Raw genomic sequence first — 70,962 nt, 5'->3', positions numbered from 1 at the left:
ACGAATTCTTCGTGGAGAAGTTGTTAGCCGTAGCACAGCCGGGTAGGTGGCTTCTTGAGGAAGTCTTCGCAATAGGGTCTTCTCCCGACAAATATTCGATCTAACTTGTTCCCGGGGGAAATGGATTCCCTAACATTGCTAATTCAATATTAGGAGTGACATTGATCAAATCGGACTGTTCAAATCAAAATAGATGGCCTGATTTAATCCATGTCATGTTTTCAAAAGGGAGGAAAATTTTAAGCGAAAATTTTTAAAAATTTTGAAGAGGTCACATGAATCAAATCAGGCCATCTATTTTAATTTGGACAGCCCGATTTGATCAATGTCACCACTAACATTGCATGTTAGGGGATCCGGATCGCTTCCCGAGTCTACCCACGAACGCATATATTGTCAAGGGTGATCACTAGACCTATCAAATTAGATCTAAAACTCATTTAATAATCCACAAGCATTTAAATGAATTATAGATGGATCACAACAAATTTAGTATGTTAGTACAATGGGTTTACATAATAAAAAGATCAAAATAAATGGATTATAAGTAGGTCCATCATGAACTCATTTACAACCCACTTAAAACAACCCATTTATAACATAATTAAGATAACCCATTTAAAGCCATCTACTTTTTTTCTTTTTTTTTTTACTTTTCTTTTGCTTTCTTTTTTCTTATGAAGTCAATGGGGGTCGTGCCACCGGTCACCAATCGATTTATTGCTTGGCCATATTGATCTATGATCTATACCTCCGATCCTTTAAATTGAGCCCCACCATTCTTGTTCTTCCCGTCATTCTCCTCCTCTTGAGAAAATATTCGGTGGTTATCAAGCGCCACATCATTAGCGTGCAATTTTTTACCTTGAACCAATTAGGAGTTGACACAAATATACTGATGTGGATTTATTTTAGTAAAATAGAAAATCCTAATCCACCTCGGTTTCCAATTTTCCATCTCCTTTTACCTTTCCTCCTCCATCTCCGGCCGCTTGAACCTAACCTTCCCATCTCGTTCCACCGTCGCCAATGGCCGAGTTGCCGGCGATGCATCCAAGGCAATAGTGCCAGGTGCCCAACCCTCTCTATCAACCACCTTTGTTGTGGCCATGGACGAGCGGTTCTCGCTTGAGCCATGGTCACACATCTGGAACACATCACGAGGAACGACTCATGGACTATCAAGCTTTCCTCCGTCGTGCTTTCTGTCGGCTCCATCTTCCTCTGCCGTCGCCCGACCTCGGCTCCCGGTCGGCCCCGTCCATGGTTGAGCCACCCCTCTATGTCACAGCGGCTCATCGTTGTTACCGGCCCATTTCTGGAATGGAGTTGCGCCCCCAGATCTAGTCTCGGTCATGGCCACAAGCCATGGACGGCGACCTTAAACAAGGAAGGAAAAACATAGGAACAAGGTAGACAACTGGAGCTCGAATGCGATCCATGGCCAACGACGCCCCTGGTGGAGGTCGGCCTAATCATGGCGCCGGTAACTTAGCCAGTGCCGGCGGCGAGGGAAGAACAAGCAAGCGGTTGTGGGACTCCATCCAAATGTGAACCCTAGCAAAATTGTAGAAGGGAGAGGAGGGAAGCGGCGAAGGAGAGGGGAGGAAGAGAGAAAAATTTATCTACTGTGTTTCTTTTAATTCCAAGTCATATCCATGTGTCAAGTTATGATTGGATATTGATAAAAATTGCACGCCACGCTAGGATTTGGATCGCCTAACATTAGGATTTCCGTGACATTACTCAAATCAAGCCGTCCAAATGAAAATGGACGGTTTGATTTGAGCCATGTCATATGTTGAAAGGGAGGAAAAAAATGTGAGCAATAATTTTTTTGGGATTTGAAAAATTGTGAATCTCAAACGTGGCTCAAATCATGCCGTCCATTTTCATTTGGACGGTCTGATTTGAGTAATGTCACACATGCTATGAAAATCCTAATATTAGGCAATCCGAATTCCGCCACATTAGCAACAGCGCTTGCTAACCACTTAATATTTTTCCGCTCCTCCTCTTCTTATGATATATGCGATTCTCTCAACTCAAGATGTTCGAGATTGGGATGGTCCACCGTCAAGTTCAACGTTCCAATCGGCGAGAACTTGAATCAATGCATTTTGAATCAAGATCACTCGAGGTGCGACTGTTCACCGATTCTCTCTCCAACTTGAACTGGGCATTCATCTAGAGAACTGGGGGTTCTTTGATCTCTGCATTAAGAGGTGGTGGATGCCCTCCGTTGCACTTTTAAAATTGTGGAAAGCTTCAACAATCTTCTATCCATCCCCGACATGCATTACTCCAAATCGAATACGATATTATCCATGGAGAGCGATCCTAGAATAGTAGGGATCAAAAAGCAATGTTAATCACCGACGCAATTGGGTGCTTTACTTTTTTTTCTCTCGGAGATGTTTTAGGTCTTTGTACGCAAAAAGGAAAGATATTCCCTCCATTTGATTGAACCTATGGGCCCCGAGTGGTGGTGATAATCGAGGCCGTGCAACTAGGGGTTTTGGCTGCATGCGTGGTGTTGTTTGGGCCAATGGGATGGGCAAGCCGGCTGCAGCAGGTGGCTGGCCGTGGTAAGCGGCAGAGGTGGGGGTCCTCGCCTTTGACGCCGGAACTCGCCTGTAGTCGGTGAAGGCTAGGCAGCCCTTACCGGTTTTCGAAGAAAGAGCAGAAAAGAAGTCACATTTTTTAAAAGAAGAAAAATTTTAAAAAAAATTAGATAAAATATTTTAAAAATCATATTTTTAAAGGTAATAAAAAGAAAAAAATCATTTTTTTAAATTATAAAAAAAATTATAGAAATTGTCCACAATAATTAGACATAGAAGTGTTTTGGATCAAGAAATTTGCACTATGCATAAATAGGTCATAAATGGGTTAATAGGTCAATTTGGGTCAGACCATTTATACCTGACCCAACGCACCCATTTGACGGGACTAGTGATTGGTTCCAAATAGTCCAGTTTCCACATGGAACCGAGGTGTGGTTTTAGAATCGGAACCGGACCAATGCCTTGAAACTCGATCCAGTTCCGGGTGGGCTAATGGAATATGGCACATAGTCCTAAGAGATGTTCTTCTCCGACACATGTCAAGGATGACAATATCGGCATCCTCTTTCACCTCGATGAAAGCGTAGAGAAAAGAAGAGAGAGACCTAATGCTTGGCTCGATGAACGAGGGGTGCACACATGAGAGAGAGAGAGAGAGAGAGAGAGAGAGAGAACATGTATCTCCAAGCTAAGCTGTGGAGAGAGAGCAAAAAACTTTGACAGGAAATAACCGTTGAAATTTGCTTGAAAAACAAACAAAATAGTGCCTTTTTTGCATGGTACATAGGATGGCAGGTAGAGAGAAAATCATTTTACTAGGTAAAAAGCTACTAGAGTCTTTCAAATAAAGAAACGGGCAAGTGGGCTACACTTCACTATATTCGTGTGCAAGAGCATGGTTGCATGTTCGTGGTCCGGAATTGGCATTATTCAACAATTTTTTAATTTTATTTGTTAATTATTTCAAAATGATTATTCTATAAATAAATTTCGTGACTCATTGGGACATTGTAACTTTTCATAGACATAAGACACTCTTACATTTTTTGGAATGTTTCGTTTTGTTCGGACATAACCACTAAATTGACACTCTTATAACCTTTGGAGTGTTTGTGTCTGTTCGGAAATAACTATTGGCTCAGACATGAAAATGTGTAATTGACTATAAAGTTTCAAACATAAAGAGATATGTCTAAACTATCCGTTATTAGACAAGCAGAGTTGCATGAGAATTAACTACTTTTCGGAGGCGGAAAAGTTTGTTCTTTTCTCATTATATATTCAACTGTTGTGTTCATTTTCAGAACATCTTCACTTTCAATTTCCAATCTTTCCAAACAAGAGAGATACAACCTTCATTTTTTTATTGTTTTCTAGAAAGTTCTTGGAGAAATATTAAAATTGCTATCTAATATTTTCACTTAAGACTCTTTTGTATCCTAGAGGATTTTTGCCAAGAACCATTAACAATGCTTGTGGGGACAAATGATTCCTTAAAGATGGTGCTATCACACCTCGTAGTATGATTTTGTTGTTCATCCCATTCGCCAAATTTTTTAATAGTGACAAGAGAGCACAACAAGGATAGAGAGAGATTTGAGAGAGATCTCTGGTCACAATTGATAGAGCGTGAACAAAAAAAAAAAAGAGAAAAGGGGATAAAATTGAAGGTGTTAGCGTTAAGTCACAATTTGAGTGCTACATGATATGGTTTGGGTGGTTCCCTTTTTTTTTTTTGGTCAAATGGGTGGTTCCCAATTTGAGCGATTCCTTTTGCTCACTTCTAGTTATATGCTTTAGTTATATTTAATAAATAGGTCAGAAATGAATTTCAACATAATTTAAGTGTTAAATGAGTTTAAACATAATTGGAGTGTTATATGATATGGTTTTTATAGAAAAATTTGAGAATCAATCAAATAGGGCTCTTATGGCTCAGGCTAGGCCTGCGGGCACTAGAGTTACCGGACATCATTCGTTCTATTCGACAGTCATCGTTCTAAAGTTTTGTTCAAATTGATTACACCAAATCGTTACAAAATTTTCAAATTGAGAAAATGCCCAAAAGTCCCTCTCTTGTTGGATAGGTAGACGTGCAAGAGTTTCACGAAGAAACATCTGCGTGATCCACTAATGAAAACAACTCCTAGTGGGGAAAATCATTAGCAAGGCATGTCTAATTTAGTTTCTTTCTGCTAACACTAACTCACAATAGCGTCAATTGGATTGCACCAACTTGAGGAAAATCGCTGACCATTGGCGAGCTCGACCTTGCCCAATCGGACGAGTTGAAGCCTCGTCGAAATCTGGTGAGCTTGTCCCTTGGCTATGGCTGGTCTCTTGCCATCACCAAGGCCGACAAATGACAAAGGAAAAATAAAATAAAATTAAGTAAAACTTTGGAATTTTTTGTAATTTTCTCCAAAAAATTCAAATCAGATTTTCTATACCGAACGCAGAAAATAATTTCCTATTCATTTTCAGGCTGCAGAAAACACTGAAAAATAAAATGAAGATATTTTATGTTGTTTGGCTACAATCCGAAAATAAATAGGAAATTATTTTATTACCATTTTGGATGGAATACATTATTCTAGAGAAAATTACCAAAACAAATCAAATATTTAATTATTTTTTTCTTTCACTTTCCACAAGTTGTTGGCCTAGGAATGAGCTCACCTAAGGCCGACGAGGTCAACCTCAAGCCTTGCCAACCTTGATTAAGGTAGCTCGCTGCCTTTGGGTGAGCTCCACCTTATCGGATAGGGCGAGGCTAGTTCCTCGCCTATGGCCGGGCGCTAACTGTCACTATAGTCGATGACCAGTAGAGTAAGAAAGCAAAGAAAAAATAAAATAAAATAAAAATTATTGGAAAATTCATTTTTTTAAATAGTAAAATAAGAAATGAATGTGAAGGTGCGTAGGGAGGATAGATGACATAAAATGATCTCCTCTTTTCATAAAGAGAAAATTATTTTCCCCACTTTTGGAGGTCTTTTTTATTAGTGAAAAATGTTTTCATTAACTAGTTTATTTTTGTGAACTAAATGCTAGAAAATCCGAAAATGTGGCATTTTTGAAAAATATTTTTCAGAAAAATGACGATATTTTTTAGTGTTTGGCTAAAATTTGAATATGAACTGAAAAATATTTTTTACCATTTATTATGGAAAATCCAATTTGATTTTTTACATCGTCAATCGAAAACCATTGACATAGACTCAACCATCTTACATGTCATTGACGACGCTAATGTGGATAATTTTTGTAATATAAATTTTTAATAAATTTTAATTTTTTAGTTTTTTTTTTTTTTGTTCTTCTTTCTTCTCTTCCTTTTACCTCTATCGGTCGCCAACCACACTAACAGCCGGTGAGCTCGACCTTGCAAGAATATTTTCCTCATTTTTCAATGTATGGCCCGCTTGGGAAAATGAGTCAAGAAAAAATATTTTTCTAGTCAATGAAAAAGAGTTCCCTACCAAAATTTTAATTCAAGAAAAAGATTTGGTCTTTCAAATATCAAAAATTATTTTTCAAAATATGGCTAGGTATCAATATTTGACTCAGAAACTCGTGTTTGGGGCATGGGAGCCGGCCCAACACTTGCTTTTGGGTCCTTGGTAGCAATTTATGGCCTTGCCTCGACGAACCTAGATGTGGGCACTAGTACCGTAGTCTAGTGCATGGCCTTGATTGACCATGGTTCGAGAGTCGGGGCTCATGCGTTAGCTGAGATTCTCGACACTCGGATAAAGATTGCACAACCCACCCGCCTCGCCTGCTTTGGGGGTTAAACTCACAATAGTTCCAACGGGCAAAGCCAGACAATGGAAAAGGAAATCCACAAAGTCCTTTCCGGCTTCGGCAAAGAGCACGGTCTAGTTTCTCTTGTCAACAAAAAGCTTCAAACTCATCTTCTTGGTTTCTGCCGTGCTCAGCCTTGGTCCGTGCAGAGAATCAAACGTACCAATAAGCCAGTTTTAATCCATGATTTCACCACAACACGAAATGAATCGGGCTTGGTCTGGCCAGGCTAAGTATGACATCGAGTCTAAAAACCCTCATGCCAGCCCATGATTGAAAAAAAGGAAAAGTCAACTAGTCCATTTAACTTGCATTTTACTTTTCGGTCGAGTCCTGGCATTTAACTCGTAGAAGAAGGTCAAACCAGAAGATCAGTCAACGTTTCCTCTTAGAAGAAGGTCAAATCAATCTTTTGCTTTCGACCCATCTTGACTAAAACTCTCAATCGAAAAGCAACAGTGAGGCGATGTCCATGGAAATCAATAGAAAATGGAGACATACCCAAAGTTTTATCTCTTCTGGTGGATAAGTGAATGTGCAGGAGTTTCACGAGAAACCTCTACGTGATACACTAAAAAAGACGACAGCATGTATAAATTGAGTTTCTTTCTATTAACACTAACTCACAAAAGCGTCAATCAGATCACACTAACTGGAGAAAAATCGAGCTTGCGAAGAGCGGGACTAATGACGGAATGCGTGACCCTTAGTCGTGACTTCGACCCAGCATGTGCAAGAGTTGCTTTCTTCACAACTCTCACCTGTCGAGAAAATATTGGTTGAGTTTAATAGTCCACATAAGCAAATTTCCACTCCATTCATTGACCGCCACATGTCCAAATTGGGCCTACCTTTTATATTTTTTCTCTCCTTTGTTACCCACGCTCTCCTTCGTCACTTTTTCTCTCTCCTCTCACTCATGCCGTCAACCTCACCTCTTCTTTCCAAAAAAAAAAAAAAAAACTCACCTCTTCTTCAGCCTCAATGAGCTTCGGATTTTGAAGCTCGCCTGCACAAGATGAAAATGCTTCCAGGCAGAGTCGCCGTCGTAGAGCTTGTGGTCGAAGTTCCAGGCGACTGGACGGTGGTCGCCATCAAGCTCACAGAGCAGGGAGCTGCTGACGTGTGCTTTGGTGACAGTCGCCGAGCCTGGCGATGGCCTTGTCGTATTCCTTGTTCTGGAGAACGAAAGGAAGGTTCGGGCTTAGGTTTTTTGAGGTGGAGGTGCCTGTGTTTTTTGGAGGTTGGGTGTGAGTTCATGAAGGATTCTGCAATTTGAAAAAGGTTTTGAGATCTCCATTTGTTTCATTCAATAAAACTCAAGGGGTTTTGCTCGTGAATTTTTCCTGCAAATTCGGTCATCATGTCGTGCACATCTTTGTTAATGGCGTGCAAGCATTTTCTATTTCATGGTGTGGTGCAGAAGGAAAGTAACGGAGGGGAGAGGGAGGGTAACCGAGCGGCAAAAAGAGAGGCCAGGGGACAGAAAAAAATCCAAAAGGTGAGCCCAATTTGGACAGATGGCAATCAATGAATGGAGTGGTAATTTGCTTACGTGGACTGTCAAACTCATACAATATTTTCTCGGGTCACGGCAGTGGAGTTCAGGAAAAGGCGGGGGCATTTGAAAAAAGATTAACCCTTCGTCCTCCTTTTGAGTCAGAGACAAGATAGAGAGAAAACAATGGAGACTGGGTGGCAACGTTTTCCGCCATAGCTATGTGGGCTAGGCACTTCTTGAGGAAGTTTTTACCAGTCAAGTCTTTCGGCTGCGTTTCGTTCGGCTTTGGAGAAAAATCTTTAAGGAGATGCAAAGACTTTACGTCAGAGAGTTTTCTTGAGAAGGTGCCGAAGTTTTCGGCTGTAGCATCATGGGGTGGGCGCCACTTGAGGAATTTTTTACCAACCAAGTCGTTCAGGTGCATTTGGTTCAGCTTTCGAAAAAAATCTTTAAAGAGATGCAAAGACTTTACGTTAAAGGATTTTCATGAGAGGCACTCATTTTCATAATTACAGTAGTTGCTAAGAAGTTGTGTCAAGTAATCTCAGAAAATTTCATGATAGTTCCCACATTATTATTATTCAAATTATTGTCGAATTAATTGAATTAGTGATACAAGGCCTTAATTATAAATATTCATAAGTAAGAGGATTCATCCTATAAAAACAAGTTAAAAGAACCAATGGGCGAGTGGAACAAGTTATAGTCCATTTAGTATAGATGCGGTTGTCCTGTGTAGCTATGATGTGCTTTAATAGTGCTACGAAGTATTGCTACTTTTTATTTTAGTACATGCGCTAAAGCTATAGAACTTCGAAGGTCAATTGAAAATTGGTACCATAGCTTGAAGACATGCTAAAAGGGATGGGATAGCTTTGTGTCACCTTCTTGCTTGGCTGGTGGGACAGAGCAAGAACTTTGTCGGTAATGGAAAGTATCAATTATCAATAAAATTATTAAAAAAAATTTTAAATTCATTATACGACGGTCAATTCAATCTAAAAAAAATATTAAAATATAATTTAAAATTGTAAACCCGCCTTTCCATGAATGCCATTAAAATTGTATTTTTAGAAATGCGCGATAAGAGAATTTTTAACTTTATGTGCAATCAAGTAACACAAACTTGTAAACCCACTTTTCTCTTATATAAACTTTTTGCAATGATTAAAAATTCTCACAACTTATCATTGTCCTAAAATCAACAGCCATGAAACATATTTCTCGACTTCTATTTTTGTGTGCAATGTAAGCACTTACCTTTTCCTTTATAAACTTTTTGTAGTAATAAAAAATTCTCTTTTGGGAATATATATACAAATAAAAGTTCTCATACATTTATTTTTAGAAATGCCCGATAAGGGAATTTTTAACTAGATTTTTTTTCTTTTATAAACTTTTTGTGTTTATTAGAATTTGTTACTTGAGAACATGTCGCGACCCTTATTTTATTTTATTTTTTTTTTGGGTGAAAATCGTAGCTACAAGTGATGCGAATTCATTCACTTTAGTTATTTTGTTGATAATTAATTATAGTAATAAAACCACGATGATTCTTATCACTCTCGATGAGGCTCATTAATAATTCTCTGGTTAAAGATAAGAAATACCATGTAATAAAACTTAAGCTCATAAAAAGAGATTTGAGAACAAAATAGAATTTTTACCCGCCATAGATCTTTGATCATTTATCTACTTAGAACACACACATATATATACATATATATGAACAATAAAATAACCATAAAAGTTAAGGCTCGCACGTAAACAGGCGATTTAACTTTTACTTTCCGTAGTTTGCCGATGAGGATTAATCACAGTCCAAGAAAGATCCTAGTGATATTACCGCTGAATTACGTAACGTTTTCGCCCTTTCCAGAATGGAGTTTTTCTTTTTTTTCTTTTTTTTGGTCATATTTCAGAATGGAGCAAACCAACCATTAATTTCCCAATTTTGTGCAACCTGTGAATCCAACCATAAACACTGTTCTATTATGTCTCGAGTTTGAGTTCATATACGAGACCCAACTAATTAGAAATTTTTTTAGAGGCATATATATATATATATATATATATATGTGTGTGTGTGTGTGTGTGTGTGTGTGTGTGTGTATACGGCGAGAATTTGGTTTCGATTGAAAAGGAGATATTGATCTCCACGTTTGACCATTGACCAAGTTTTAGTTTTGGGGTATATGTCTTCAAGAGAAAAGATTTGTGGTGGGTCCTAGTCTAAATAAAAAAAAGCAAGTCCTCATCTGAGAGAAAAGAAAGAAGTGCACATGACTTCTTTCTTGTGCAATGGTCAGTCAACAAGGGTTTGATAAAGAGAGAGGGACCCACACGCTTGTATTATTTTCTCTTCTTATTGTTGCACATAGAATTTCACAAAAAGAAGAGGACGGCGCTGCACGAGAAGAAGAAGCAGAGAAAAGCCACGCGAGAAAGAAAGCAAGGGACGTCCCGGTATTTTGGCCGTGCGCAACCCGTTGCTTGGGCTTGAACACACGGAGAGATTTTGTGTTTCATGAGTTTATTATATCCACTTGTGAGTTGTTTTATTTGTAAACACTTAGGGTTTGGGTATAATTTATGAGCGGGAAACACAAGCGTATTGATTCTCCGATTATAGTGGATTTTTTGTGCCGACTCTCCCATGGATGTAGGTACCGATATTCGAATCGGACTACGTAATCTCCGATGTCATTTATCGTTCTTCGTTATTTCTCCGTGCTTTTGCATTGACTTATTTGCAAGATTCCGGTTAGTTTTCGCGCATTATAATATAACAATTGGTATCATATCACTAGGTTCGGATATTCTAGATTGTGATTTGGGATTTTTGCTTGTCCGATTATTATTTGGATATTCTGTGATTGTAATTATGTCTTGAGTGAAAGTTGAATTTCAGAAGTTTAACGAGATGAACAACTTTGGGTTATGGAGTCTCAAGATGGAGGCGTTGTTAACAACTCAAGGTTTAGCAGAAGCATTGGAGGTCAAGGTTGAGTTGCCCGAAACGATGACAGATGTTGAAAAGGATGTGGTAATGAGGAAAGCTAGAAGTTTAATCATGTTGAATTTATCGGATGAAGTGTTAATAGAGGTAGGTGAGGAAAAGGATACCGCAACATTATGGGTAAAACTTCATGTGCTCTATGTAACGAAGGGTTTGAACAATTGCTTGTATATGTTGAAGAGGATGTTCCAAGTTGGGAAGCTAGTGGAGTTCCATATTGTCATGCCATTTGTGCAATATACTACAAGAAATATGATCCAAGCGACTATCTAGCTGAGTGCTTCACCAAGGATAAATATTTAAGTTCTCATCAATTCATGTTGGCTCATGTGAGAGGAGAGAAATTTTGGGAGAAAACCGACAAAAAAACTCCTCAGCCCCCACCAATGAAAAAAAGCCTGGTGGGCCAAAGAGGAACCAAAGAAAGCAACCTATTGAGCTTGTAAGAGTGACAGGATGACTAAAGAGGGTAAGCGAATGACTTGTTCTTCTTTCAAAGTGGTTGGACATAACTGTAAGGGATGTCCTCTAAAAAAGGTATTTTGTGAATTAATTGATTATGTAGATTATATACTTGACGTCTTAATATGTTGTCAATTAATGCTTGTTATGTATTTGATGTGCTAATGCTCAAGCTTCTGCGCAAGCCAATTCTACTCAAGCTCAAGCTTCTTCTCAAGCCAATTTTGCTCAAGCTTCTGCTCAAGCCTTCACGACAACAAGTGCTCAAGCTTCTGCCAATTTTGCTCAAGCTCAAGCTTCTCTTGAAGCATCCAAAGGGAGATGTGAAGGCTCAGCCACCGCTTCAGCAAGTGCTTATGTAGAATCCAAGGCAGCTATACAAAATAATAGTGGCTAGTTCAATGCTTTTGCTCGGTCTCGTGTACATATAAGAGGATGCAAGGGCTAGTGCTAATGTAAGTGCATGTAGTGGACACGCCAATGCTTTTGCTGAAGTAAATTATGGTCAACAATGAGGAATTTGTTTTGCTCAAGCTACTGCAATATCTCAAGATAGACCTCAAAAAATCCCGATTAGTAGTACCTAAATCCTCATGCATTCATATGTTTTGATTACGTTCTCGTGCTCAATGATTTCTCTCTCTTTTTTTAGTTTAAAAGACCGGCAATTGATATGGGAATGATGCAAGGAGAATCAGCTGCAAGGGTAATTGTCTTCAAATCGAAGAATAGAATGATAGGTTATGGTGTTTATACAAATCCTAGCACAAACCTTCAAATCCTCAATGTGAGTAACGTTTTTACATTTTATAATAGTAATTGTGTGACATCCTGAATTCCAACCCACTTTTGAAGCTATGAATGAATGAAATATCTCTTTGATGTATTTCAGTCTAATCTCACTCAGAGTTGATCCCTCTCGAGCGCACTAACCAAATGGAAATGGCTAGCTAGGAAAATCAAGTATGTGGACCTAAGAACTTGATCTTGGAATGACTCTTTGGCCATGAAAATTGTTGAGGGAATATTCCGGACCAATATAAGCCGATCCTAGAATGATTAAGGAACGGTTTGGATAATACCCTACGCTTGGATTACGGGTGATTCCGTTTGACCTCGTATGGGTTCCGAACATCCATAAATTATTTTCTAACGATCATGTCCCTCGGGACTAGTGATTGACCCTCATAATTGAATGACAACCAAAGTCGCCATGGTTCGAGAAATTCTTAAACGTGATTTTTATCACGGATCGATACGCGTAACTCTTAAAAGCCGCCCGTTAGTTTGAGATACGTTGAAAATTCTATTGATCAAGATTGATCGCGAATCGAGCTTTAGAATTTGACATCGGACCTTCAGGGGTTTCAATAAATAAATTTTGGATGTTTCCTCATCCAATGTACAAATTTCTTCGCGGTTCGCCCAAAGGGTTTAGGAAAAATAAAATTTGAATTGGAAATGGAAAATTACCCATTTGCCCTTGGAGAAAACCAAGATTTCACTTTAGGTCAAGGGCATTTCGGTCATTACACTTCTTGGCCAAAATTTTGACTATTCTTGGTAGAGGAAATTACCAGTTTTCCCCTCTTGACTTTGAAGACCAAAATATCTCTCTAAAAAAAAATATCCTAACCTTTTATTAATGAATTTTTTGGCCATCTTCTTCATAAAATCCAAGAACACACTCTCTCTCTCTAGCTCATCTTCTCCCCCTTGGTCGAACACCATAGCTCTCACTCTCTCTCACCAGAAAATTTCCTAAGCCTCGCCGAATTCGTCTTGGATCGCCAGAGCTCGACTACCACCCGAACGACCTTGAACCACGGGATTTTTGTGGATTTTTAGCCGAGCATGGGAGTCGTCGGAGCCGCCGGTTGGAACCAAGATTTCTTTACCCGTTTCTCGCCGGAAAACTTGCAAAAAATATTGTAAGTTGGTCCCTAACCTTATATTATGTATCTAGGGTGCTAATAGACTTGAGATTTGGTAGATTTTGGTGAAAAATAGGTTGTTTTGGCCATTTTTATGCATTGGCCGAGAATGAAGATTTGAGGAGAGAGAAAAGATGGTGTCTTGCATGAATAGTATTTTTGCATGATTAATAATGGAGGGCTAGGATTTGATCTTGACTTTTAGGCTTTAATCCGACAGCCCATATCGAATCTTGTTTAGGAAGATTAATCCGACGGCCAGGATTAATTCTTGCTTTATTATTGATTAATTGGATGGTGGAGATTAATTGTACGTAGTATAGTATAATTGTAACGTACGTATTAAATGCCACGTTAGTACAGTATAATTGTACGGCACGTATTAATTGCTACGTTGGTATTATTTCGATCGTGTGGCGTAGATTAATTTTTGTAGTGACAAAAATTAATCGTGTGGCCCGATTGGCCATTGGTCTAGTGTGACCTAATCGGGTGGTCCCGATTTATTAATTCTTTAACGTGAATGAATCACGTGGTCCCGATCGAGTGTTTGCCCGGTACAATTTAATCGAGTGGTCTCGATTGGGCAATTGAGGACAATTAAAAAGATCGTGTGGTCCCGATCTTTTTTTGGAGAAAATTGAGAAGATCGTATGGTTCCGATCTGTCGTCGGAGGAAATTGGTGAGATGGATAGTCCGGATCCGTTAATCGGGGAATTTAGCAAGATCACGTGGCGATGATTGATCGATCGGGAGTATTTAAGTGATCGTGTGGTATCAGACGGGCTATCGAGGAATTATTGTGGTTTACGGTCTTAAGTGGAATAATTGAGAGGAAAGGTGGAATTTTACCTTGAAGCGTTATGACGCCGGGTTCGTATTTTATAAGACCGTATTTTTGCCCGAGGCGTTATGACGCGGGTTCCGTTATTATTATTATACCCCGAGACGTTAAATGTGAGGTTGTGTTTATTATATCATCCTAAGGCGTTAAACGCGGGATATTAACCTGATGTATTATTACGCGGGTTACAGTGACTCGATACGTTATTACGCGGATCGATCCGGTTATAATATAGCCCGATGCGTTAAACGCTGGCTTTGGACCAATATGGAATTTTATATGATAGTCCGATGCGTTAAACGCGGGCTCTGGATTAACGTGGAATATTTATGATGGCCTGAGGCGTTATTACGCGGGTCTATCCAGTTATAATATAGCCTGATGCATTAAACGCGGGTTACGGACCAATGTGGAATTTTATATGATAGCCTAATGCGTTAAACACGGGCTTTGGATCAACATGGAATATTTATAATAGCCTGAGGCGTTATTACGCTGGTCCGTCCGGTTATAATATAGCCCGATGCGTTAAATGCGGGCCCTGGACCAACGTGGAATTTTATACGATAACCTAAGGCGTGGAACCCAGGCTTTGGAGCCATGTGGAATATTTTTATTCCAGTGCGGGATGTGAAATATCGATATGGGGGTAACGTGGAATATTTGTGAAGGTGTGGCAATTTTTTGGAGAAAAAATGGAATTTTCTAGAATTTAATTGTAGAATTTTTGGTAAGAAAGAAGAATTATTGGAAATTGTTCACTGAAAATGTGTCCAGAGGCACTAGAGCCCTAATTTAGGATTAGGGGCTAACTTACTATAATTTTATCTCACCCCGTCATGGGCTCTCATTTTTCGGACACTCCGCCTCAACAATGAATTATCCGCCTAGGAGATTCGGTATTCCCCGAGGTCATGGTACCAGGAGAAGATGGGGAGGTTATAGAGCCATCGGATACGGAACAGCCACCTAAGCTTGACGAGGATGAGTTGGAGGCGAGAGATGATATAATACCGGTTAGCGAGGACGAGGCCTAGGATAGTTGACCTCTTGAGCTTTTGTAGAGTATTTTCTTTTGGAAGTATAGCGGGCTTCGACCATGTAATCTTTTGTTATAGGTGATCATAGGCTTGTACAGTGGCCTCTGAAGCCCTAGGCTTGAAGGTTGTAACAATTATGTATATATGTACATAAGTTTGTGTTACCGGCCCCGGACATCGTGATATTAATTGGTTTCTGTACAGGACATTGTTTTTGCTTCCGCAAGTATTGTATTTGTTGGCCTTTGGATCTTGGAGAACTGTATACGATCGTGGCTAGGTGGGATGTCAACGGATCGCGTGGTTTGGGTCGTGACAAATTGGCTGCCTTCTTGAGCTAACAACATGTTCATTTTTATGTAGCTTGGCATAACTGGTGCAAAAATATTGAAACCACCAGACAAAGGAGGAGTTTTGGGAGCTTCAATGGCAAAGGCATATCTCGAATCAAGTGAACAATCTCGGTCATTCGGAATTAATCCACGAAAACATATTGTTGTGAAGCCAAAAGCATCATCCCAATCCCAGGCTAGTTCCGAAGCGACATCACATTTTATAATAGTAATTGACCACCTTCTTGAGTTAACAACATGTTTATGTTTTGTAGCTTGGCACAATTGGTGTGAGAATATTAAAACTACTAGACGAAGGAGTAGTTTCGGTACCATCGATGGCGAAGGCACATCCCGAATCAAGTGAACAACCTCGGTCATTCAGAACTAATCCGTGAAAACATATTGTTGTGAAGCCAAAAGCATAATCTTAACTCCAAGTGAGTTCCAAAGCGACATCACAATCCCGGAAGAGTTCTAAGCCTCAGCCATTCAGAGTTCCTTGAAAACAAGTTGCCGTACAGCCGAAGTCACTCTCACAATCTCAAGCGAGTTACCAACCTCCAAAGCCTGCTTGGAAAAGTGTCATAGGAAGAGCACCATATTCAAGGATGAATCAAGTGAATGAAGTGAATGCCAAATCGGCTGGATCACCGGAGATCGTAGACTTGGATTGACGTTTTTGCTGCAAAAACTTGTATTTTTTTATATCAATTATGAGTAGGGATTTTTTGTGTTTTGCATGACCAATGACATAGACATAAGTTATGCTCTATTGAGGTTGCTCGGTGGATCTTTAGATGTTCACCGAATTAGTATTGATAGAAGAAAGAGATAGAGACTAACGTTTTTGTGGACATTTTGTGGAATAAACAGAGTCGAGTTGTTTGACTTCTAGCCTTGAATCTTAAAGGGTTTCTTGTCTCCTGCTTACATTTATGCTAGACTTGAGGTGTGGAAGATGCTTGAATTGAGTTAAGTTATGGTATTTTGTTGATGGGTCTCCTCTGTTTCACTTGTTAGATGCTTGGAGAAGTGTTTTTCCCCCTTATCTGGTGTTGTTTCATTTCTAGACTTGAGATGCTTTTACTTTCTTTAGCGAGACGATACTCATATGTGGGTGAAATTTAATGTATACAATCAGGAGTTCATTTCTTTGTCTACCAAGCTTGTGCTCCTTGAACTCTATTTCAGCACCCGGGTAAAAGTCATTTTCTCATTAGGGAATAATACTATAGCAAAGTAGTAGTCTACACTCTACAGCAGGTGTCGATAAATTCCGGTTTAGGAACCGAAGGTCACTTACTCAAATTCTACTAACTACATGCAAATTATTCTAAGTTAGAGTAACCCGCAAAGGCCAAAAGCCCGAACTTAACGGTTTATGGTGCTTGCATTGACATGAGTTGCTTGGCTCTTTTTTTCTTTACTTTTCCTTTTTTTGGGATGTATGCAAGGAAGTGACCCAGGAGAATGAATATGATGCTATTACTATTTAAGAATGCATACTGCTTTATAGCATCGTTTCAAGGGTAATTGTTTTTTGACATTTCATAAAATTTTGCTAGCTACTCTACATGTGTATTATCACCGTGTATGAAATAGCAAAGGAAGAGGTAATTGTTTTGTAATTGATTGTTACAAGAGTTCTTTTTCTCTCTTTTTTCATGTGGGATTTTACATAAGTGACCAAGTGGTAGGATCTAGTGTTTACCTCTATCGCTTTCCCTTTTCCTACTATTATGAAAGTATGTATGCATAGTTGATAAACAGATGAATTACTACCAGCAAAACAAATCGTTGAACCGCTTCAACACAAAACCTTGATCTCATTATCGAAAAACCTTGTATCCTTGTGACCGTTTTTTTTTTCTAATGTCTTAACCGAGAGTTTTTAGCCCGATAACAAGGTGTTTACCTGTCCTTATGGAAAATTTCACTCCCCACGTCCTTATGAGCGCGTGAGCATCCCTTCCTTGTCCTTTACTCGTGATTATGTCCGGGATCGAACGACCGTACGAACACTCGCAGAATGATATGCACATACGAAAGCGACAAGTAAACTCCATACAACAAATAACAAGATGACTTAGTAAACAACATAGCATAACACTTAATCATTTTGCAACATGTCATAATACTGAATACAAACTGGGTTCGAAGTAAGCGAATATAGAACATCAAAAGAGGTCGGTGGCTAACCCAAGTTTAACTTCTCTAATAACCTAAAAGGGTATCACAAGATAGGTGGCTCGGCCACACCTAAGCGTCGGTGTCTCCATCAGTAGACTCGTTGATGGAAGGAGCGTACTCGCAGAAAACACTCGTCTCATACACCTTCGTCATCTTGTCCTCGGAATCGTCGAATTCCACGGCTCCATGGACTCGACCTCGACTCGAGACTCCAAAGGCGCGTTAAACGCATCTTCCAACTCCCGCTCGGATTCAAATGTGTCCATATGGTCAATCTCGGCATCTCCAGCATCTACGATCCCTTCATCCTCAATAGGGTGCTCGGGCTCCGGAAACTCTAGCTCAAGTTCGGGCTCGGCTATGGGCTCCACTTCAGCACATTCGGCATCGGGAGCGACGACCTCAAAATGCCTCGCGGCTCCGAACACCTCATCGGATATAAACACAGTCCCTAAGAGGTACGAAAACTGTGTCTCCGTCCTTGTACGTCCGGGATAAAAAGGTGTACGGCGTCCAATTATCACCTCCATCATCCACCCACAATGTGCTAGCCCTTCTATAGTATATTAGGTTAGGTCCTACCGAATACGCGATGACTACAGGCTCAAAATCCTTTGGTAGCCCAAAAAGTGTCGGTATAGGGATCGAGTCAAGGTTTGGGGTCCGAAAAAGAGGGTCCCATAATGGAGTGAGATTATATCTCGATAAATCAAACCTAAACCTAACCTAAGCCAATAGTACCTCCGAATAATTCTAAACGTGCAATCCCAAACATAATATACACATGGTAGAACAACTGAATAATATGGCAATTGGAACAACAAGTCATGGCATAATACCTAGGCACTTTAATTCAATTTACAACAAACCACAACCAGCAAAATTAGGATTAAGCTTCGGATTACGGCTTTAAACAACAATTGGCCTCAAGTGTTCCCATTACTCACATCGACCCTCGATGTCCCACTTCTATGAGATGATTCAGTCAATTTATTGACTCTCGACTCCCCAACTCCCTAGAGATGATTCGGTCTAATAAATCACTCTCATGTTCGATCCTTGAGATGATTCGGTCAATTTATCGATTCTTGACTCCCCAACTCCCTCAAGATGATTCGATCGGATAAATGACTCTCGAGTCGCACATAACCTTGTTAGGTTAATCTTTGTGATTAAACACTCGCAACTCAAACGATTTGGCCATTTGATGGAGAACAATACAATCGAGATCAGTTAGCAAACTCGGAACAATTGCACACATTCACCGCCAAAAATACCAAGATTCGGTCATCACATTTCAGATTGCCCTTTACCCCATTATAACGCCTCATGATCGAGTATAAGGAGTATAATTACGCGACCAAGCCAAACAATCACAAACTCTTCCTCACGACCGAAAGCACTAAGGCTAACTAGCCAAATTAATCATTCGATCCACAATCGTCAATTCGTAGTGGCAACATGCTAGTTATTCATACCAATCATTTAATTCATTTCATCATGCATAATCCTACAAGGCAATTCGGTCCCTTAGGGTATCATGGAGTTCCATGTCACCATTTCCACAATTACAACATTAATCCAATTTCAAACATCATAGGCTCTAATTTCACTCAAGATGAGCCCAAGCACACGTGACCGTCCACATTTCATCCCAAGTTATTCATGGAATAAACACACAAGTTCAAGGACAAGGTCATCAAATTTATCCCCCAAAGTAAGAATTTCGGTTCACCATTGTACTCCCTAAAATAGCCCATTTAAACACGTTAATCCAACCCTAACATGAACCTTAGTAACCTAAAGTACTAGGCAAGGGTTAGGATCAACTCACTAAGTATTTGAGCAACCAAAAACCGCCAAAGAGGGCAGCAAAGTCACGGTTTCTCCTTGAGCAAGTTCGATTCGATTTTAGTCAGAAAGTAGCCAAAGATTAGCCCTCACTAATTCAATGAACACATAACTAAAACTTCCTTGAGTCTGTCATAAACTTAAACTAAGTCCTAATATGTCTTACCAAAGGAATCCAAGCTAGATGATCCTTCAATGGTCATCTATTCCCACGGGTCAGAATCGAAAAGAGAGGGATGGCGGGCGGCGGTTCTTGGTCTCTCGCGCTAAACGGCGACGGTGGTTGGTGGTTCACGGCGAGGGTGGCCCAAGGAGAAGGGGTGGTCGGTGGCTATGGGGTGTGGATGAGCAAGATAGGGGCGGCGTCGGGTGGAACCAAGGGGAAGCAAGGGAGTTCGGTGAGAGAGAGATGAGAGGAAGAAAAAAAAATGAGAGAGTGAATGAGGGGGAGAGAGCTTCATCCAATAATTCAAATGTAAGGATGAGTGGGGTGGTTCAAGGGGTCACATCTTGTAAGGGTGGAATGACTACGTATAAGTGTGAATAGTAACAGTGGTTGGGGTGGTTGATGGGATTTTTGGGGCAATAAACTCTCTTGTCCTTAGCTAATAATTCAAGACCACTATGGATACTAATGCCCCTAAGAATTCGGCTACATGGGGAAAAAGGCAAAAGACCAAAACGTCCTTGACTTAGACTAGAGATTGAGCACTAATTAGGGGCAAAACTGTAATTTCTTAATTCCCGATCCATTTTCGATCACTTTGAGGTGAATCCTAATCTTAATTGATCTTGATGAAGCGACGTCCAAAATATTACTGTCGGTATACTCGAATATTCAACGCCCACTTTCGAAGTCCAATTCGTGGTCAAAACTCTTCAATTGCACTTTCGGTGTACTCAAATTAACGAGCGGCTTTTAGGAGTTACGCGTATCGACTCGTAATCAAGGTCACGTTTAAGAGTTGTTCAAGCCATGGCAACTTTGGTTGTCATGTAATTGCGAGGGTCAATTGCTAGTTCCGAAGGACACGATCGTTAGGAATCGGTTTAGGTTAATTTGCAAATCATACTATGGCCAAACGAAATCACCCGTGAACCAATCATATAACACTAGTAAATTGTTCTAAGACCAATCTTAGATCGGCCTATGATGGCCCAAAATATTTTCTCAGCAATTCTTATGGTCAAAATGCCAGTCCATGGTCGAGTTCTTTAGTCAACGTACTTAAATCCCGATTAGCCTTTTCCTTTTGGTCCATTACTCGTGAGTGATCAAATCCGAGCAAGATCGAACTGAAATACATCGATGGACATTTCATTCATTCATCGGTTTGAAAAGGGTCGGAATTCGAATGTCGAGAGAAAAGGACACGATCAAAATCCCCACCCGTAGTTTCTTAATGCACAGTTTTTACCGGACCATGCTAATTGGTAATTCTAGACTAGAAATTATTAAAGCCTCCAAAAACATTCCGAATGAGCTGATTCATGAGAAGCAATAAAGCACATAACACCCGGTTAGAGGCAATAGGCAAAAAAGCACATAACAAAAAAGTAACATTCATTGTAATTACCCACAATCAGTCTTACAAACTTAGAAACATTACGCTATGGAAGACTTAGAAATTTCCCACTAACTTTCACATTACATACGATTGATATAACTATACCGCATATGCATAGAAAAAATGCCAATAGGTATAGCATATTTTGTTGCTTTATGCGCACAATTTGTTGCTTCACTCGCGCAAGCTCCTTCTTTAAGCATCTATTTCCCACCCTTACCATCTTCATTTTAGCTCTCGGTGAAGTCACATCAACCTTGTCGCACTTCGATTGGCTTGATTCACGTAGTGCTTGATTTCTTTCAAGGAGATCAACTATCATGTCCCTCGCTCCATCCGGTATCTTCGGGTCAACCCACATGAAGAAATTGCAGCAACCTGGACCATCAAACTTAGCACATCCATGAAATCTTCTTCCATCATTATTTCTTGTTTTTGCAGTAAGAGTTGGTGATCGAATACCGCAATAGTAGGTTAGCGTTGATTCGACTTCATTAGGACACTTGATGTAGATGTTGGTGCCCTCATGCTTCTTGTCGCCATATTAAGAAAGCATGTACGGGCTATAAACCAGCAAAATTAATAATCAAATCAAATGCAAAATATCTCGGTGTCAAGATCATAACTACCGACTCGAAAACTAACATGAATCAATGAAATGCAGAGACTCCGACCAAGAACTCCACTTGCTTGGCACAAGAGAGCAGAGGTTTTATAATCAAACCCAGTAGAGTGCTCGGAGATCTTCGTGCGGGGAAATCAGTATAGTGTAATAGAACAAGTGTAAAATTAACGATGAGATAAAGCCCTAAAAGTTCTCTACATACTGAATGTAAAATTAAAATCAAACCCGGAAAAATCGGAGTTGCAAAATTAAGGGCTCAACCTCCCAACACACCACTATCGCGTGGCTTTAAGGGTTTGGAATAGAAACCGACGATGGTCTTCCTCAATCGCACACACGAGCACCCTAGCGACGTTGAATCGGCCTGCCCAAGCTTGATTCCGACGTCAATTGCATTGAATTAGACACGAGCACCCTCGCCTTCGTGAGAGGATGAGGAATCTTTTAGGGTTCACACGGACGAACCGCAATAAGGACTTGTGAGACACCACATCGGCTTGATTTGGGGCGTTAGAGTTCAAACGTATGGACAAGGGGAAGAGGGAAGATGATTGGAGACCCTTACTATCGCCATCGTCGACGCTTGATTCGCAACTGAGATGCTTCCACGAGACCCCGGATCTTCGAAGGGGTGGATGACCTTTTGGCCCAGTGTTTTGAGAGAGAGATGATTAGATCCAAGGCTGTTTCGGGTTTGCATAGGAAAAAAAAAAAAAAGAACACCACTCAATACGACATAGTTTTGTTGACGTGGGTAAGTGGGCAGAGTGAATTTGCCAAGTAGGAGAGAGAAATGTGCCAAGTCGGTATTTTACGTTACAAAATTTAACGGTGTTAATAGGAAGGACTCAATTTAAACAATCGAACAAGTTTTAAGACTCAATTGAATTTTTTGCAAGTTTTAGGATACAATCACACAAAGATGATAAATTTTAAGACTTGTGGTGAACATATCCCAAAATAAACTAAGTAAAACAAAAAACAAAAAAAAAAAGAATGCACCTAATAATTCACATCGACATCGAAAGAAAGAAGAAACCTAGCCATTCCTTCTTTGCCGCCCCGCTTTCCTGGGCTCAAACGCCCCGCCTCTGCTCCGGCCTCTTCAAAACCATACCGCCTTCTCACGGTCCTGCTCCGTCGCTAGCCGACGCTGAGACTCGCTCCGCCGTGCGCCCCTCCCCTCGCAGCTGCTTAGCCTTTGCGTCGCTCGTCCGTTGATCGCAGCGAAGCCACACCACACGCTGACTCCGCGCAATCCCTGCCGTCGTCGTTGGACCTCAGGTACCCTTGCCGCCGCCATCGCTGTCGCGGTCTCTCTGTTTCTCTCTTTGGTGCCCTAAGTCGGCCGATTTTTATACCTGCACTTTGTGACTGAGAATTAGGGTGTTTCGCAGCGTTGGACATCAATGGAGGAGACTCGGACTGTGCAGGTTGACCTCGGGAATCTCATGGCCTTGGATTCTAGTCACCACTTCCCTTCCCTACCTTCTTCGAGGTTCACACTTCTTTACTGCACGTCTTAGTCTGCGGTACTTCGTTTTCTTTCGTTTTTTTCGGGTGCATAGTTCTTCGTTAGAGGTGTCATTGTTGCGTGATCTGATCGGGGTATTGTGGTTTCTATTCTATTGCGTCACCAAATTGAATTTACTTTTATGTAATCGTGGATGTGTGGTTTTCATCCATTCTAAAGATGGAGAAAGCGATATTAGCTCTCTTCTTCGTGTTTAGTTTGATGTAGAAACGTTTATTCGGGGAAGAATGAAGCGGAGGTCTCTCCAAAGGAAAACACAAATGAGTCTTTTGTTTTGGTAACGGGTCAATGTTTAGTATGGGACTGGAGTTAGTTCACAGAAGATCGTATACGAAGTTTGGCAGTATCGTGTATTTGTGAACAAGTGTATCATAATCTGCTAGTTAGGATATCTATTATTTGTGGGTAGTGAGTACTGAGAGGTATTGATTCGTGATGCGGATTATGTTTCCACTTTTTGTTTCAGAACTACAAAGGTCGATCATTTTTAGAGTTTTTATTTTGATATTTATGAAATATGAAGGGAGGAGTTGATACAGAAGTGTCTGGAGAAGGGGACTGAGCTTGTTCAAGTGGTCGCAGATGCCCTTTTCAACTTACCTTCGACTGAAGATGTGGATGGCCCTATTGTCAAGTTGCCACCTCCAACAACAAAATTGCCTAGAGAAAAGCATGTAAGCATTTGAGCTCAGTCCTCTTTTTAATCCTTTTCTTCATGAACCAAGAACTTTGGTAGATCACTCTTGCCTAAGTAGAGAAGCTGCTATGACAGATGATCAGAGTAATTCTCATCCACATTTGTTTTTTCATTAATTAGGGATTTAAGAGTGGCGTCTTCATTGTCCTTTGAATTTTACGTGTTATCTCTTGGTACCTATACATATCATCTGTGAGAATTTGTTAATTTTCTTAATACATTCTATCGAAGAAGTATATGAGTATGGCATGGACAAAGATACTGGAGGGAAGGGTATATGAGAGAAGCACAACAATTGGGGATCGGAATCGAGTCTAATACATGCATAGAAAGTACATGACGCATTCTTTGGCATGTTATGCATTCAGCTTCTAGATCATCTATATTTGGCAAATGACTTCTCTTCCAAAGATCGGTGAGTAGTTTATCTGTTATTGTGACTTGGTGGAGAAATTTTAGGAGTATGTGTTTGGTATGATAACATTACAGGACGGAAATTACAGGTACTGTGTCCTTTATGATATGAATGTTGCTGTTAAGAAATATGCCTGTTTTGTTTTGCTGATGCTACTTAAGTTTACCTTTCCCTTACAAGAATAAAAGGCTTGCATGGCTTAAGAACTGATTTTTTCCTGTTTATTTGCTTATAGTGAGATATTTATTGTTTTCAGTTGCCAAAGCCCAAACCTCCTACAACATGGGAAATGTTTGCCAAAGCGAAAGGTGAGCCATAATATTGCAGGCTGTATCTGCCTTTTAAATCTGTTTTTGCTGTTGAGAGAAGAAAAAAAATTCTGAAGATGCTAATTGTTGATTCTATACAATTATAGGATATGTAGGCCTTTGCTCATTGAATTTCTTGTTTAATCATGAAATTTTTTTATTATGTCTCAATTATCCCTGTTTTGATTAATTTATGTCTGTTAACATTATTCTGATGACATATGCCAGGTATAAAAAACCGTAAAAAGGACAAGATTGTTTATGATGAGCAGACTGGTACTTGGAAACGCCGCTATGGATACGACCGTGTTAATGATGATCAAGATGTGCCCATACTCGAGGCCAAGGCCACTGATGGTATACAGACAAATCTTTTATTAACTGCATATGTCTTCTTTCTTCTTTCTTCAATGAGTAGGCTTTTGCTTATAACTTGTTCTCTTTAATCACCATATATTTGCTTTAAGATGCAAATATGCTCAATATTCATGGACGAGCATAGCAGGTTTCAATTAACCAATGGTTTAGAAGCACCAGAAAGCAAGCCCGTTCAACTGTTTGAACCAGGTGCTGTTCCATGGTCCACTTCGGTTTTCTTCCTAAAACCGATCAGGTCAAAAATCTGATTTGACCTGATTCATCCAGTGAAACTGGTTTGTGCTGGTATGGACATTTTGCAAAACTTAGGGGACAGGGACTTCACCCTCGACTATTTTGATAAGATTGAATCTACTGCCAAATCACTTTTCCTCATGTCATTTATGCTGAGTACGTGATATGTTTATGAAAAACTACAATTCTCATCTCCACCAAAAGAGCATTGCTGCAGGAATTAAGTTTAAACACCCGGCCCTAGAGACCAGAGCCCTCCTTTCCATCTCAGCTTGGCATGACTGCCAAGAGTTTATACTTATAGGTGTACTGTATTATGCTGTACATATTGCTTTCTTATTGGAGGCATCAACTTGTTTTGAATCCTCCTGTTCAACCCGTTTAATGGTACCTTGACTGCTTTTTACGTTGGTATATGGTTTTAATAATTTGTTCTGGTTATATTATATATAACCAGCTAATGCAACTTAGTCTATGACTGTAGCCTCTTGTGATTTATTGCACATGGTTATTGGTTGCAGAGGTTGGAAGTGACCCTTTTGCTGTGAGACGGGCTGATAAGAAGAAGCGCGTTGAAAAGCAAAACAAAAACCGATTGCAGAACCTAAAACAAGCTGCAAAAGATCATGCTTTGCCAAGGTATTTCTCCTTAATATCTAACATGACATTTTTAACTTCACGTAATGCCTGAGCAACTACTCTTAGGATCAGTCCTGATGCTCACTCTTCAATATATATATTTGTGATTAAAATGAAAATGACTGTATTTTTGGTTAATATCCTTTGAAAATCTATATTTCCTCTGCATATGATAAGACAATATGTCGTCTATGTCCAGTAGCGACTGCCTCCAACACGCGTCCCAATGCTTGAGACCTCAAGTATTTTGATTTTGCATTATCCAATCCCATCCGTGCATGCAGATATTGAGACGCGGTTATCTTTTATGCAGCCATATCCAGCTAGCGGCCACAGCATTGCCCATAACAGGAACCCAGGCTGCACCAAAGAAAGTGAGTAAAGATGAACTGGGGAATGTTGCCGGATTGGCAGCTACCGCCACAGCCAGTGGTGGGAAGTTCGACAAGAAGCTTCCAGGAGAAAAGAAGCCCAAACATGAGCAAAAGCATCGCAAGGTTTCTTGAGCCGTATAATTTCCATTATTTCTCTACTTAAAGATTCACTGGCTCAAATTTCTTCTCTCTTCTGTTCAGTTCCTTCCAGTAGCAGAAGGAAAAGGGCAGGGTTCAAAAGAGAAGGAGCAAACGGACAGAGTTCTAAACAAGCTCCTTTCCAAGAATTCACATGAAATACTTAACGTTGATAAGGTACAGTGCTATCACTTCTTTTCAGGAGAAGGATAGGTCAAGTGGTTGAGTTTACGCTGTTCTTATCTAATTGACATTTGGGTTTTTCAGGCTGTTACGATGTACAACGTGAAGAAAGAGAAGAAACGAAGTAAACAAAAGCGAGACTCCTCTTCAAACTCAAGCAAGCTGAAACCACAGAAGAAAGTGCAAAAAAAGCCCATTAAGAAGGGATCTGTTAACAAGGGATCTGCGAAGAAAGGGAAATCTAAATGAAACCCCTAAACTACTTGTAGTTGTTGTATGCTTGTAGGGTTTAGATTAGGCGCTACAAGTATGTTAGGATCGATATGGTTTTGCTTCGAAAAATATTTATATATTGTCATAGCAAACTCGCCGTCTTTTGCATATTAGTGCTTCTTCTGGCACTTGTTTTGTTTTACATTTCACGAGCTGATATTAGTGCGCAAAACAAATTCAGATGTTTTTTTTCTGCTGATATAATATTGTCTTTCATGTTTTAATCATGAGCGTACGACACTAGGAAAAGGGTTCTTGGATAAGCTGTTACCGTGTTTCGGACTCTGTGCTCGTGAACATAATATCAAAGGAAGATTTGTTAAGCTTGCCCAAATTAAATTTAAAAAGGGCAACATTGTGGTATTGAAAGAACTTTGTTCTAGGGAATGTCGAGATATACGTTTGAGTTGTATTTAAAAAGTTGTACATTTGAAAATTGATATTCTATTTTAGTTGTTCAATAACCTATTGACTTTTGACTCGAAAAAAAAATCTATGACTTAAGTAGATGGGTTTTACTAGATATATTTGTGGGTATAGATTTAAATTTCCTCTTGGTGATTTAATGCGTGCTCCCAACCAACAAATGACATTAGAGCCAATGATCTTACGCTAGATTAGTGGGCCATCGATCCTGCAACAGATTGGATTAAGCTTTATGGTAAAAGTGGGGAAAATTACCAAAAAAGTTTTAACCCCATCACAACTGTGTTAATTTAGTCCTAATTTTTTTTGGCCAATTCAATCATAAACTTTTTGTATTAATGTCAATTCAATCATTTCGGCCAATTTTGGCAAAAAAACGCCGACATGGCCAATTTTCAATAATATTTTAATATTTTTCAAATTTTTTATTTTCTTTTTCCTACATTTTCTTTTTTTCTCTCTCTTTTTTTCTTCTTCCTTTAGTTACCTGCCGAGCTCGGCTATTAGCGAGGGCGAACCTCGCTTGCCCCTAGCTAGTCCAACCTTATCGTTGCTAGGCAAGGTTGACCTCGCCCATCGACCGTGAGGTCTAGCCTCGAGCGGCCATGGTGAGGTCGCCCCGGCCGTCGCTAGACAAGGTCGAGCCTTGCCATGGCCCGACGAGGTCGACCTTGGTGAGCTTTGCAGGCTCTCCCCTTTGGCGAGTCGCCCGGCTCATAGTCGCTTGGAGGAGGAAGAGGAAGAAGGAAAAAAAAAAAAAGAGAAAAAATATTGAAAAAATATTAAAATATTATTAAAATTGGCCACATCAACGCTAGCTACGCTACATCGCCGATTTCCGATCAAAATTGATTGGAAGGACTAAATTGACACAAATGCAAAATATTTAGGAGAATTGACATGAATGCAAAATGTTTATAATTGAATTGACAAAAAAAAAAGTTGAGGACTGAATTAGCACAATTATAATATGAATTTTTTGATAATTTTCTCGGTAAAAGTGGGTTTAACTAGATATTTCGAATGGCTCAAATTTGGTAGTACCCCAATGGATTGGTTTAAGCTAGATTTACTTTAAGGTAGAAGTATTTAGGACTGAATTGACATGGATGCAAAATGTTTATAATTGAATTGACAAAAAAAAAAGTTGAAGACTGAATTAGCATAATTACAATATGACTTTTTTGATAATTTTCTCGGTAAAAGTGAGTTTAACTAGATATTTCGAATGGGTCAAATTTGGTAGTACCCCAACGGATTGGTTTAAGCCATATTTACTTTAAGGTGGAAGTGGGTCCAACTAGGTATTTTAAAGGACTTGAATTTGGGCTTTTCCCTCAGCGATCTCTTTTAATGAAGGTAAAATCGAAATTGTATGGGGTTATATTTTGAATTGCTCGAATTTGGGCTCCTCACTATGCAACCTCTCTAAGTGAAGGTAAAATTGAAATTATATGACGTATCTAAGTCACTACTCAATTAAGCGCATCTACCCAAGCCGGACACTCGTTGATATTGTCCAAGGTTCAATTGGCTCTTAGTGAAATTGATCAAGGTAAGATCGAATACTATGCTAATCGAGCAACGTTAGCTCACTTGATTGAAGTTCATTTCTTTGATCCCGAAATCAGAAGCAGGAAATGAGGAATTTTTAAAGAGACGATGTACCAATTGAAAAGCAATTGCGTTCAGTAACATTTGAATCATTCCGAAGATTTCGAAGGCATTAATAATCTCTTCCCAAATCGTTGACCTACGCCCATTGTACGATGGACTATGATTGAAGTCAAAATTGCACACACCTGCAAATAGGACTACTTTCCAATAATTGAACGGAACTACATAAAAACTTGTGAGAGGCAGGAGCGAGATGGCTTCTTCCCGGTTGATGCCAAGCAATGTTTTCGAGATTTAATGTAGAGGATCATACTTGCAATAATTTGTCGGGACTCAAGATGGGCCACTTTTTCGATACTGTGCTAATTCCGGCTTTATGCTAGCATACACGAGACAAACATAGGACAACATTTACAACCATATTGAAGAGGTATCTGTATCATATCTTAATAACATATTATTGTTTTCCATCTCCTTTGATCACTCGGACTAGGAGCGCCTGGGTTGGCACGAAAACGTGCTAGGCTTTGCCTTCTCACTTATGGAGCCTGGACCTATATATATTTCTTGGTTAATTTAATTTTTTAATGAAGAATTCGAAAGAAAAAACCTAAACTAGTTTTCTTCAAGTTTTAAAAAAATATAAAAGAAATAAATTTAAACAAATTAATTAAAAACACTCATTCAACTAAATCAATTTGAAATACAAGTACAATTTCAAAAAAATTGGAAAAAAAAAATTCACCTATAATGATGCCCTAATAACGATTACACACAAATTACACCAAAGATAATGTTTAAAAATTCCATTGTCTGATGAGCCGTGTCTTTCATCATAATAAAGATTAGACAATGTTGTTGTTGTTGTCCATTCATGTTGGGCATATCATGCTAGAGTCAGCTTTTGCAATAACCAATAATGCCCCATGATGGCCATCTCTAATTTTTATCACAAAAGAAAAAACTACACCTATTTGTCTTCCAACAACCATTGGCTAGGAGTCGACTTGGACTTCGAAGGTACCATAAGACGCTAGTGAAAACATTAAGTCACGGGTCATGGTGGAAATACTCAGAAAAATTGGTAAATCTCCTCTTCCACCATCTTAAATGTCGACGTAGTCTTTGCCAATTTTACCAATGTATTTCGAGCGGTTTGTTCCCCAGTACATCTCCAACTCGTTATTAGATGAAGATGAAGAACAAGAGAAAGACTATGGGGTGTTTTCTTAAGAAATAGAGACCATACAGATTTCCGGATAATGTACTATGAGGACATCATCTCCGTCCGTGAGGTGAAACTCGTCATATGGAAATGAATGGCGTGTGCAACATACATGCACAGGAGCCAACTCGTCACAATTGCTACTATCTTATTTGCTTGGACATCCTCTCCCAGTCCCAAATTTCAGCACAATGAGAGTTTTAAGCTCCTTCAACTTGAATATCGAATCCGACAGCATACACCAATAAAACAGGCCGAATGTTTTTATAAAATTTAAGGAATTTCTCCTTCATGACATGTACCGCTTCATTGAAGTAGGGATCCCTCACCTTGTTTGGCCAATTCAACCGACATCATGTACAAAAATAGAAGGGCTCGGTTGCTTGATGCATAATTGCTTTTGCTCAAAGCGTCCATCGCATCACTGAAAAGTTGCAAGAAGTCTCTTAAGACTTCAACAACCATCCAATCTTGCTATCTCAACCGCGAGAGACCGCCACTTTCGATATGAGTGGTGGAGGAGAGCGCTAGCACACCCATCCCCTCGCATGCATTCTTCAACATCTTGTGCATTGAATTCCACATCGGTCTCGGTCCAGAGGGAGTTTTTCATCTTTTCCTTCCCTATTTCAAGTACACAACTTCCAACTCTTGATGCGTAAGGGGCTGGACCTAATGTGTTGAATCCACCCACTTATGTAAGCCCACAAAATCGTAAAGCTGGTGAACAAGTTAATGCAGTGTCACACGCACCGCACATGGCAGAAGAATCCCATTGCAAATTGCCCAAAATTTTGACCAACGGGGTAATTCACGTTGGCATTACCTAGCGTGATGCTGAAAATTCTATGGAGATGCCAAACTTATTGACAACTATCGTTAACGGCTCCGTTTTTGCAATCATGCGATAATTAGCTTCTTAAGCGTGAGAGCCTACTGACGTAACTGTCATTCCTCATTGACCTAATGATGTTTGTTGATTCCTTGCCTTGTCATACTTGAACGAGTTTCCGATAAGCGGTGTTGTGCTTGAAGAGTTCCCCTCAGGCTTGGACATCTCTTCTTCATGTTGCGGCAAGTGCCTCCTCAAATGGTCGCCCCACTGGACCGTCGCCTTTTATTTTGCTGCCACGGTTCGTGCAAATTGCCTTCTTGAACTCACAGAACGAAGGGTGCCAATTTAGAGAGGTAAAAAAAATTACATCATTTTTGCTGTCATGTTTGCGCGTGAACAAAATTTTGTCTGTCTAGGACGTGGAGTGATGCTAAGATTGAACATGAGAATTCTTACAGATGTCCCACGAATGAATAACAACAAATGGTTGTGTAAAGTGAAAGAAACGCCCGTGCCTCTTGAAGAAGGTCCAACTTTATTCAGATAAAAGGCTTTGTTGTTCCCTTATGACGCAGCCTGCAATGCTAGGAGACCATAAGGGCGTTTACTTTCGCATGGAATCCGAGTTACTTCTAGAGATATCAAATGGGCGGATTGATCACATCAGGTTCTTCGGTAGGGTACATAATGAATGGACCTATTTTGGCCCAAGTTTAGTCGCGGCCATATATCGAACGGGCTTTAAATAAGATCTGTGTCTTGTATTGAGTACGCGTTGACCATACTACAATCATTTCCAATACACCAATTGGACATAACACGAAAGAAATAATACATTGAAAATAAAAATCTTTCTTTTTTCGGGTGGGGCACTTGTTAACAAAATTTACAAAAAAAATATTAAGGAGAATAATAAACACAAATCAATAAAAAGGAAAAACACTGGATAAGAAAATGTTCTTGGTAGCTTTTAAAGAGAGCAATAACTAGTCACATGATCAAATACACCATTTTTTTTTGTCTATTTCTATTTCATTCTATTATATTTTACAAGTCACACTGCAAAACCCTGCTTCCTCACTCAGAGTTTATCACCACCATTCAAAGTATATGTTACGAGTTTAGTATAACTCTCCTTTAACTTTGCTGATAATTTTTTCCTTTACTTTTATAATACTTATTTCTTCTTCCTCCTCCTCGTGCCATGAGAGAGAGACTCAGACTTCAGAGTATATGGTATGTATTTAGTATAACTCTCCTTTAACTTTGCTGATAATTTTTTCCTTTCCTTTTATGATTCTCTTTCTTCTTCCTCCTTGCGACATGGAGAGAGAGAGAGACAAGATAAGAGACAGAGAAAGAGAGACAAGGCATGACCACGACGGGCATCGACCCAATGCAGGAAAGCCATCACTTAGGGAACATCTATAATTCAAATGTGTGCTGGCGCAATACGGACGCTGCTCAAATTTGATGGCCATCATGGGAAGCACCGTTTAGATCAGAGAACAGAAGCCAAGACAGAAGTGGCGGCATTGGCAGTGGACGGCAACAGCCACGAAGTATTGATGACATCTATGGTTGAGGAAAAAGCGAATGCAAAAAAGGAAAGAGGAATGAACAAGAAAGAAAAGAACCCCTTGCGAGACAATGGTTTCACTTCGCTCTTCCACCACCAACAAATGATGACGCAGAACTCACATGTATATCTGCATGATTCGCATATAAATACATAACAAGTTCTCACTTGGTTCGTATGCAACAGTCAGTAATCTCATCTACAGACCATATGGATAGCCTCAAGACTTATCTGCCTTTCGTCGGCCTCCATCAATTCCGTCTACTTCATTCTCCTAAAGTAACGCTGGTACATAGCTCTATAACACGAAGCAGATAATGAGTCTCTATAAGCCCAAGTGTGGTATCAACAGATAGGTCAAAATTGAGCGGTCGTATCATGAAATTGGAAATGTCATAGTGAAAATGGCTCAGCTCACCGTCCCTTGAAACATAAATACACAGCCTCGCAGAGCCGACGAGAGAAAATCTTCAAGTTGCCAGCTAACTCAAGCCATAGACAGCTTTATGATGCTCCATCTGCGACCATGTCCTCCTTAGAAACCTTTTCTCCTAACTGTGGCCTTCTCAGAGCTAAGAAGAATAGAAAAATCAACTATTAGAACTGACAGGACGAATGAGTGAACACAAAAAAATTAGAAACCACTGAGGAATCTCATCTTTATACTTCTTTATAGAAGTGTCGAATTAGTCGACCAACAAAATTATGTTTTAATACCAATTTCATGCACAAACTTATACATCATATCTTCACGGATATTGATGTGAATTGTCTCACGAATTCTGCTTGGAGAACAGGAAGCATACATCCCAAGAACTTGATCTTTATCATTGATTATACTATATGCATTTTCTTATCACCAACAAAATTCTTCTATTAACATCAAAAGACTAGGAGGATAAAACAACAGAAAAAGACAGCTCCAAGAAAAAGTCAGACAGCCGGTACTCACACTTCAGAGATGTTCCAGCCAGACAAGTGAGCCTTGATTTTGTGTTAACCTCAGCCAGTGGAACAGGCTTTTCCTTCGAAGCCATTCGAACATCCCAAACACGTATAACCCCATCGGACGATGCGGACGTCACTAAATATGGATCATCTTCCACACTTGTGTCATTGCTCTTACTGAGTACAACAATACCTTTGACACGGGTGGAATGAGCATCCTCAATTTGATATGCGATCTTCCCAGTCTTTGTGTCCCATGCAGTAACACTCCGGTCTTCACCACCAGTGTATAGAAGTCCACTCTGTCAAAATCAATAAACTTTTACCACAACATTCCTCCTATGTCTCATGCGGTATGAAAATAATGTGGATGATGCACAAAATACATGTTCAAGGCAATACTATGGGGCTCAATCGGGCCACGGGGTTAAGGGCCTTTCATGCAGGGAAAACCAAAACCAGAACGTGAAAGGGGGGGCAGAGGGAAGAGATTCGCCTCCATCAATTCCCTTCAAGATCAAATTGCTAGATTTCGGACCTTTTCATTAGTTGAAAATCCACTCAGGCCCTCTCTTATAAATCAACTAGAAGATAGTCACTCAAAGAAAAGAAAGCTAACATTGAGAAGAATAAGTACACACAGAAAACATTAAAGGTGCATCAAAGATGCTTGACTACTATAGCTTTCAGCAATGACATTAGGTTGTCCAAAGAATGAAGAAACTGCATAAAAAGTGAGTTTCTTGTTTGCAATTAATGTGTATAAATAGTTTTTTGCAGTTACTTTTACTGAAGCAAAGCATCATATAATTCTCTCAGAACTTCGTTACGAGAATAAGACAAAATAAATAAAAGCTTTGTGAACAAATAAAAACCCTTTTGTAGTTCATGAGATAATTCTACTTCCAAATCCACCACTACTACTTTTTGAAGCAATATAGCAGTTACATCTGCCTAAAATTAGTGGAAACCATTCTATTAACAAGCCATAAAAGCAAAGTTCAGCTCTCTGCCACAATGAATAAAGTAACATTTTGTTTTAAGAAATGAAATTTCCCTCAGTGCATATCAGAACCTGATTTATGGGCATTCAAAGGTGAACCTCTATTGTGCATGGTCAGATACGGACATAAGTAATAAATTCTGTTTCGACCAACAGGAGTACCAATATTAGTCAACCACTGACTGAAACTCTTCACATAGCCAGCTTATTAATTACATTGTCCAAAGGATAGGTAGGATCAAGCTGTTTGAGCATGGAAAGTCTATTATCCAGCAGTCAGGCGGAGGATTTTTTTATTCTTTATTTTTTGGGGCGCAGGGGATTTGAGCAGATGGCAAACAAACATCTGAAAAATAACAACAAATTTTCTCTGACACGAAAGATAGAAATAGTTGTATTTTCCATGATATTATTAGTTTTTAACCACAGTAATTATCATTTGACTTGAGGAGTTTTACCTTTCATTATTTTCTAACCTCTATAAATTCAGAAGGTCAAGCGACTTCAGTTCAGTAATCATGGTGAGCTTGAGGAGCTTGTAAAAAGGTGGGAATCACACACTAAGGTTTCCACGGGCTTCTTACAAACTAATAAGTGGCCCAAAGGCACTCTTAAGACCATTAAAAATAGAACACATATCGCCGCACTTTTAAAATTGAGCAACAACACATTTCAGAAAACTTACCTACTTCAAGTAGAAATATTTATGTTCCCAAGCACAATAAATGACCTTTAACAAGTTTCCTAAGGGCACTCTTTAACATATCCATTACACATATTAATGTAGCTAAAATTCATAATTTTATTTCTTCGTACAGATATTAAAAACGCAAGGTTTTCAGAATTTAGAGACAAAGCAAACTTCAAATTTAAATCTTTCATGGATTGTGTTTTTGAAAGTTCTGGATCCATGATGAGAAAGAGAGCAAATAGCAGCCATCATGATCTTCATGTTCAGAACCTAGCATCTCCCGCAACAGTCGCAATATCAATTCTAGAGCAAATAACTCAGAAGCCATAAAAAACTAAGCTTGGCCAAATGCAGAAACACTAAAAAACTCAAGAGTTGAACAATTAAACATGCCTGATCTTATACATGAGATGCTTCCGCAGTAAATTTTCAACCTGCACACTAGGCCAGACCAATATACTGTCTAAGTAAATATATAACTAAAAGACCCCACCTAGTTTACATTCCTATTAATCCAAAAAGAGAACTCTGCCATTTGAAACAGCGGTTCACTGCCAGATATGTTCCTGGCAGGTCTATAAGTTCACACATCGAACTTCAAACTTTGCATATTCATAAACACTCACCATTGAGCAGTTCGGTACAAGGGTAAGATACAACAAGCAATGCATATAGATAGATGGCAAATTCCTGTGCATCTCCTTCTCCAACCAAGAGAAAACCCAAATCTCACAGCAAATCAGCACCATATAGGTGCGGAACATAACAACAGATTAATAACCATTCTAACAAACGACAAAATAACACCAAACAACTTGCAACAGAAGCAAGCGATCAAAGAGAAACAAACCAACCTCACCGGGAGCAGCACAGAGAACCCTCTTCCCAGTCTCCATTTCCCAGACCAACCTCGCGTCCTCGGCTTCATGAACCCCAACTCTATCCCCCATAACCATGAAGAACCTCTCTCCACTCAAATCGAACCCCACCAAGCTCGCCTCCTTTCCCAACCGGCAACAGAAGCTCCTCCTCCCCCTCACCAAGTTGACCATCGCCAAGCACTCGTCCCTCCCCACCGTCAGCGCCAGCTTCCCCGACGGATGCACAGAGATGCTATTGACTCCGCCCTTCTTGTGAACCCTAACTGTCGTCAGGTGCACGAAGGGATCGGCGTCGAAGATGCACACTGAGCCGTCCGCTGAAGCGGAAAGGAGGTTGCGCGGGAACGAGAGGTGCGAAGGGGTGTAGAAGCAGAGGGCGGTGACCGTAGCAGAATGGTGGTGGAGGGAGCCCAGGGAGGAGGCCGCCGTCAGGTCGTAGAGGTGGACGGTGTCGTCGCCGGCGCCGGAGGCCGCGACGGGGCCAGCGGCGGCGACGGAAGAGATTGGGGAGAGGTGGGAGGGGTAGCAGAAGAGCTTGGTTAGGGTTAGGGTATGGCCGTCGGGGGAGTGTTTGAGGGGCTTGAGCTTGAAGCCCCAGATGAACTTCTCGTACGAGCCCGCGATTAAACTCATGATAGGACGATTCGGACCGGCAGAGACTGGGAATATGGGAGAGAGATCTGCAGAGATGGCCAATTTGCGATCCTCTTTGACGCCGACGGCGATGGCGGCGGCGGCGGCGGCGGCGGCGGCGAACTTAGGGTTTTAGGCCGCCGACAGACAGCGGTGCTATCAGGGTTTAGAGTGTGTAGGGGTGCGACTCCCAGTGGATGAAGATTTGTGTATCGAGGGAGAGTTGATGCCGCACCAGTAAAGCGGGGGAGGTTAAACTAAAAAAACAATAATAATAATAATAATAATAATAATAATAATAATAATAAAACTAGTCACCAATTTGGAATTGCATAATTTAAAATTATACTAGAATAATTGAGCACATAAAATAGTCACAAATGTTAAAAAAGAAAAATGACAATTCACCAAATTTTTAATATATAGGAAAATGTGCATTACAAGTCTTAAAACTTATCGTGAAAGTATAATTAAATCCTAAAACTTTCAAAAGGTTACAATGGGATCCTAAAATTTGTCAAATTAGTATAATGGAATCCTTCCGTTAACGACGACAACTTGTCTAGCGAAAAATGCTGACGTGGCATTTTAAAATTAATTTCTCTCTATTATGTAGTATTTTTTATTATTTTATTTTTCAAAACTTATTTAAATTAACTAAAAAATCAAGAAAATGCTAAGTTTAATTTTAAAAAGTGAAAACAAAAAACCAAAAAGAGGGGAAGAGCAGTTGGCAAGGCCTAAGTTGCCATTGCCCCGCCGGAGGAGTCAATGGAGGTCATCGACCTTGGCCGCGGGTGGTCGGCCTTGCTAATGGCGAGACCTTGCTGGCGAGCCTCGCTTGCTTGGCTCGCCCATATCTAGATTGAGGAAGCTCGGAATTGAGCGAAGTCGGCCCTCGCCGCTAGCGGTAGTGGGCCCACTACTTGAAAAAGAGGAGCGCATTCCTAATTTTTAGTAATATCATTTTTTTATTTTTTATTTTATTTTTTTATAGTTTAATTTTCTTTGTTTATTTGATGTGAAGTTTTTTTCAAGTAACATATACATGTAAAGAGCTTAAAATAGATTAAATGAGTTATCTAGGTTTTCTTAGAATATTAGTGATTTGATAATATGGGTCAAAATGGATCGGGTCGAGTATGGATCGATTGCGGGTCGGGTCGGGTATTGGCCGTTGCATATATGGATCGAAACGAGTTAGACGGATTAATATGAGTCAGACCATATAAGACTCGATCTAAGCCCGATTCGATCCATCCATTTTAACACCTCTAGGTGCGACTTGCGCAACCAGAAGATGCGTCGTGGCTCGTCCAGCAAATTTTTCTACGAAATGCCGAACAGGCAAAGTAGGATTAGTGGGGAATGCGTAAAATGAGCGAGAAGGAAGCAAGGGGACTTAAGCTGCAGGAGAAACCGCAGTGCTTCAACGAACTCATCTAGAGTCCTTCGCATTAACGTTTACCTAGATCTTACCAAGGGGCTCATATCAATCCTTCATAAAACGTCTGAGGTTTTGCTGAACCTTCGAGTTTGCCAGAGGGGGAAACGAGAGATGAGCACAACTAAGAGCAGACATTACCATTGATACGTGTGAGGAAGTCACAACGGGACCCCAGTTCACATAAATCCCAAACCAGGGACATTGCGTTGTTATTCAGAAAATAGAAGTTCCTGAACAATTAGCATTCCACACTGTTAATCCACGATACGGGCAAGAAGAGTCACCACATGCACAAGCGAGGTGCGACCCGAGGATGGTCCTGCTCAGTCATGATATGGTCGCGGATGATCTCCTTCAACGAGCAGCATCTGCTCAATGCCATAGTCAGCTCAAACTCATCACGGAGCTCTTGAAGCACTTTCTTCACACCAGCTTCCCCTTCGGCCGCTAATGAGAACACAACAGGCATTCCAATCTGTTAGAAAAAGCGAAAATCACCTTAGTTTCTCTGTTAGCCTTTGCTAAAGATCAATGAATTCATCTTCATCCTATATCTATCAAGTGTCGAATCCCCAGGATCATTAAAGCCTATAGATATTTGGACTGGAATTTCAAATTAACGAAAAGCCAATATGGCAATACCAATACTTTCTGTTCATTTCTATTGAATAGAAATCGAAGCGGGGTTTCAATGACCCCTGTAAAAGGAAGAAAAATTACTGTCCAACACGATTTTTACTCCTCTTTTATGCCACTGCTTATCTTATGAGGTAGATACTATAGGGACATGAGTTCTCCCTCACTTTCTACATGAATGTAGATTGTCCTGATGGTAAGTATGGGCCATATAGCCTTCATCATCCATGGGCAAGAACTGATGCAATCAAGTCTGAGTACTCACAAATACCCCAGATGCTCCAAGAGCCAATGCCTTAAAGACATCGGTTCCGCCGCGAACCCCGCCATCCTGGAAAACCGGAAGTTTTCCCTGTGCAGCTTTTACAACCTGCAAAACACATCAACCAATTCCTTGCACCAGAAACTGCGACAGGAAAGAAACTTGGTTATTGGAAAATGCATCCAGTCGACGGATAGAATGTAGCCTATGATGACACCCGATAATATGAGTCAAGTCAGCCTGTTCAGTACTCACGATTTTCTAGGAATCAGAAACTCAATGAAATGGACAGAATCCTCTAGATACAGATTTCAGCTCAATAGATTTCAAGCTCTTTATGGAAAAAATAGTAGGAGCTTAATCAGAATGTAACATTCACATCAACTACGAACCTCTTCCAGAGCCATGATGGTTGCGGGCACATAATCAAGTTGCCGAGCTCCATGGTTGGATACTATAATTCCAGCAGCTCCAGCTTGAATAGCTAGCCTAGCTGCAATTTCAGCAGAAAGGCACGGTCAGGGGTGGGATACATAGAGGTCATAGAATGGATGAAGGTTTTCTCCACCTATTCTTGATGTCAGCTTCCCTACGACCATGCCTCGGTGTGTCCACAGTAAGGACAATCGCTTTGAAACCGGCTCTTTCAGCTCTCCTCCCAAGTTGTGGAACAACATTTCTGTCTTTTAACATCTACATGCATTTGGCAGTGAATCATTGTTCAATTGATAAACAGGGGTTTCTAAAATAATAGCATGAGAAAATTTTCGCTCTCAAGATTGTCAACAGATTTTCTGGGTTCAATCTGAAAAGTTCAAACATGATAACAAATCTGGCGAGAAATTGAACAAAGAAAGCACGTTCGGAGCGGATCATGACCAATAAGGAAAAAGACTACACTTTCGGCAAGTAGATGACACAAGCGACCACAGCAAAAGTAACAACATTTTACCTTCTAGATTAGGTAGCAAAATATTTTATGCATTAATTTATTGCCTTTCCATTCTTCTCTACTCTACTCTCTTCACTACGTAAAATTATTCCCCGTGTAGTTAATAGAATACTGTAGTATCTAAAATATATCATATCTTATGGTACGTTTTTGAATTTGTTATACTAATTGGTTAGTTAGTACTTTTATAATATATTTTTTCATGCAACTTTTACTACAAATTATACTTTTAAAACAATGCTGTAGAACCCCCCCCCCCCCACACACACAAACAAAATAATAATAATAATAATAATAATGCTGTTTAATGCTAAAATATTTCATGCTCCATTTTTAATTATACTTTTGCATGACAAACTCTTCTCTAAAAGTTGCCGCTAAGGTTGATACCTAGGATACTAGAAAACAAGAGGCTGCGGAGCACTTATGTTGCATTCTCCACAACGTTCGCTTGCAACTAGGATGTTGGGCTTGCCTCATTCAAAGCGTAGTCAATATCATGAGTTTTGTTCAATGAAAAAACAAGATGAGCTTTCATGAGTTTTAATGTTGCAAAGTGACAATTATAAAAGATCCTGACATTCCCCTTCACTCTTGCTAAGTAATTCTTTGGAATATTTTATTACTTTCTATCCATATGCATATTGCACACTAAACTTCGATATAAACAGAGGTTCTATACACTTTTTTTTTTCCTGCCGATGGAATACAATATTCAATACAATTTAAAAAAAAAATCAAGTGGAATCGGATGGATTCTTATGCAATGAAAAGAAAAAAAAATGAATATAGAATAGGATGAAAAAGATCCAAATTAAATAAGAGACATATAAAAATTACCCAAAAACAAAATTTCTATTCTTCTCATGGTGAATAGGTTATTCGAAAAATTGGAGACATGCATATGGATGATTGAGAGAACCGTGTACGGATTTGGAGTATTATGATTCTCAAAACTAGACTATGAGTAACGTATTTTTTTTTTTTTTTTTGGGGGGGTTGGAATGAGTAATGTCTGTTAAAGTTATAATTTTTACACTCTGATTTTAGGTAAGCCTATCTTTATGAAAGAATCAAGCATATTATGGGTTTTAAATTTCGGCAGTATTGGTTTCTCTCTGATAATTATCCAAGTTTCAATTCAATATGTGATTTTCTTTTGTTTTGCTTTCCTTCTATTGGTCAGTTAGAATTTTTTTTAACAGATCAAGAACTAATATTTTAGCAAAAGTTTGATCAACAAAAGGCTCATGACAATCTCACATACACCTACAATGAGCATTTAGTTACTGTTTCAACTTTTAATTTCTTCTTTATGATTTTGCTTTTGATTTATGTTTGATAGCTGAGATTTGTATTTATGTTACTTCGCTAACTTAATTTATTAGCAAAATAAGGATGACAAGTTGATCTTTTACAATAAATGCAATTGATAATAATGCATATAGTTGCATTTTCTCTTGGGAAAATTATCAAAAAAGTCCGAAACCTAGTTACATTTTTTTAGGGCAAAATTGGCAAGAACTAGTTTTCTTGGAATTTTTTTTGTTCAAAAAATCTTATTTCTATGGAAGTAAAATGTAATAATTTTTTTTAAAAAAATACAGTGCATTTTGATATACATGGGAATTTTTCTCTTTGGTAACTAAATTCTACAAAGAAACAGAAAACCTAAAAACATAAAATTAAATAAATTTGGGGCCACCACTTTAAATTGCAATGGAATGGTTGACAATAATTTTGCATTTCTAGTAAAAATTGGGTGGATTAAATCATATAAGAGGTGAAAATAATACCACTATATATATCAACAATAACAACAACACATTTTATTGCATTTCTGTCAAAGCCACCATCGTCAATGATAGCCTGCTAACGGATTTGTTGTGATACTTTGGTAGCACGACCACGCATCATAAAACTTGAAATCTAGTTCCCTCATTACAATGGCCTAAGAGCATGTGTTTTAGATCGAGAAATTGTCCAGTCAATCCTAAACTTAGTTTTATAGATACCAATTCAGTCCTAAACTTTTCAATTTTGTTAATTAAGTCCTAAATCTTTGCGCGAAATTCTAATATAGTCTTTGGGTTCAATTTTCAATTTAAATTTGCTAATGTGGCGATGTATCATGTAGGACGACAAGTGATGACTAGACCATCACGCTAGCGATTTCTAGCAAAAATTGATCAGAATGATTATATTGAAATCTCGCACAAAGTTTACGATTAAATTAGAAAACTTGAAAAATTTAGGACTAAATTGTTATACATATAATAGGTTTATGATTGATTGTATAATTTTTACGATTTCCAACTATGCAAACATGCAGCATAATAAAACCTTATTCTACGCTTTCGAGTTTTCACTTCAACAATTCGACGGATTGCATTGGACCATTCAAACAATCAGCATAACAATGCAAATCTTGTAACTTAGATTCTATGATTATGAATAGACATTCTGAAGTCCTCGACGTTTGATAGAAGGGACAGCTGGTGAGATCTGATTTTCAAGAAGTAGACACATTTTCCAAATTGTCTTCAATGATATCTTGTGGATTTTTTCAATTTAACAAACAAATTCAATCTTTGTTTGCTGGACACACGCATCTGCGAGTTAGAATCAAAATATGACTTGATCTCTTGGTTAGCCAATATGGAGGACTTTTCTGTGGCTAATAGAAGCAAATTTCAACAAATAGTCGTGATAGACCTAAGAAAACTCTCTCTCTCTCTCTCTCTCTCTCTCTCTCCCATTTGCTGGATTGAATATTCTCCGCCAAATGAGATTAGTTTTATTTTCCTCAATTTTCGGTATTTTTAGGGTTTGTTCGATAACAATTCTGTACCCGAAAATAATTCTGAGCAGAAATGATTTTTTCTATTATGTTATCGAGAACAAAAGTAGATTCTTTTTCTTCTTGTTTATGTTCCAAATCTGTTCCATGGCCACCGATCTGCTCCAAAAATCAGAAAAAATTCAACAACGATACCAAATAGATTTATGTTCTTTTTCAGTTCTCGGGAACAAAAGAACAAAAATTGGATAAACATGATCGTTACTAAACAGACCCTTATAATCTTAGATGACATAAAATGATATCTTAGATGAGTTCATTTACTCTTTATTAGCTGTCTAATTAGTTCCACTTAGCATATTTTTGTCTTTAGCTCATATATTAGGTTTCCTGGTAAGGTTACGATTTCTCTAAGGTTATAAGATTATTATTATTATTATTTTACGTTTTCATTGAATTATATAGCAAATTGAGCTTGGCCTCTTTTCTTGCATTTGATGGGAGTGCAACTTCAGTTTTGCGAGTCTAGTATAATCTAGATTTATTTATTCTCGTTTCCGTTGCGTCAACTACCGGAGAAGGTTAGATTAATAAAGAGCGATGCATGGTAATGACGACTTTTGCAACAATCATCTCGCTTACAAACATAAGGTGTGTAGGGTGCATTTATGGAAAAATACCTTCTCCGATGATGACACAAATGATCTCCCTGAGTTTTGGCCTAATATGTTATGTGATTACTAAACTTTTAATGCGTTCAATGAGCTCTTGAAGTTTAGCCCAATTTAAAATGTAATCTCAGAACTTTTAATCTATTCAATGTTGTCCATAAACTTTTAATGTGCGTTCAAATTAGTCCCCGAACTATATGAATATATTCAATGTTATCCCTGAACTTAAATTAATAGAAGGACAACATTGAACATTTTTATTTCAACAAAAACATATTAAATATTTTCATATAGTCTAGGGACTAGTTTGAACTTGTACCAAAAGTTTAGAGATGCATCTCATGCATACATGCATACATGTACATTCCCTTTTCTTTCTGAAATTTCAGGTTCCAAAGGAGACTCCGAAGAAAGAAGGATGACCTTGGATCAATCCCATACAAGTTCACAAGATCAGGTGAAATGTATTCGTTCCGATGAACATTTTGATATCACCTGCTAACCAAAAGAATTAACTCATGTTGGTAGAAAAACACCCAGGATGTGGAAAGACGCATGCAACGCGAATTATCTCCCCGGGGATCATTGCCACAAAATGTAAGCCAACGACAGTGCATGTAACTAAAACGTTCTACTCCATTCCGAAAGTCAAAATGAATATTAGAGACATAGAAATTTCTGAATCCGGAGTCTTTAGAAAGACGTCTCGATTCTAAAATTGTTTCCCCTGCATCCATCTTTAAAAAGGCTTTTGAAGCCGTCTAAACACATGTGAATATGCGGCTAGGTACTTGCCCTTTGAATTATTTTGGCTTCTTGTGCATGAAGAGGAAGGGCAAAACGGTCATTCGAAAATCGGGATTGAATGGAATTTTGGCTCAACTGATTGAGAATAAAATTTGAATTTTCACTGGTTAGGTTCGGGCGCGAAGATTTCGATCCTAATTCCCGACGACTAAGATTATCGGAACCTAATCTAAACTGAATGATAACTCGGAAATCGTTCAAATAATTGTCACTTACGTCCTTACCATCCAAAATTTTGTACCGACTGAAATTCAATTTTTATCCTTTTTATTGAATTCAGGAACTCTACAAACAACGAATTTCCAGGGCGTCACAAGAATACTAACCTAAACAGCCAAATCATCTACTATCCCATGTTCATGGAGCAATTCCATAATAACAACAACAACAATAGGCGCCAAGGTATACAAGGTGAAATCAGTACTACCGATTGATTATAATTTCATCCATGAACCCACTTAACCACTCAATTCTACAGGTTACCCATAAAATCCATCATCCATTGCAATATGAACCACAACCCCTCATATACTCCCCGCGGCCGCACTGAGCCAAACCCTGACTTAGTCTCACTAGCAATATGCCACGAAACCAACTTCATCCAAGATAATTACAACGCAAACGCTAGCTGCCCATAGCTCATAATCCATAGTCCAAACAGCAAAAGAAAATCAACATGCAACTAACGAGCCTCACAATCAAGCCCTTAAAAGTCCACGGCCAACAGCCCCTCAGGCGGCACCCGGTTCAATTCACCTCCTTCCAATGACGTCCACAACAATCAGCTTCTAAATCCCGCCTACCCATCGCTGTAAGACTCCAATTCTTCAAATAGATCCCACATGCAAGACCATTTGACTTGGTCTTGTAAGCACAACTTCAATTTGGAATTAACTTAGCTCGTACCATGCCGTCTCGCATAAATCGGCAACAACAGGTAATCTAACAGTAAAGGTTAGTAATGCACTTGCCTTAGATTGAAATACGAAGAAGAACGAAACTCGAATTTTGTCGAACGAACTGGGGGTCTCCTTCTTCTGCTCTGATGTTGCATGGGTTGAGGGGGCGAGCTGGTCGGTGAGGCAATGACGGCTCGTGGATGACGTCGGGGTAGCTCGTGATCCGCCACCATCAAGCTATGGAGTCACCAGCACAAGCTTGAGGGAGAGAGAGAGAGAGAGGGAAGGCTTTTATAATGGGGGTGAGGGGCGTGTGGGTCGATTAGAGGGCTTCATGCCTAGCCGCAAACACCTCAAGCCGACACATTTCCTTCGTGATCCAAACTGAACACACTCCAAGATGTTCTCATAAGTTAGTATTGTCGCGCCCATCGACCACCAACGGCCAATAGTCCATTGCCATAGTAATTAACCCCTAATTCACCATTAAGAACATAAGCCGGCAATTGTCATTTTGCTTGCCAATCCAACCTAACAGAAAGTTAGGCTTGTCACACTAACGCACTAAGTCTCGCAATCGGAGACTGCCGGAGCTGCGATGGCTAGCTCAATCTTTGCCGCAGCAGTGCATATGGGCAACCCGAGCACACACCCAGTTGATTCATGCCCAATTCAAGCACGCCGGAGAACTAAGCGGACCAGATGGAAATTCCCACTGTCTCCGTCACTGTTTGGACCATAAATCACGTGGTCTTACGTGCGTCCCTAAGTCGATGCCCCGCCCCCTCTTCCCCCCGGGCGAACGTGCTAAAATTTTTTATTCTGTTATATCCCAATTTGATGCGTTTTTGAAGAAAGAAGGAGGTTCATTCTGTTCCAGGGTGAAACAGACTGGATAGAGAGTAAAAAGAGAAGAGCCAAGCTCTCCTAGGGTTTCCTCTGTGATCGCCATTGTTGAGCTCGACCGAGAGCTTTCAAGACTTCGCCAAGATGTTCCATGAAGAATCGAAGCACGAGACCACTTCCTCAAGCTTCATCTCGGTCCAAGGAATTGATCGAACCAGCTCGATGCCTAACCATCTCCCAAATGCTCGTGAACTTTCGGTCCGGTCGAGAGCTTGCGAGCTTAAATTAGACAACCCTCGGCTGATCGGGATCTCGGGTAAGTACCTCGGAACCTCATGGAAGCTTCCTGATTGCTTGTTTTGGTTTGATTATTGCTTAAACTGCTAGTTGATTCTACCACTGCCAAGCTCTGTGCGAGCTTGATTAGTTTGGATTCCACCATTAGATCTTGCCAAAAATATGAGGATTTGATCGGTGCAAAGATCGGGACGTTTGGAGGTGGTTTCACCGTCAATCGGAACAACCGCTGCCATCCGTTGATCGTCTTCTTCACAAGGGCGTTGACCAATCAACAGCCTCGTGGTGCCATGCAACATGACACGTGGTAGCCACCTCAACCGGGTATATATCAAACCTTTTTTCAGAAAATAAAATATAAAAATCAGATCGGACAACCACAATTCGACCATGTGGTACAATTTGACTTGTTTTTTGAAAAATAAAAATCATTTTCGAATATTATAAAATCATTTTTTGAAATAAAAAAAATAATTTGATTGGACAGTCATGGATTAGCCACTCCACTCAATCTCGGCCGTATATCTCAATAGATTGATTTGAGGATGGTGGCTTAGCCACGTGGCTTAATATGGTGCATAGGATTAATAAATAGGCGGGAAATTAGGAGAATAATAAAAAAATTAAATAATTCGAAAATTCAAATAAAAATACCAAAACTACGTCGTTTAGTGCCAACCTAGAACACATATGGTCCGGGTCGGGCGCTCGAGAGGCATGGGTCGGGTCAACTAGGTTCGAAAAATTAAAAAAATCAGAAAATTTATTAAAAAATCATAAAAATTTTGGGAAATTTAATAAAAAAATTCTCAAAAAAAAAAAAGAGAAATGGTGACATTCAACTGATTTGACTAATTTTTGTTAATTTTGTTACTCGAACCTTCTCCAAAATGACCTTTTTGCCTCTCTAGACACTTTGTCCAAATGTTCCCAAATCACCCCCAAACTTTAATGGTGCATTCTCTGAACCTTTAGGGCTTCACTAGATATGTTATATCATGATGTGATGCGATTTATCTGCATATATCTTCTTTCTTGATTTGTGCACCTATTTTTTTTAATTAAATGTGATTGATAGGACAGACACTCTTATTTGCATAAACCTTTAGAAAAAATTGCAACATTTGTCCTTACTTTCACTGAATTTGTTCGGGATATGTTATATTGCATATCCTCGACATAGTTTTCATTTAGTGACAATTTCCAATGTCGTATTAGTACCGTTACGGCGAAGAATAGCCCGCAAATCTTGCTTTATGAGACAATTCGTCGGGACTCCACAATTAGCTAGCAATCGCAATTAAATCTGTCTAATTTTGCACGTTAGTATTCTTTAATGACCTACCAAAGTATGATGATGACTTAAAGGTCAGACAAGAGAGGCCATACTTCCAGAACCAACTCTCATCCTCTAGTAACTACACTGGAGACTCCGGACGTGTATAACTCGTATTCTTCAGTTAGTTAGTCAACCTGATGATTGCATCAAAGTGAGACTTTGAAGTCGTGTTGGGAGGACACGTGGACATATTTTCAGGCCAAGAAAAAGGGGTTTTTTCTTTATTTTTTTTATTTTTGTCTTTATTTTATTTGTGATTTTTTATTGGGGCTGAGATTGAAGCAGCTCTATTGACTAGTAGGCTGGATCTAGTTAGAATCGAACTGACCCAAAATAAGCCGAACCAAACAAAATTTGGTTATTTTTTCCGTATCGAACCAAAGATCGAACTAAATTGAAATGCATGAATTTTTCGGTTCGATTCTTAGTTCGGTTCCATTACAGCCTAGTATATATACTGCCTTCTCTCTCTCTCTCTCAATTCAGAATCATCACCTCATTCTCTTTCCCTCACATGCTCGTTCTACCACTTTGAAGTTTCAACCATATCAAGTAGACAGTCGAAGAAGCCATCGGAGAGAGCGAGGGAGAGACCATGGAAGGAGGGATCAACCCAGAAGGAGCAGACGCGTCAGCTTTCAGAGAGTGCTTCTCCCTCGCATGGAAGAATCCTTACGTTCTTCGCCTCGCTTTCTCTGCCGGGATCGGTGGCCTGCTCTTCGGCTACGACACTGGTTTCTCTTTCTCCCTGTCTCATCTTCGCTTGCTGCAAAAGGCATAAAATAAGAATGTTGATCCAGACCCGACACGCCCTTTTGAGGTTCAAATGCCAAAGTTTGGGCCAAATGAGGATTAAATTGGGTTAATCCTCGTTTTGTTTGTTAATCACGCAGGAGTCATATCCGGGGCACTTTTGTACATTAGAGATAATTTCAAGTCTGTGGGCAGAGAGACTGTGCTTCAGGTAAATTCTAATTTCATACCTACTATTTATCTTTTTAAAAAGAAATTAATCATGATTTTTCTTCTCTAGTTCTCTCCTCATCTTCGTCACTATGGTATGAATCGAAACTAAACGTAAAACCCTAAAAAAAAAACATCTAATTTAGATGCAATTTCAATTTTTTCCTAAACTTTTTCTCTATCTGAAAAAAGATCCCGATTTTTACTCTAATCCCATATTTCCGGTGCTCTTCAAGATTATCAATAATAGGAGGTTGACGTTATTCAATAAGAAAAAATCAATGGTTATTTTTGGATGTGTGAGCAGATTTGAGACTTGATTGGAAGTCGAGGATTTTTTTTTTTAGATAAAAATACAGTTTCAAAGAAAAATTAAAATAAAACTTAGATTTGTAGGTTTTTTAGGGAACAAGGCCTCGTGAATAGTAATATACACGTTCTTTCTGTTTACATGTTTTCAAGGCTCCTTGGACAAATACTGTCCTCTAGTAGGAGATGTTAAAACCATCTTTGCTTGTCTTGTGTTGACCGCTCAAATTTCCTTGATCTTATCCTTTGCCATTGTTGCTAGCAAGTCCAAAAATGTCGCCGTCATGGGCAAGATAAGATGATCTTGTTCGACTTAGGAATAAGTATACCAACATATTTTTTTATGGTTCTTTGAGGGTACAAACTATTATGGAACTTTCTATTTTTGCCAAAATAAAGAGTCATACTTGTTTTAACACTTTCTGCCCTATTTTGGACTTTAGCTTCACGGAACAATTTGCTACTGCTGAAAGATGGAAGAATTAAAATTTTAGATCAAAACACTATGTATGGATGGTATCCAAAAATGTATCCTAGTTTTTGGCCTAATTCATATGTGATAAATTGATCCTATGGAATCATTCGATCAGACAAGTTTTCAGGTCAAAAAGAAAAGATTAACTTTTCCAGAGAACTATCCATAAAATGTCTTAATGTCCAGCCTCGTTACTGATTAGGTTTTGACCGTGAAACTTTCGGATGCCTCGGTTCTCCCACGATCTCTCATCCATTACTAAGATCCTATCAGGACACGGCTTGTCTTTTATGTTTTATTGCTTACATCCATCTACCTTATCCCACCCAAAAAAAAAAACACAATAAAGCCAAAAGTACCCAAAAAGGAGGGAGAAGATATCTATTTACTTCTTAAAAGTGAATATTAGCTTTTGATTTCTAAGAGCACCGTACATATATCTCAATTTTGCCAAGCTAAAACCAGCCTCCAAGCCTGCCTATTTGGGTCAACATAGAAGACATCGCATACCTTCTTGGGCTCTTGGGCTTAGCCCAGGTTTGACAGTTTCATCTTAGCTTGCATTTGGTGCATCTATTTTTCTATCTACTTAACTATACCAAGTGTTCATAAATCATAATCCAATGTGTTGTGTTGAGAACCTCTGAACCATGTACTTTTTACTGCTGTAAATTTCTTTTCGTTTTCTACCTTTAACTTTATCTTTTACTTCTTTAAACTGTAGTAATATTGCAAAACTGGGTTTACCTTGTGGCATGACCCTTTCCAGGCAGAGAAAATCTCAGCCCAATTTGCCTCCTCTGTTTTAATTCATTGGTCATGGCACTAGCATTGAACTGAGTATTGCATAAACTCGGTTACTCAGATACTAGAATGATGATACCTCTGAAAGCAGAAATTGAGTGTCGTCCTAACACATATGCTATTTCCCCTACCATGGCGGTTTCACGTGCAACAGGAAACTATAGTGAGCATGGCGGTAGCCGGCGCGATCATTGGGGCTGCAGTCGGTGGATGGATGAACGATCGGTTAGGACGGAGAAGCGCAATCCTGGTCGCGGATTTCCTCTTCTTCATTGGAGCGGTTATCATGGCTTCTGCTCAGAATCCGGCTCTCTTGATCATTGGCCGAGTCTTCGTCGGGCTCGGGGTCGGCATGGCGTCGATGACGTCCCCGCTCTACATTTCGGAAGCGTCCCCAGCAAAAATCCGCGGGGCCCTCGTTAGCACCAACGGGTTCCTCATCACTGGTGGCCAATTCCTGGCTTACCTGATCAACTTGGCCTTTACTAAGGTGAGAAATACAGAAGAGGGACTTCTTCGATGAATTTCAACTTCAGGAAAGGATGAGGAAGATTAGTTTTTCAGGAAACAAATTGAGACACCCAGAATCTATACATCGTTCCACAAGCATGAAGATGGGAAAACTTAGGCCTAAGGCAAAGTCTTGTTTTTAAAATATCTTTTTGTCGATTCTGGACGATACAGGCTCCAGGAACGTGGCGGTGGATGCTCGGAGTTGCCGGAATTCCAGCCCTATTGCAGTTCATCCTCATGCTTCAGCTCCCAGAATCCCCCCGTTGGCTTTTTCGCAGGGTTATTTGACAATCACTGCAATTCCCCTGTTTTCTATGTAATCTAATCTTCAGCAAGTTGTCTAACAAACACTTTCTGATGAAGGGAAGAGAAGAAGAAGCCAAAGCCATACTAAGGACAATCTACCCTGCCAACGAAGTGGACAGAGAGATACAAGATCTCAAAGAATCTGTCGAATCCGAGATCCGAGAGACAGGATCTTCCGAGAAGATAAACATCACGAAGTTACTGCAGACAAGAACAGTGAGGAGGGGGCTAATTGCCGGGGTCGGACTTCAGGTCTTCCAGCAATTCGTGGGAATAAACACGGTCATGTATTACAGCCCCACGATTGTTCAGTTGGCCGGATTCGCTTCTAACCAAACCGCATTGCTGCTTTCACTCATCACAGCCGGGCTCAATGCATTTGGTTCTGTTGTGAGCATATACTTCATCGACAGGACCGGAAGGAAGAAACTTCTCGTGATCAGTCTGTTCGGGGTGATGATATCTCTCGGACTTTTGTCCGCAGTTTTTCATGAGACAAGTTCTCACTCACCGCTGGTTAGCCAGGCTGCAACTTCTCACTTTGCAAACTACACGTGCCCAGACTATGGTTCGGCGAAAAACGCCACTTCTTGGGACTGCATGAAATGTTTGAAGGCCTCTTCTCCTGATTGTGGGTTTTGCACTTCGCCTGCTGACAAGGTAGCGCACCTGTCGCTCACTCGTCTTTGTGTCGATCGTTACAGGCCTCTTGAATCTTGTAGCTAACCATAACGACCCATATCATATTGCAGATGTTTCCGGGGGCATGTTTAATCTCGAATGACACCATGAAGAAAATGTGCCACGCAGAGGACCGGCTGTGGTACACGAGGGGCTGCCCAAGCAAGTATGGGTGGCTTGCACTTGTCGGCCTAGCCTTGTACATCATATTCTTCTCTCCTGGGATGGGCACCGTGCCTTGGATCGTCAACTCCGAGATCTACCCTCTCAGGTTCCGAGGGGTTTGTGGAGGGATAGCGGCCACAGCGAATTGGATCTCGAACCTCATCGTCGCCCAGTCCTTCCTGTCTCTAACACAGGCGATTGGGACCTCATGGACATTCCTAATATTTGGCGTGATCTCGGTCGTGGCGTTGGTCTTTGTTCTGATTTGTGTGCCGGAAACAAAAGGGCTCCCGATTGAGGAGGTGGAGAAGATGTTGGAGCACAGGGCATTGCAGTTCAAGTTCTGGAAGAAGAGCTCTAGCACATCAGGAAAAAACCAAGCTGGGTAAAGACACTAATAGAAGCCTAGGAGTTCATGGTTTGTCAATACCAAGAATTAGTAGATTTCAATCAAGCTCGGGCTTAGGGTCTCGAGCAAAAGGACCACAGACATTAGATCCATCGTTTAGCTATCTGTCTTACTATGAAAAATTAAGTTGAAACTCGAGGAACTTTAGGAAAACTAACGCTCATCTCGTCTCCCAAAAGCAAAAGTTGAACTTCAGGTGGAGGTTGAACAAAATGCTCAAATTAGCGAAGGTAATCGGGCACATCCATTTCCTTTCCTGAATGTGTGTCGGAACTTCATCTGCCACTGTAAGAGTAGATGTGCGATCTTTTGAATCGGTAAATTCGCATCTCTAAGGAGATTTCCATCAAGATTATGTCGATCACACTCCAAGAATCCATTTCTAAAATGTCAGTTGGATATCTCAACTTTTTCGCTTCTGACTTCTGAGTAAACCATCCATTGCTCTAGTTTCTCAGGATCGCCTTTAGAGGCCCTGTTGGTGTTAAACTAAACACAGTGTGTCATGGGAGAGGTTGTTAGTAAACTGACAACTTGCTTGACTGAATTGAAATGCGAAAGGCAAGTCATCAAACATGTTATGGTTTATAAGTAAAAAGGTGGGAAGAGCGATTAGCATTATTCTCGCAATGCTACCGTTAGTCTGGCATCCACTAGGAGACATAATTACTTCACACCACCTTCTGACCCAAGCATCCGATGTTAGCGAGCCAATGGCTGCGGTCCTACTAAGAAATTAGCAACCATGGAGTCTTTCCACAAGAGGTACGCCAAGCTAAGAAACTAAGTATGAGCTGTTCAGAGATTTGCTCACGACATGAATCAAGTTCATCACCTCATGAAAGACAAGTGATCTCTTTACCAGAACAAACTTGGTATCTATCAAATGTTCCTTCAAACTTCTTTCTGTTTTCGAAACATCCTTTCCTTACATAATCATTCATGGAAGTCTTCAACCTATATTCTTTCTAGTAAGAGTCGCCAACATTGTATCTTAAAATGCCTAGGCATCCAACGATAGAGGAAAAGCTCTTGAAGGAAACAGCAGCAGAGGGAGGCAAGTTTTAGCATTCCAGAAGCATGGACAATTGCTACAGCGCTACAGGATTCTTTCTTTCTTATGAACATGTGAGCATTCATGTTTGCTTCATTGTGCCTACAACATAAGTTCAGGGGAAAAGGAAAATAAGTTCAATGCAACAAAAGACAGCCCTTTTCTCTCACTGAATGCAGCTCCAAGTGAGATGAATAGTATAGCCCAATGTTCTTATGTTATCAGTAACTTCCTCATCTATCTATATGCCATGTTCACCAAAACCGCAGGGAGCATGAGAAATCAGTCACTATTACCAGGAACTAAATGCTGACTGACCCAGATGATTCATTTACATGACGCTCCAGAAGGGATCGCGAAATAAAGATGATCCAATGAGAAAGAACCACTGACGCCCCCAAAGTTCACAGAAATGAGTTCCAGGACTAAAGCTTTAGATGGACAAAGTCACTTCTTTGCGCAGTATGTAGGAACCATTCCAGCAAAAGCCTAACACTTCTTAGGTGCCATTTCTTCAGGTAATATGTGCTGTCAAAGTCAAAAACTTTATTGGCAATGGAAATGAAAAAGAAAGACAGCCCCACTGATAGTTTTGGCAAATTGGTTGACTATCATAACGACATAAAATTAACATGATATGCCAAGCCTGAGAGGTAAAGCAAATGAATTCATCAAAAGATACGAACATCAGAGAGAAATCCCCTTCCTCAACAAAATCAGTAGGAAATTGTGACTGTCAAAGTCAAACCGACTGGACTTTTTTCCCCTCATTTTGACAATAGAATGTTGATGATGGCCATATTTCACCAAGTCCAGGCACCGACCATATAAGGAACAGGGAGCAGGAGCGGGAGCGGAGCACCCATGAAACCTCTGCCTGTAATAGAGTTCCAACCACCATGCCTTCTTCAAACAATGGTTACATCTACGCTTGTCTTTGCTAAGCTACGATACGCAACAACTCCTGTTCTCCCCTATCTACAAGGACCTCCATTTCCAAAATAGCTGGTCTCTATTGATTTAGTGAAAGCAGCAACAACTGTTCCTCTATAGAGCAATCCACATGGCAAGAGGTGCGACAAGATGAAGGTATGAGAATTAAACCCAGGCAACGCTGTTCCATTGGAGAGGGAGAAGAGCGTCGAGTGCTGCGATACTCAACTGCATCTTGAAGAATAATGTTCCCTTGCTTGTCAATGCAGTGGAATGCACCCAAGAAAAACCGGCCATCTTTAATCCCCACCAGCATTCGACGAAACAACAAATTCCTCACCCGGGACACAGAATCTGAGCTAGAGGAGTTAATATCAGATCCATCTGGGTTTCCTACCGGAACTGGTGTTTCCGCCCTCTGTTCCTCCATGTTAATGTGCTTATTTAGCACTTAAACTAGAGAACAAAAACCGAGCATAACATAAGCACTAATTTGTAGTACTCAGGAGTCAGGTCTAAAAAAGTCGGATCATCATGCTTAATGCTTAAACTGCTCTATCATCTGATTTCTGAAATACTCGGAACCAATCATTTTAGTGTTGCAACGATATATACATAACCTACCCGGAAAACAAGAACAGGCAAATCCTTATTTGAAGTAACTGGCACTAAAAGGCGCTAAATTGCACAATGATCTTTACAGTAAGGCACCTGTGGATCACAGTAACATCAATTCATCAAAAGAAACAAAAATAAACAGAGGATGGTGACAACGAACCCCACAAACCAAATAAACTATTACTCTCAATATTTCCATGGAGTCTTAACTGTTTTGCCGCAACCACAAATCCATGCTTGGCAAGAGATCATCAGGCTGTCAGTAACTATGTCCAGTCAAGTCGCCCAATATGGTTGAAATCTCAACAGGATAGGACTCACGAACTCGAGACTCGAAAGTTCGACAAGACCGCTAACCCTGAAGCAGACTCTGTGCTTGAGCTCAGCTGGGATCAACATACTCAAGATTGGCTCAACCCAATTAGGCCTGTTTGATAACAATTTCGTTCCTGGAAATAATTTCTAAGCAGAAATGTTTTTCTTTTCTAATTCTGTTAGATAGAACAAAGAAGTAGATTTTTTTTTCTTCTTGTTTCTATTTCAAACCACTGATCTGTTCTCGGGAACAGAAAAACTAACTGATGTTACCAAATAAATTTCTGCTGTTTTTCTGTTCCTAGGAACAAAAGAACATGAATTAGAGAAACAGGAGCATTAATAAATAGGCCATTGGTATCATAAGGGGGACGAGTTCAAAGCACTTTGAAGCTCGACCAATCATACATTGGATGAAAACCACTAAACCAGTAGTTTCTCACTGTCTATCTCGTGTAGCCCCTTCTCATAAACCAGCATTCAGAATCCAGATCATAGATTGCACTAATTGTATGAATGATAATGCCTTAACATCAATTACAAAGCAGTCAATCGCCCAGAAAAGAATTCTTTAAAAGAAGAAAGAGGGGATAAACACGTCAGAAACCCTACAAAAACAATAAGGACGAAATTCGAGGCTATGCCATCAGGTGTTTGCAGCAAAAGCAGGCCAATCAACCACAAAAGTTTGAGTCTGTGAAGTATTCTTTGCTTTGCATCGAGAGAGAGAGATATATATATTCGGACTTGATATGCAACCTCGAAACTGAAACACGAGCGCAAAAGATGAGTACCCACCTCGGAATCAATACTTCAGATCCGAAAGGCAGCTCAGATTCACGGCGTGAGTCACGACGGTAGAGAGAGAGAGAGAGAGAGGTGTTGAAGCAGCAATCAACAGAAAAACCAGCGTTGTAGTGGAGTCCCCGAGGATGAAGATGCTTAGGGAAAGGAAAGGAGCGGCTTCAACATTACGATGCGTGTGCTGTGTAGGCGTACGTATGTAGAATTTGGGACGCGTCCTACATAACGTAACCAAATGCAACAAAAGCCGTAAAAATGAAAAAAAAAAAAAAAATAGGCACGAAGCGTTATCATTTTCTCAAATAATGATGATGAAGCTTGTTGGCCCTCTTTATTTAAAAAAATAGATAAATAAATAAACCTAATCAAAGGGATTTTCGTCATTTCATTTTTTTTTCTTTTTCCTTTTCTTTTTTCCCATTTCCTGTTTTTTCTTTTGTTGCGATCGGCGACCCTCTCCCAAATCTATAGAGGGGCAGCCTTGCCTGTGGCCAGTGAGGCAAGGCGTCCCTCACTTTCGTCCTTCAACATCTCCCTCTTTCTATTAGCTTTCAAGCTCTCTTCCAAACCTCCAGCAATAGCACGACCCCAACGACGTTGTCCCAAGGCTTGGCCAAACCAATTGTGGGTACCAAAACTCATTTCCTAGATCTTAAAGAAGAAGCGATCTTAGTGCCTCGCCTAAGCAGATCTGGACGAAGGTTGCGGGTAGCCAGCGAGGGGTCACTCACCGAGCAAAGGACAAATAAAAAATGAAAAAGAAAAAGAAAAAAAGGAAAAATAAATCCAAAAATGGAAATGACAAAATACCTTTTTTCATACATTTATTTGAAACAAGATTCACTTCAGATCTTATTTGAGAAAATAAGAACACTTTTGGCCCTTATTTAAAATTTTTCCCATAAAAATTGAGATGTTACTTTACATCAAGATATCCTCCACAGGATTTCCACATATGTTGTAGAGATTATAATCGCATTTATTTCTTATAATTTCTAAGCAATTTCAATACACGAAAATTCGAAAGACTCACGATAAGTGAGTGAAATTCACTCAAATATTAATTTGAAAAATCACATCATCGACCATATATAAAGACACCAGACCAATTGACTCTACCACTTTAGGTTTTGAGTTTCGCAGCAGAGAATTATGGTATACCGTGCATGGTAAAAGAATGTATGTCTTTTGAAGGAGCCTTGAATGTGTAAGGTACATGTTAAGCAAGGATTTGTAATAAGGAAACTTTTGTTATGTTTGATACGTTGAATACACATAACACCCGAAAAGTAATGAATTATATAAACTGTAACATTTCTTTAACTAATTATTTTATAAACTTCTTGTCTTGAGACAGTTATCAATTAAATCTTGTTTTTACACTTGTGTAGCATTTGAATTTGTAAATGTTCAAATTCATGGAACATATTAATCATTGTCACGTCCAAATTGAACTGAGTCCTTTTTTCTCTACCATTTCTCGGAGGAATGAGTAGACCCCTACTGCTCAAAATGTTGTCTTCTTGTAATCAATACAATGCTTTTCAAGAGATCGCAGAGTCGGTCATCGAATCGAGTCGAAGTCAATATGGAGATTCGATGTCAATATGGTTGTAATCTCAATTTGACGACGCTCATGAACTCAACATTTAAACCTTTTACAACAGCTCGAAGGAAGTATGATTCATCTGACAAAATATAAAACGAAGTATGATTCGATGCTCGAGATTGGTTTGACCCGTATTAGCTTCGAACAGGACAAGCTCAGGTCACTTTGAAGCTCGACCAATCATACAACCTAAATTAGGATTAAAGATGCTAAGAAAAAGTTTGATTTTTTCGCTCAAAGCCTCACTTATCTCGTGTACTTGGAATTTGCCTACAAGCCCATTCCCGAGCAAACTTAAAAAGTACCGTTCCACAGTTCGAATTTCATTTTCAATTCATACCAGTATTACTATTATCGGTCCAAGGAAACCAGCTTGGAGGGGAAAAGACGGGTAAAAAAGGGTAGCTGATACATTTTCCACAATGTTGCCGATGTCTCCGATTGCTATGTCATTCTCCTACAACATTACCGATGTCTCTTTACCATCTTTCTGCTACACCCCGGGCAACAGCCCTGGCAATGGCACCCAACACACAAAATGAAACTACTGATCATCATCCCTCGAGATGCCTACACCCACAACTCAGAAATGATTCGCGATCACCGTGCCTTCTTTGTCATTCCATGAAGTTTGAGAAAACTTTCAGCAAACCACTAAGTTCAACGGGTTGAATCGCTCACCAATTCAAAATGGGACCAGGAGAAATTAACATAAAAATCCCAAGTTTTGGTTCAGAAGAGCCATGGCAAAGCACCACCACATGGGAATGCGAACTACTATCACTAATATTCTCGAGCATAGTGCGTCACCGGTAGGAAAAGCCATGTTACAACAAATTTCCAAGTTATATCCCCTATGAGCACACAATCAATCTAGAATGAAAAAACATTTAGGACAACGTCTAGAGAAACAGAGATTTGGTGTGATTACTGCGCACATAATATTATTAAATTCAATGAAACCAGCAGCAAGCAACCACACTGACAATGCATAAGAATGTTCTTCCTTCGACAACCAGGCCTCTAAACTCTCGCAGATATTCAGTTTCAACCAACCAAGACAGTCTCCCAGGGAAGCTTCTAATGTGACAGAGAAGGTATAAGATAGAATGACACCACCAGCTAAGCAAAAAATGTGTCTGTTTATCACATTATAAATAAGATCACCATTTGTCGAAACCTAACGAACCATATTTTGTCACTGCTCCAAGAAAAGAATCATACAAAGACTAGTTTGATATGACAGATGCATAACACTTACATATCAGGTCTGACATCTAAAAACAAAGATCAAGAATTAGGCAGAACATATTCCCCACCTCATATTTTTCCAGGAAACATTGCAAATAATAATCAAGAATATCTTCTCCTTAAAAACCATCACCAAGTTCATCGACTGCTATTGCTTCTCCACATCTTCCGGCAGGCTGTCCTCCACCCAAACTCACCTCTTCCAGAAACAATTGCAGAATAGGCACAAGACACAAATGAACCGAGAGAGAGAGAGAGAGACAGAGAGAGAGAGAGAGAGAGAGAGAGAGAGAGAGATTCACTGAATCCAACGAAGAACACTTAGATGCAATTGAGAAGATCAACGATGGAACAAATGCTAGAAGAGAATAAGACAACTAGCCACAATAGAAAGGAAAACCAAAGAGTTGGCAGTTGAACAGAGTTCTACGTAGAGATACACAGTTAGTCCCAACCATGACCAGAAGAACCATAAAATATGCCGGGGCATCAGATTATACTTGAGGATGATAATAAATCCAAAACCAGATGGTGAGCAACACTCAAATGTCGCACAACATCTGGCATAAACTTGAAATAGAAAGTTGCTGCATTGAGTTAACAATGTAACTAGGAACAATACTCTTGAAAGGGAAAAGGGTAAGGCATTTCTCCAAGTTAGACACAGCCTAGGTTAGCTAAACTATAGTGCATGTAGAAACGTGAACTCAGTTGATATTGTTCATACAAGGAATCCTTCAATGTCCAAATCTGCAATCAGACTTGACAAAAGATGTGCAATAGCTGATCAGAGAACTCCAGCACATGTAATAAACAAAAGAATGTGAAAACTTGTCATGAAGCCCAAAGGACAAGCATTCTCATCTATTCCCTTGTTGAAAGAGCATGTCCAAGTAGTGTAGGAATAAGTTTCTTCTTATGTTGTCTCTCAATTCAACTACTCCTATCTCCATAATATAAATTAACATTATTGATTTATGCAACTTTGCACAAATTCAACCTAAGTGAGCGGGAAGGAGAGCAGGAAGCCAAATAAAGGAAATTGAACAAAGAGAAGAAAAAAAGATTGTAATTTTCCTCATTTGTTTGGATATGCTTTGAAAGGAAGACATGGAGGGAAACAAGATCCAAAGTAAACTCTCTCCTATTTGTGTTGACAACAAAGTAAAGGACAACATTCAGCAAAGAAATATCTGAAAGTTAATTTGCGTCCCAAGCCTTCCAGTGTTGGAAGGAAATTAATGGTGGCCAAAGAGAGATAATTCTCCCCATTTCGTTCTATTTCCTCTTTCATCAAATCGTACAAACAAGGGAAATTTTTCCTAGGTAACCATTCTTCTATGTCCGAATCTGCAATCAGACTTGACAAAACTTGTGCAATAGCTGATCAGAGAACTCCAGCACATGTAATAAACAAAAAGAATGTGAAAACTTGTTATGAAGCCCAGAGGACAAGCATGCTCATCCATTCTTTCGTTGAAAGAGCATGTCCAAGCAGTTCAAGAATAAATATCCTCTTATTTTGCCTCTCAATTCAACTCCTTTCTCCATAATACTAGCTAACATTATTGATTCATACGACTCTTCACAAGTTCAACCTAAGTGAGCAGGAAGTAAAATAAATGAAATGGAAACGAAGAGAAGAAAAAGAAAATTGTAATTTTCCTCATTTGTTTGGATATGCATTGAAAGGAAGACGTGGAGGGAAACAAATTTAATTGAATCTTTAAATTAACCTCTCTCTCATTTGTGTTAAAACTAAAGTAAAGGACGACATTCAGGAAAAAATCTCTAAAAGTAAACTTGCCTCCCAGTGTTGGAAGGAAATTAAAGAGAAATAATCTCCCCATTTCCTTCTATTACTTCTTTCATTAAATCATCCAAAAACAAGGGAAATTTTTTTTTGTTCTAAATTAATATTTGTTCAATGTCCGAATATGCAATCAGACTTGACAAAAGAGATGTGCAATAGCTGATCAGAGGACTCCAGCACATGTAATAAACAAAAAGAATGTGAAAACTTGTTATGAAGCCCAAAGGACAAGCATGCTCATCTATTCCCTTGTTGAAAGAGCATCTCCAATTAGTTTAGGAATAAACATCTTCTCCTATTGCCTCTCAATTCAACTCTTCTCTCCAGAATATTACTAACATTACTGACTTATACAACAACTATTCACAAATTTTGAACCTAAGTGAGCAGGGAGATGAACATAAGGAAAATAAAGGAAACGGAAAGATGATAAGATTGTAATTTTCCTCATTTGTTTGGAAATGCATTGAAAGGAAGACATGGAGGGAAACAAATGAAATTGAATCTCTACAGTAACCTCTCTTATTTGTGTTGAGAACAAAATAAAGGACAACATTCGGCCAAAAAAAATCTCTAATAGTTAATTTCCCTTCCCAGCCTTCCAGTGTTGGAAGGAAATTAATGGTGGCAATGAGAAATAATTCTCCCCATTTCCTTCTATTTCCTCTTTCCTTAAATCATCCAACAAGGGAATTCTGTTTTTTTCGGTGACCGTTTCTTCAATGTCCGAATCTGGGGAAGGAAAATAAAATGGAAAGAAGAACAGAAAAAAAAATTCAAATTTTCCTCATTTGTTTAGATATGCATTGATCTATTAAGTAACCTCTCTCTTATTTGTTTTGAAAACAAAGTAAAGGACAACATTCAGCAAAAAAATTCTGTGAAAGTTAATTTGCCTCCCAAACGTTCCATTGTAGGAAGGAAATTAATGGTGGCCAAACAAAAATAAGTTTCCCCATTCCTTTCTACTTACTCTTTCAATAAATCATCCAAGCAAGGAATATATATTTCCAGGTAACCATTTCCCCTCACTTCTCTCCAATTCCTTTAATGCATGTAAGAGTTTGAAAAATGAGAAGTTTAGAATTTTGAGTGAAAGGCAATACTTTGAAATCTAATGGCACTTGTTTTAATTAACCTAAAACAAAGTACATGGAATGCAAATTCAGTCAAAGAAGAGATTCATACTCTGTGATGGTAAAACAATGAGACCTACTGGCACCAAGGACCAAGAAATTCTGACAGCTAAAATTCATTTCAAAAAAGCTAAAAAAATGGATGGAGATGTGACTAAAAGAAGAGAAGCAGAAAGGACAAATATATCTAATGGTAATCGGAAAATGCCATTCATTTTCAACGAAACTTTTGAAGGAGAACAATGAGACAAGGATGCTTTACGAGATAAAATTTGCACAACTATGTGCATACTGAGCGTAATGGAGATTAGAATACTCAGGTAGAAGAGTAAGCACTCGAGATAATATCAAATTTAGAAAAGTGTATTTCAAGGAAAAGTTGGTAGTTTGCACACGTGAGAGAAACTAGTTTGAGGTGGTTTGAACTAAATAAATGATGACCTACAGCTGATTGGGCCACATGGACAGAATTTTGCGAAGAAAGATCACTAACTGTAGATATACAACAAACTGACTAAGCAAGACGGAATAAAAGACTTCCCATAGCTGACCCCCCTCGCTGTCAGTAGAGCATGACTGTTTAAGACTTCATATAGCTGATAGTACTTAGAATAGATATGAGGTAGTTCTCTTGTGGAGTAGTGAGTACAAGCAATCAATAAAAGAGAAACTGGGTAGAATGAGTCCATGGAAGAAAATTGACCAAGCTGAAAGAAAGACTGATGAACCAAACCAAAGCACCACTACTCGGGTGCGTCAAAGAACTACCTAGGTACTAAATTGGTTTAACTCATGTTTGTTGGATGTTATTATTTCAAGTAGTTCCATATGTCTTTCTGATCATCTGGGAACCAAGAGTCTCCTCAAAATGGATGTTGCAACTAGGTCAGGATCAGCTTAGCATGTTCTTGCACCAGTGCCTCAAGCATTCTGGCACAAGATAAAATGGTTCACCATCAAGAAGCTTAACAAGATGTAGTGAAACCACCAACTTCAAAAGATGCCTTTTAACCCAATCCAAACATAGTGACAAAACACTTAGTGATTCATGGAACAATTCTTCTTCAAGGTATGCTAAAAATGTCACAAAAAATAAGTCAAAATATCAGCAAACTGCAGGGAATAGGGAAAGTCCATAATCCTCTAAAGAAAGGAAGACAGTTTGAAGAAAAATCAAACACGGCAAAGTCAATACTAGACTATGATCCAAGGTATTTTTCACAGAAACACAAAACATGTTGTACTCCATAAAATTCATTGGTGGAGAGAATTTTGTCATTTCCAAGAGAGTACAAAGGATGGAAAATGTCTTGAGAAAACCCACAAGAAAATTCCGATAAAAAAGAAAGATGTCTCGAAAAAGAAAATCTGTTTCCTTAGTCCATTTATCCCTTCTGTGGAGCTCATCACAACTGAACCTCAAGCTGCATTCACTATAACTCGATCACTAAAATGGTTTTCTGCTAGCAAAGGGAAGCATGTAAGTTAATATGCATAGACCATGAAAAAATTTGTTGAAGAGCCCATCCCAGTTGTAACCATTAATCAGTTTTTGTTTGATGAAATAGAGGACAAGATAAAATGGCCTTTCAAAAGAAAGCAGGCATGACGAATTCCATGCGATAATGATAATTAGACCTTTATGTCCTATGGTTGATGTGTCATAGATGGATAGACAACCGCATCTAGCAAAGTCTGTGACAAAAGGACAAGGATGAGCAAGGTCCAGGAAATATAAGTTAGAGACTTTCCCAGCATAACAAGCTCCTAAAAGGGAAGATCATGAAGAATTTTGCTCAATGAATCATGAAACACGGATCTGACAACCAATTATCATTTTTCAGATGGACAGAATAAGGATATGAACTAAATTTTTTATAACACCAATCCAGAATCAAGAAGTGAGAGAAAGTTAATGCTTTTAGAGATTTTTGCAGCCAAGATAATTCCCCTTCTCTGAGCACTCTTCATACAGTGGCACCTCTTCTCATCATATCAATAGAGAATATCCTCCCATCAAGGAGCTATGGATAGAAGTATAACAAACGTGTATATGAATACCAGCAGCACCGTGGATCACAGATGGAGAAGAAAATATCCTTCCTTGAAGGAAGCAAAGAGTAAGAAGATAGTTACCAGAACAGTGATGAATAAAACTGCAAACGACCCCTCGGATTGGAAATCAGTTAGCAGAGTACTAAACACTGGATAAAGAAGCGAAGTCAACAAGTGACTGAAAAGACCAGACGAGCTCAAAAGAAATGGAAAGGAAGATCCCGATAAGTAGCCAGTAACCAGCTACCAAGTAGATAAAAACAGCACAGAAGAACCTATATCCTCTAAATATAGAGCAAGCTACATTTTCTTCCCACAGGATGTTGGGCGGAGTAACAGGAGAAGAGCATAGAGGAGATAAACTAATCCTCTGCATGAACCACCTAAGGGAACTATGAAGAAAACATTCACAGAAGGTTACTCCCATCACCAAAAGATACCAAGAAGAGCTTCCACGTCAAGCGGCCATTATAAATGCTTGAATCAGGTTTTCAGCAGTGCGCTTCTGGTCTGGTGTGCCAGATATATGAGCAATGCGATCACCACGAGATGATTTGGGTTCAGAGATTTCTACCATTGCTCCGGATATCTAGAACAAAAAGAGAGATTTCAATAGGGAGATCTTACATTGCACTCCAATTACTGATTTCACTCTGTAGATCCGGCCTTCAACAGAAAGGCCATGTAAGAAGAAGCATGCCGTCTACATAAGAACAAGAATGACACGTGTACATCTTGCATGACATTTTCAGACATACTGAGCAAAGCATAGAACAAAATCTACCAAACGATGAAGTGGATACAACTCATATAAACAAGGATAATGTTATGTACATCTATGTTGCACGGACGCGCCCCCAAAGACATTTTTCGCATGTCAGACACGTGTCGGTGTCTGACACGCTGGGACACGGTCGGACATGCTGCCACACGCGGTCAACGCGTGTCTAAGCTTCCGACACGCAATCAACGAATGGGACATGCTGGGACTCGCGTGTCCCGGTGTTAATTTATGCAAATCTTATACTTTGAAACCAAAATCTGCGCTAGTCCCATGGGCCTTCTTGATGGCCATCCACCCTGTCCAGCTCAATATGTTGCACTGAGCCCCCGTTTTATAAGAAGCTTTCCCTCTCTTTCTCTATTTCTTTCCCGATGTGGGACACGGAGCTAAACGAATAGTGAGGAAGAAAAAGTGGAGTGTGTGCTGGCCATGAAACTAACAACAAATGCATGAAACTAAAAAGTAGAGACTGTGCTGGTCACCAGCAAAGGGTATTCAAATTGGGAAGCTAGAGTTTGTACTGTCTGCTCAGGTTCTGCTTTGGCATGGTGGTTTTGCCCCAGAAACCTAAGATGACACCTCCCACATCTTTCTAGTCTGTAAGTCTTACTACTCTCATGTTATTACTTGTTGATGCAACAGCCCCTGGGGTGTTATGGAAGTATCAGTTGCAACAATCTTCAAAATATCAGTGTAGCTGGTCAAAAGTTGGTTGGTTTGCCTCATGGAATCTTGGAGAACAGGTGGCATCCATGCTGTATCATTTGGTATTGTGTGTTTGTTCTAACATATCCAACGGATCAACTTCTTTCCTGTTCTCTTTTCATTGAAATTAACTTTCCTCCTTTTCCAGGTGATGCTACTGATTCAACCTTGATGTTCTTGGAAGATGCCAGATGTTCTGCTGCTGCAGTGAGTGGACTCTGACCTTCCTGATCTTTGTTTCAGTCTCGCATTGGAGTGATCAAAGTGCTGAAGAATTACCTACGTTATTAGAGATGTTGATCTTTTTCTATTAGTTGGCTAGAACTTCTACCTCATTTGCTATAAAACTATTTGTGCATAACATTTACATTTTGAAGGCAATGCGTCATTAATGCCTTATGTTGCATAGTCATTCATCTTTTATGTCGTATAGTTTACTGCATACTCCTGAACAAATGGGAGGATATTGCATAGACTCGTTTCATGGACTAGGCTAATAATACCTTACCAATATAGTTGAATCCCCCACCGGAATCCAAATAGAAAGTTACGAGCTTCGCCTATTTCATATAACGCAATCGGTTCTATTTACATGGTGATAGAACTAGTCTGCTTAATGATTTCTCCCTCCGTCTACAGAAGCCAATGTGTCTCCAACCACATTCAGAATTCAATATATCTAAGTGGAACCCTCGCTCTGGGTGTCATTGGGGCTTCAGGATTTTGATAATTGATCATGCATATATGAAAATATACATTTAATATACATGTCCCAACGTGTCGAAATTCTCCATTTTTTGAGAAATCACGTGCCGGCATGTCATGTTGTGTCGTGTCCCGTGTCGTGTCAATGCAACATAGATGTACATAGGTTTTTCTCTAAGAAGCATCACATAGTGCCCTTTAACAAAGTAAAATCAAATAGTATCCAACAAACTTGTGAAAAAAGGAATAAAATCAAACATAAGCATGGTAACATCACAAACTTAATCACTTACATTACGAATATTGGCTATATTTGCTCCTCCTTTTCCCATCACCTTACCCACCGCATTTGCAGGAATAATTATTTCGAGAGTCGATGGAGGAGCTAATCTACGAGGCACAAAGAAAGAAATGTAAAAATTGACAGGAGGTAATTCTCAAATGAAGCATGAAAGGACAAAATGCTTACCCGCCATATAGCTTCGATGAATAGGACGATAAGGATCCATAGCCACTTTCATTCATCTACAAACAGAAACAATAAAAAAGCTAATTAAGACGTGAAATATAGAGATACAGCAGCTTTTAGAGACTTAACTAGCTGCTCCCACAACCAGAAGTTCAGCAGTTAAACATTCAACATCAGAAAGAAATATATATCCGCCACTCCTATTAGAAGCTCTGGTTTTCCCTAGCAGAGAACAGCGAACATTTTTTCCAGGAACAATAACAATATCCTCCGTCTCGTAAGTAGGATAATTTCCATCCCAATTAAACACCATGATGAGGAATTTATATTTTATAGTTTCAATAGAAGCAAAAGAAATTTTTTTGTTCTCTAAGAACCTCTTAATGCCTCAAACAGACTATCATACACAGAGTAAAGAATCAATATGCCTGCTAAGAGGCTGTGCAAATCTATTCTCAGGCTTGAAGAAATGTGACACTGTGCATACAATAACTCACATCATTCAACTAATCCTTAATACCTTTATAAATTCCTGAAAAGAAATGACAAATAGTTTCAGAAGTGGAAAAATCGAGCACAGTAATTAGCAATAATTATGCTAGGTGTAACATAAATGCCAACACATACCGACAAAGATCCATATCCATAAAGGCTGCTTGAAGAGAGCATGCCCAAGCCACTTCCAACATCAGTCTTTTGATCATAACTCAGTGAAGGAACAGAACGAGCTGAAGGCAAGGCAGAAGGCACTGAGTGACCACTGCCAAGAGAGTCAGCACCCACAGAAGGGTTATAACCTCCATCCTTTTCTTTGAGAACATCATCCCGCAACCTTAATACAATTTGGATAAGCGCATCTCTCACCTTAACTACTTCTCCCGATACCTAAAAGGTCAAAGAGGATGAATATGGAACATTTACTAAATAGAAATAGATTTAAAAGAGTACGCAGAGACTAGATGCAAACCTCAACAAGTTCCTCACTTGAATCGGCACTCTTCGGTTTCTGGCCTTTCGAGATTCGGATTTCCGCTTTAGTTCTCTTCCGAATTTCATTTATAATTGATCCACTTTTTCCTATTATACATCCAATCACTTTTGATGAAACAAGGAGTCGCATGGTAACAGTATCATCATCTTCATCATTGATCTTCCCTTGAAGCAATAGAGTAGCTTCAACGGCCGTCGATTTCAGATCATCAGGTGACTACACGAAAAAATGCGATGATTATAACAGAGGGAAAGTTAAAACCTTGCAGAGCATAGGAACTAGCAAGCATTGTGAAATCAAGAACATATGCATCACCAAAACGAAAATCTCAGAAAACTGACAGACAAGAATTCAGAGTTCAGACCACGCTAAGAAACATTTATCAGAAGTATTGAGGACATAAGCATTCATTATTCATCCAGCAAGGAAGAAAGACCCAATTTATTCAAATAGCTCTAAAAAGAGCATCAAGAGTTCCATTGAGAAGAGTCTATCTTTCTTACCCGGCTCCAGGCCATGTAAGATAAATAAATTCTTTTTTGAACTCCATAAATTTCTATTTAACAACTTTATAGTGAAATCAAGAGAAAATAATTAGTTCCCAAGTATCCTAAGCATCTAAGCACTTGTACAGATTACAAAATCTATTAGGGTCTGTATGGCAACGTTTACGTTCCCGAGAACATATTAACAATAGAAACATTTTTTTGTATTTCTGTTCCCAGCTACGATTTTCAAGAGTAGAAACGCGTTTAGTAAGTACAAAAAAAAAAAAAACACTTTTTTCACCAAAAACGCGGAGGCCGGAGATCGGCGGCGGCGGGTGGCGGCCCGTGGTGGTGGCGGTGGCGGCCGGTGGTGGTGGCGAGGGCGCGGCGAGCACCGCGGCAGGCGGCGGGGGCGGCGAGCGGCGGGCGGCCGGTGGCTGGCAGCGGCATCCGACGATCGACGGCGGCATCCAGCGACCGGCGGCGGCAGCCGCGTCAACTCCTCGCCGACGATGGTGGGTTATGGTGGCTTGCACAAGCTCGCCCTCGAGTTGTTTCTAAAAGGTGTTTCGAAGAACAAGAAACAAGTTTTTTTTGTTCCTTAATTTTGCTTCAAAAGTGTTCTCCGAAACATTTTTGGAACATTTTTTTATCATACGCGTTTCTATTCCGAAAGTGTTCCGGAAACACTTTCAGAACAAAAACACTTTCCAAGGAGTGTTACCATACGGGCCCTTAATATTTGATGGAAAGCTTTCTAGATTTCCAGTATATGGAACAAAAAGCATGAGAAACAGGCATCGTAAATCTGCAAAAACATATCAGGCAATGCCACAAGTAAAAGAAGGAAGGAGGTACCTCAGTTGCTATAACAGTGATTATGCACTCATCACGATCACCTTTAGAATCATCAACCTCGATACGAGCACCACTTGCCTGTCTTATGCTTTTAATTGTGCCCCCTCCCTTGCCAATAACACGTCCAATCTTGTCAAAGGGGCATAAAACTCTAACAATCAGCTCCTCAGACTGGGAGCCGCCACCAAAAGAAACCACTGGAAGAGAAGATGAATAGGTCGGCCATGTGCTTCCTGGATCCCTGTAACCTTGAAGTTCAGACAAATGTGCAGTACCCAAGAGTGGAGGAACTGATCCTGGAATAATAGGATCAGTGCTCCCATATCCACCGGGGGGAAAGATGGGAATATCTGAAGGGATAATTATGCTTGGTGGTGCTTCAGGCACAGATGTATCAAGAGGAATCTCCTCCTTAGGAGTGAACTTGTACATGATTGCAGAAATTGCATATAACGCTTTCTTCACTGAGTCTGATTCCCCAGTTATCTATTGAAAAGAAATAATGTCTTACTCGTTAAAAGTGCCAGAAGACAAGTCAGAAGCTAAAATATAGTTGAATCTTGTAATCATGCAAGCTTCAAGATACAACGAAACATCCCAAAAGGTGCTAACAAAAGATATAAACCTTAAACAAAAGGTCTAAACAACAACGCAGAGAAAAAACTAAAGCTTCTAATTTCCGAGTCAAAGCAACTTAACCAGAATCATGCCACAAGCCCCAGGATTATTTACTATTAACAAAAAGTTGCGGAGAGCATTCAACAGCCGGCAGGGCATGCACTCATAGAAGAGGGGAGAAACTCCGGCTGATTCTATTTGGCGTAAAAAGAAGGCTTCCAATGAACTGATGTTCCATTTTCTACATTAAAATCGATTGATTGACGCTGGCATCTGTTGTATATGGAATCCTAGCAAAATGGGGGGAAAAAAGAGAAAGGAGCATCAACTTGGTTCAGAAGTGCGCTAACCGTGACGAAGTTGTCGAACTCCAAGGCACATGAGTGAGTCGGATCAGATGCATCCCTCGCCGTAACCTTGATATTCGTCCTGGTCTTGCTTCTCAGCCTCTTAATAGTAGCTCCTGCCTTACCGATGACGTTCGCCGACTGACTCGAAGGGACCAGAATCCGGCATTCGTCCCTGTCGGCCCGCTTCTTCTCGGACTCTGCGAAAGCCGCCAGAGACCTAACAATGGCAGCGTGGACTCTTACAAGCGCGTCCTGCGCAGGACAGAGAGGCTTGTCGTCATCGAAATCGTCGTCCACGTCCACATCCTTCTTGTCCTTGACGAAGCAATAGACGAGGATGACCCGATCCTTAGCACCGGGGAACGGGTCGACCACCTTGACCTTCGCTCTGCTCTCCTGCCTTATAGTGTTGATCACCTTCCCGCTCTTGCCGATCACACTCCCGATGACTCCATCAGGGCAAAGTATTCTGTACACAACCACTTCATCACTGCCCTTTTCGTCTCTGTCCACGGCCCGTCTCTTCTGATTCTTGCTCTCGGTCTCGTAGTCTCTTTGGAAGCGCGATCGCTTTCCCGTCTCGCCCATTATTAGCGGCGGAAAACGCAGCCGCCCGACTGGAACAAGGGTTTTCCCTAAATCGCTCGTTATCCTGCGATTTGCGATTTGGAACGCAATTCGAATTCTGGGTCCGCCGGATGTGGCGATCTCAAGCGATTCTGTCGTTCGAGGGAAAAGAAGAAGAGGTGCCAAGAAAAGAAATGGAAGAGGCTGATTAAAAACCCTAGCTGAACGAAGACGAAGACTACCGCACGTGTGTAGGCTATTCTTTGTTTCGCGATTTTAACTGGGATTGTGCCCGCGCTCCGCTGCGGATAATATTTTTCCTAGATTCGGCCGAAAATGGAAGACTTTTTTTTTTCTTTTTGAAATGATCCATGTACCTTTTAAAATTAATTAATAAAAATTATTTTCACTATTGATTAACTATAATATTTAAAAATCATCGTGAACCATAAAAATATTTTTCGTTTATTTTATTTTCATAAGCTATACAAACGATTATTTTG

The 70,962-nt window shown here is 39.7% G+C and overlaps 5 protein-coding genes and 1 pseudogene across 7 annotated transcripts; 2 read left to right on the top strand and 4 right to left on the bottom strand.

The window, feature by feature from the left end:
* Nucleotides 1-22,771: 22,771 nt before the first annotated feature.
* On the top strand, nt 22,772-27,101 carry LOC115757342 (ribosome biogenesis regulatory protein homolog). 3 transcript variants are annotated; one of them, XM_048276920.1, is made up of 10 exons: nt 22,772-23,028; nt 23,142-23,254; nt 23,802-23,952; nt 24,647-24,698; nt 24,927-25,055; nt 25,832-25,949; nt 26,263-26,446; nt 26,525-26,638; nt 26,729-26,906; nt 26,962-27,101. In XM_048276920.1, the coding sequence occupies exons 2-9, from the start codon at nt 23,154-23,156 to the stop codon at nt 26,891-26,893; spliced, it is 1,014 nt and encodes a 337-aa protein (XP_048132877.1). In that variant the 5' UTR covers nt 22,772-23,028; nt 23,142-23,153; the 3' UTR covers nt 26,894-26,906; nt 26,962-27,101. The 3 variants fall into 3 exon arrangements, with proteins under 3 accessions (XP_048132877.1, XP_048132876.1, XP_030553401.1); XM_048276919.1 differs by having other exon boundaries at nt 26,729-27,101; XM_030697541.2 differs by having other exon boundaries at nt 22,774-23,028; nt 23,142-23,242; nt 26,729-27,101.
* A 5,826-nt stretch (nt 27,102-32,927) lies between these two features.
* LOC115757343 (p21-activated protein kinase-interacting protein 1-like) lies at nt 32,928-36,969 on the bottom strand. The gene is made up of 3 exons (XM_030697545.2): nt 36,096-36,969; nt 33,552-33,849; nt 32,928-33,171 (listed from the first exon to the last, which is right to left on the bottom strand). Exons 1-3 carry the CDS (start codon nt 36,753-36,755, stop codon nt 33,104-33,106), a joined length of 1,026 nt encoding a protein of 341 aa, XP_030553405.1. The 5' UTR covers nt 36,756-36,969; the 3' UTR covers nt 32,928-33,103.
* A 1,243-nt stretch (nt 36,970-38,212) lies between these two features.
* On the bottom strand, nt 38,213-39,793 carry LOC115757352 (annotated as a pseudogene).
* An 8,407-nt stretch (nt 39,794-48,200) lies between these two features.
* Nucleotides 48,201-52,486, top strand: LOC115757348 (probable inositol transporter 2). The gene is made up of 6 exons (XM_030697550.2): nt 48,201-48,445; nt 48,605-48,675; nt 50,417-50,752; nt 50,947-51,054; nt 51,139-51,741; nt 51,834-52,486. The coding sequence occupies exons 1-6, from the start codon at nt 48,307-48,309 to the stop codon at nt 52,314-52,316; spliced, it is 1,740 nt and encodes a 579-aa protein (XP_030553410.1). The 5' UTR covers nt 48,201-48,306; the 3' UTR covers nt 52,317-52,486.
* Nucleotides 52,487-53,916: 1,430 nt separating this feature from the next.
* Nucleotides 53,917-56,187, bottom strand: LOC115757349. The gene is made up of 2 exons (XM_030697552.2): nt 56,054-56,187; nt 53,917-54,777 (listed from the first exon to the last, which is right to left on the bottom strand). The coding sequence occupies exon 2, from the start codon at nt 54,751-54,753 to the stop codon at nt 54,403-54,405; it is 351 nt and encodes a 116-aa protein (XP_030553412.1). The 5' UTR covers nt 54,754-54,777; nt 56,054-56,187; the 3' UTR covers nt 53,917-54,402.
* Nucleotides 56,188-64,016: 7,829 nt separating this feature from the next.
* Nucleotides 64,017-70,717, bottom strand: LOC115757347 (KH domain-containing protein At4g18375). The gene is made up of 8 exons (XM_048276910.1): nt 70,525-70,717; nt 69,893-70,492; nt 68,925-69,410; nt 67,555-67,794; nt 67,215-67,472; nt 66,588-66,643; nt 66,412-66,508; nt 64,017-64,513 (listed from the first exon to the last, which is right to left on the bottom strand). Exons 2-8 carry the CDS (start codon nt 70,478-70,480, stop codon nt 64,382-64,384), a joined length of 1,857 nt encoding a protein of 618 aa, XP_048132867.1. The 5' UTR covers nt 70,481-70,492; nt 70,525-70,717; the 3' UTR covers nt 64,017-64,381.
* Between the last annotated feature and the right edge of the window lie 245 nt (nt 70,718-70,962).

Source organism: Rhodamnia argentea, chromosome 3, assembly GCF_020921035.1.
Source record: "Rhodamnia argentea isolate NSW1041297 chromosome 3, ASM2092103v1, whole genome shotgun sequence".
NCBI lineage: Eukaryota > Viridiplantae > Streptophyta > Magnoliopsida > Myrtales > Myrtaceae > Rhodamnia > Rhodamnia argentea.
The sequence above is the reverse complement of the archived record's forward strand: the minus strand, read 5'-3'. Positions and strand labels throughout refer to the sequence as shown.

What these genes read in the sequence shown, in the direction of transcription:
- LOC115757342 (XM_048276920.1), top strand. Translation starts at nt 23,154, where the DNA reads ATGGAGGAGACTCGGACTGTGCAGGTTGACCTCGGGAATCTCATGGCC. An exon ending in AATGTTTGCCAAAGCGAAAG is followed by an intron (nt 24,699 to 24,926) that starts GTGAGCCATAAT and finishes GACATATGCCAG; the next exon opens with GTATAAAAAACCGTAAAAAG. An exon ending in AAATACTTAACGTTGATAAG is followed by an intron (nt 26,639 to 26,728) that starts GTACAGTGCTAT and finishes TGGGTTTTTCAG; the next exon opens with GCTGTTACGATGTACAACGT.
- LOC115757343 (XM_030697545.2), bottom strand. Translation starts at nt 36,755, where the DNA reads ATGAGTTTAATCGCGGGCTCGTACGAGAAGTTCATCTGGGGCTTCAAG. An exon ending in TCTGTGCTGCTCCCGGTGAG is followed by an intron (nt 33,850 to 36,095) that starts GTTGGTTTGTTT and finishes TGATTTTGACAG; the next exon opens with AGTGGACTTCTATACACTGG. An exon ending in GGCTGGAACATCTCTGAAGT is followed by an intron (nt 33,172 to 33,551) that starts GTGAGTACCGGC and finishes TATTCTTCTTAG; the next exon opens with CTCTGAGAAGGCCACAGTTA.
- LOC115757348 (XM_030697550.2), top strand. Translation starts at nt 48,307, where the DNA reads ATGGAAGGAGGGATCAACCCAGAAGGAGCAGACGCGTCAGCTTTCAGA. An exon ending in GCTCTTCGGCTACGACACTG is followed by an intron (nt 48,446 to 48,604) that starts GTTTCTCTTTCT and finishes TTAATCACGCAG; the next exon opens with GAGTCATATCCGGGGCACTT. An exon ending in GCAGAGAGACTGTGCTTCAG is followed by an intron (nt 48,676 to 50,416) that starts GTAAATTCTAAT and finishes CACGTGCAACAG; the next exon opens with GAAACTATAGTGAGCATGGC.
- LOC115757349 (XM_030697552.2), bottom strand. Translation starts at nt 54,753, where the DNA reads ATGGAGGAACAGAGGGCGGAAACACCAGTTCCGGTAGGAAACCCAGAT.
- LOC115757347 (XM_048276910.1), bottom strand. Translation starts at nt 70,480, where the DNA reads ATGGGCGAGACGGGAAAGCGATCGCGCTTCCAAAGAGACTACGAGACC. An exon ending in AGTTCGACAACTTCGTCACG is followed by an intron (nt 69,411 to 69,892) that starts GTTAGCGCACTT and finishes TCTTTTCAATAG; the next exon opens with ATAACTGGGGAATCAGACTC. An exon ending in ATATAGCCAATATTCGTAAT is followed by an intron (nt 64,514 to 66,411) that starts GTAAGTGATTAA and finishes TTTTTGTTCTAG; the next exon opens with ATATCCGGAGCAATGGTAGA.